Genomic DNA, 68,435 nt, shown 5'->3' with positions numbered 1-68,435 from the left:
GAAGACCTGTACACACAAAAGAATGAACTCTCAAATCACTGATCTTGTTCTATATTGATAAAATTAGTGTAAAACCTTTCTTTCCACAGAACACATGATGGTTATATAAGAAACATTTATAGTGGTGAAGAAAATGAGAAATTATTATTTTTCTGTCACTGTTGTCCAAACAGCGATGACTGGTGTCCTGAACATTAAAGTTCATAACACGCCAGAGGAGCACTGACATTTTGGATGCACATAGGTCATTTGCATATAGGCGATGGGCTTGAGTTATAATGGCATAGACATCAGTTTAAAACTAATAAGATAAGATAAGATAATCCTTTATTAGTCCCACAGTGGGGAAATTCTCAGATTTTCCAATTTATCACTGGACACTTTTCCTGCTTTCCTTACTTATTTACTTCTTCCATAACTAACTTTTTAACAAATCAAAACTAAAACAATGTGATTTTACTTTATTTATAAAAAGAGAAGTAAATAAATAAATACATTCCTTAATTCATATGTTTACCATAAATAAAAACATACAGTGTTACCATTGATAAATATGTAACAGTGTAAGTAAGCAAATAAAAACGTAAGTACATACATAAATGTGTAAATAAGCAACCAAGTAAACAAACAAACAAACAAACAAGAACTAAGTAACTAATTAAGTAAAACAATTAAAAAGCCCTAACAGTAAGTAAACAAATAACCCTTTGAAAACATAATAAGTGTATAAGTGTGTACTGGGATTAGCTTCGGCCAATTAAAAAGCTGTCAAATTATAGTGAGTAACAATAGCCAGTTTATCTAACTGGTTATTGTGAAGGTGTGAAATGTGGAAGCTGCTGGGTTCAGCCCAGCCCAAGCACAGGTCCTACTCCCATTTAGATAAGGCAAACGGAGCCCATTTCGCCTCTCCGGCCGATAATATCCTGTGCAGGTCACCCAGAGGAAGTGTTCAAGCACTCTTATCCTCTTCTTTATCTGCTGGAAGCTCTCTGCTGAAAGACAGCGCCTCAGATACAAGAGCTCCTCGCTTCACTCCAGTTCATACATGAAGTCTCAGCGCACACGACGCCAGTCTCTGTTTACTCAGCGGGTTCGGCTAAATTTAGAGAAGCGATCCACTAAACAGCGCGGAGTTTTAAAGCACTTTTGCTAGCATGTTTTCTTTTTTCCCGAACTTTGAAGGCATTTCTAAGATCATTTAATACTGTGTTTAAACGAAAAGGAGGGAAATTGTTCGAGGTTTCCGCTCCACTAGTCATCAGCATCGCCACTGAACAGCATTTATTTATTTATTTATTATTTAAATTATTTATGTATGTATTTATTTGTTTATTTATGGATTTATTTATAAACTAAAACCATGAAACTAACTGCCAACAAGACACGAGGGAGTGAAAAGTAAAAGAGAAGTGGGCGAGAAGAAAAGCAGATGAAGGGAGAGGAAGGGAAAAAAGGAGAGTAGAGAAGGTAAGTAGTAAGTAAAGGAAGTAAAAATAGAAAGAGCAGAAGAGAAGAGAAAGAGAAATAAAAGAAGAGTATAGGAGAGGATTAGAAGAGAGACATCAGGAGAGGAAACATGAATATAGGAGGATTTGTGGAGAACAGCAGCAGAGGAGGTGAAGTAAAGTAGAGGAGGAGAGGAGAACAGATGAGTACAAATGAGCAGAGGAGAGGAGCTGGGAGGAAAGGATAAGATGAGTAGAGGAGGAGATTAGAGGAGTTAAAGAGGAGTTGAAGAGAAAAGTTGGAGAGGAGAGGAAGAGAGGAGGGAATTAGAGAAGGAGGTGGATAAGAGTAAATAAGGAGTAAATAGAGGAGTTAAAGAGGATTTGAGGAGAAGAGTTTGGATAGGAGAGGAGGAGAGTGGAGGGGGGAAGGAGAGGAGAAGTTTCAAATAATTAAAGAGGAGTAGGAGAGAGGAGTTGGGAAGGAGAGGAGGAGAGGAGGAGAGTAGAGGAGGAGGTGGAGAGGAGTAAATAAGGTGTGGAAGAGATGAGTTGAAGAGAGGAGGAGATTAGTGGAGTTAAAGAGGAGTAGGAGGGACGAGTTAGAGAGGAGAGGAGGAGCGTGGAGGGTGTGGAGAGGAGGAGATTAGAAGAGTTAAAGAGGAGTTGAGGAGGAGAGGAGGAGAGTAGAGGAGGAGGTGGAGAGGAGTAAATAAGGAGTGGAAGAGAATATTTGGAGAGGAGGAGATTAGTGGAGTTAAAGAGGAGTAGGAGAGAGGATTTGGGAAGGAGAGGAAGAGAGGAGGAGAGGAGAGTAGGAGAGGAGATGAGGAGAGGATGAGGATGAGGAGAGGAGAAGAAGAGAGGAGAAGAGGAGGAGAAGAGAGAAGTTGGAGAGGAGGAGATTAGTGGAGTTAAAGAGGAGAGAGGAGGAGAGGAGAGTAGGAGAGGAGAGGAGGAGAGGAGGAGAGGAGAGGAGGAGAAGAGAGAAGTTGGAGAGGAGGAGATTAGTGGAGTTAAAGAGGAGAGAGGAGGAGAGGAGAGTAGGAGAGGAGAGGAGGAGAGGAGGAGAGGAGAGGAGGAGAAGAGAGAAGTTGGAGAGGAGGAGATTAGTGGAGTTAAAGAGGAGAGAGGAGGAGAGGAGAGGAGGAGAAGAGAGAAGTTGGAGAGGAGGAGATTAGTGGAGTTAAAGAGGAGAGAGGAGGAGAGGAGGAGAGGAGAGGAGGAGAAGAGAGAAGTTGGAGAGGAGAGGAGGAGAGTAAAGGAATAGGAGAGGAGTAGCTGGGCTGTAAGAAGTGGGGTCTTCTGAGTCATGCTTGTATAAAAGCTCTCTCCAGGCCAGGGCTCGGAGTTTACTCTACTGCCCGATTAGAGGAGCGCTGGGCGCGGCAGGGTCGGCTCCACACTCATCCATCAGATCCTCCATCACTATAAACACTCCGCCGCGGAGACACGAGGCCATTTCCCCTGCAGCGCCCAGCTTAGATAAAAACCACGATAATACTGTCTGTCTCCCCCCGGGACTAATTACTGACCCCTCTCCCCGGTGTCTGGGGTGGGCACGCGGTGCCGGAGCGCGCTTTTTCTTTCTCTATAACACACACACACATAACACACAGGAGCTACACTGGCAGGAAAGCTTGAGCTGAAATGTTAAAAATCTTGACAGAATTGTATTTTCTAAAAAAGTGAAAAATTTCAAATACTACTACTGCTTCTTGTAATAAAAATAATAATGATGATGATGATGATGATGATGATGATGCTGCTGCTGCTGCTGATGATGATGATGATGATGATAATCCTTCCTATCGCTTCTTATATAATATTGTTATATTATTAACAATAAGAAAAATAAAGTTAACTACTAATGCTACTACTACTACTAATAAAAACATCAACAACAACAACAATAACAACAATAATAATAATAATAATAATAATAATAATGATGATGATGATGATGATGACTTATATTGCTAAATTAATTTACATTAAGACAGCACATGCGACTCCAACTGCATCTGAAGGAAAAGTCTTTCCCATGATCACACTCGTGGGAAGTCTAAACAGGAGCAGTTTTTGGAGAGGTGTTCTGAAATCACCCTCCATCAAGTGTCAGTTTAAGCTAATCTGGTTTACTGTTCAGTACTTTATGGATGTACGAGGCTAACGGTGTAGTTATAGCCCTCTTCCTCGCGCTGGTGGCTGCATGCTGGTTTCTTGTCATCTGTTATCACCTGTTGAACTCAGTGGCTCCAGGAGCTCTCAGTCCAGGACTGCTGGTGTGCTCCCTGCAGACTGCAGGTCAGGCTCAAAGAGGAATCTAAGATGACCATTCTGAGGACACATAAACAGTCTGAACCATCTCGTTGTCTTAAAAGAAGCTCGTGTGATGTCCACCGCGTGGGTCCACTCTCGTTAACCATCATTTCATTATTGATTAATTAGTCAAGGAGACGAAAACAAACACCCAAAGGACCATTAGGTCCTTCAGAAGCTGTATCTGAGCACTGACACTTCTCAACTCAATGAGGTCAAACAAACCAGGACTAAACACGAGCCTGTGAAGAAGCCAGTCTTAAAAATAAGATTGGTCAGAGGTTCTTGGCTGAGCGATTCTGGGAAACCCTTTATTTAGTATAGCACCTTGATTCATTTACCTTATCGAGGGTTCTTCACACACACAGTTACAGAAAGTTATTTAGATATGTGGGTATTCTCCAAGAACCAGTTTGTATTTCCAATGAATCCAAATTGCAGCTTGGTTTTCCAGCTTTTTCTATTTAGTAAAGCTTTTACTTTCACTCTACCACATCAGAGGACAATATCCTACTTGTTACTCCACTATTCTGCAACATGAGAGAGCTGCACTGTATAATGGAATATATTGATGTTGTCTCGTAAAAAAACGCATCTCCATTTTTTGACCATTTGAATCTGGCAGTTGTTTACATTGTGTTGGCCAATAAAAATGCATTGAAATGTACTTTTTTTACACTGATCTATTGGAAGCTGAGAGTTTTTTTTTCTTTCTTTTTGAGATGAGTTCTTTGCGCGCACTTACAAACCTGAGCAAACTAACCATAACGCACAATTGACTAAACACTGCCCCTAAACATCCTAACAATTAATATGGGACTTCAAGAGTAATAAGTTACGATTAAATATTGCATATCACTTGTTTCACCTCTGATAAATGTCATTTTTTAAATAAACAGGAACGTTTACCTACTTAAAACTGTGTCACAAATGCCTCAATATAAATACAAAATACCACTACAAACTACAACTACAAATATGCATAATTTATGTAAATACATCGTCGCTATCCCACAACAACCTTGTATCTGGATTTTTGACGTTTTTCACTTTTTGACAGAATGTGAATCTGGCAGTAGTTATAATATATACACTGTGTTCATTGTTTGTTTGTTTTTTTACTTTGACTTTTAGTAAAAAACCTTTTATTTATTGTACAGTATTTTGGAATTTTATGATGATACATGCAAAATCTAAGTAAGTACTTTTTGACATTAACAGTAGAAATATAAATAATAATTTAAGTAATACAATACAAATATGGATTAGTGCATAGTTCCTGGCGACGGGAAAGTACGTAAATAAACAAACAAACAAATAAATAAAGCTCCTCTCTCCTGCTCCTATAATAAATGACGTTTTTAACGCGTATGTCTTATGTATGGCATTTAGGATTGAGATTAAAATAATGACTTATATAACCTAAATAATGAATGATGACAGTTATAACTATGTATAAAAACTACGTTATTTCGTCCTCTCTTATTTTTGTTATTTCATGTCCTGATTCCTATAAGACCACGTTTTAAGGGCTTTCAGAATGGCTTGAAAGTTATAAAAAGGTATAAAAATAACATTATATAGATGCTATTTTGCATCTTTTCGGTTCCCATGAACCGTTTAAATGACGTATAACAGATACCCTGAACAATGACACAGGGGTCCGCGCTGATATCTAGACATAGGGCTACACAAGTGAGTGTGTTTACAAATGCATTAATAAATGCAATAGTAGTGTTCCTTTAGAAGTTCTTCAAATAGATGATCTTCAGTCTGGGTTTGGAAAGAAGTTCCTTTCATCTGGACTGCAGGACAGAGAGTAGTATTACTGCTTGTCTTCCATGAGTCTTAATCTTCTCACATATGTCAGAGAAGGGTTTGCAAATTGCAATTCACGTCAACTCAGTTGACCAATGAGGGCGTAGAAAACTCATTACGCACGAGTCCTCCTTATCTACACACACATACACTCACACCTACACACACGGCAGGCCCTCTTCTGTTCCATAGGACCCCAAAAGTGAGGTTTCAGGGCTCAAGGACGAGAATGATACATCTGGGCGTCCATAAGCAGCACAGCGTGTCCGTCCACTGAGCCTGTCTGTTTGTCGACCCTCCTCGATGCCCACAGCAGTCATCAGAGCAGGAAGCTGAAGAGGAGATTCTCATGGCCATGTTTTCTTCCACCCCTTTCTCCGTCAGGGACATTTTGAACCTGGAGCAGGCTCAGGGCGACGTGGCCCCGTTGGATATGGACAGCTCGTCCTGCATGCTGGCCGCTTTCAAGCAAGAGCCCGCCTTCATGGACGTGCAGCCCGGAGCCACTGCGGCCGCTCTCTTCATCCACGACGAGCAGCAGGACAGCAAAGGCCAGAGAGGCAGCGCGTCCCTCGGCTACGAGCCTGCCTTTTATGGCAAGGATTTTTTAGAGATGGAGCTGGAAAAAGAGGCCAAGACGGACGACGCGTTTGAGGGCAAAGAGAGAAAAGGTGATACTGACAACTCTACCACACTTACATACTCCTAAAGATTCAGGCCACTGTTGAAGAACCACAGTTGGTTCCATATAGAAACTTTTTTGGAAAAGATAAGTAAGTGTGAAGAATCTTTGAATTACTAACGAACCTGTACATCAAGCTGAAGGTTCTTCAAACATTTGAAAGGTTAAAAAAACGACTCTATTGACCACTCTGACAAACTGACACTAAAACCTATGCTACAAAAGCCACCATAGAATAGATACGTGAGTGTGGAGAACCTTCACATTGGTTACATCAACTGGAGCTTCATCAAACATTTAAATCTGCTTCACTCTCAAACATCTTTTCACAAATGGTTGTTTCACGCAAGGGACCATTTGTAGCACATGTGTACACCCAAGAAAAAAGAACAGCGCGTGATCAGATATATCGAATGGATTTACGTAAATACATTATAAAGCTTTATTTACAGTTTTTTGCCAAAAACAGCTAAACTGGAATTTAGCAAATGTGATGCGTATAATCACATGTAGCTGCTTGCCACATATTACTTATATAGGTATTTGCTTGTTTGCATATCCAGTCAAACTCTATATATGTAATATCTGTATTAATTTTTTCTACGCTCAGAACAAAAATACATGAAAAAATCGTGTATGAGCAACATAATTATGCAATACTTTCCCCATTTTAATACGTGGTTCTTGAGGTGGATGTCAGCCACCATAGTTGGTATGTGAGATTTGCATTATGAGTTGACTTCTAGAACTTTACAACACTTCTTTAATCTAATTTATGTTTTTATCTTTTGTCTAATTGGTGTAAAGGGACAAAATATTCTCTAGTTATTTTTGAATGGTCACCTAACAGTACATGATAAGTCATTTTCATACTTCTGTTCACAAGTTGTTTTTGTCAGAAAAAAAATAAAAATAAATAAATTTCACTCTCCAATTCATAATCAGATTTGCATTTTCTTAATACAAGTATTTTATTATTATTATTATTATTATTATTATTAATAATAATAAGGATTTTTGTGATTATTATTATGTTATTTTTTAATACATTTGATTTTTCTGAAGACATTTTCACACGTCAATATACAAAATTTTGTTCTTATTAAAACATCAGTGGTCGAAAAACTTTAATATGACAAATTAAGCCATTCTTTGAAGCCTTTGAAACAGCATAAGCAAAATACGTCACAATGTGTATGTGGTGATGAATCGTCTACTAACATGGCAGACAGAGATTATGCTGATGATGACATTTCAACATATTTCTAAAAATCATTTTTGTACTGTTCCTACCCAAGTTTGCGGAATTCTACATTAAACGCAGTTTTGCTTCGATATATTTTTAGTTGGTAAACCAGTCGTCGCTTGTTTATTGTATTTCTATTTTTAAACGTTTTTAACTAAACATAAGGATAAAAGAAGATATTATGGTTGACAGCATGGTCAAAGTTTGGGAGTCTTAACGATTTGTTGTGATCACCACACGACACCAAGATTGAATATCTGTTTATAAAATCTCTCTAAACACAACACTGTTGGATTTACATCACTAATGCATCTGTAGGCAGGATAGTTCATAAATACCTGTAGGCAGGAAAGCATCAAACCCTATTTTGATTTCATTAAGAACTAGCTATGTTTAAAGAGATGTATCGGGGTAAGGAACTTTCTCTCTTTACCCTCACATGTCTATTTTTGTAAAAACAATTGCTTCTTGTATAATACCGAAGACATTTAAAAGGCCCAAAGAACCCTCAGATGTAAAGATTCGTTATTAATTTGAAGGTCCATCCCTATTACAAAAAAAGGATACTTTGCGGAACCAAAATTGGTTCTTCTAAGGGATCGTTGAAAGAACCATTAGAAGCACCCTTATTTTTAGGATTGTTGCATGAAAGCCTTGCGGCAGTCATTGCATCACAGAGTAGAGTAATTGTCGTGTAAGAGTTTTGTTTTATGTCAGGAATCATTCTTCGCTCTTTTCATTGTTTTTCAAGGTTTCACGATCTGATTCACGAGCGCATGTTTACACCTCTGTTAATGCCTTCAGGTCAAAGAGCTACAATGTTATGGTGACTCAGTTTCTTGATATTTTTGTGCACAATTTAAAATCCTCTCGAGGAAACTCATCCAAACAAGTTGATAGATGGTCCTGTAGTGAGGCTTTGTGCGAGGCTGATCCACTAATACACTACACTAAAGTCTGAGTGGACAAGCGAGAACAAATCGTTTCACCAGTTTAACCTGTTAATGTCCAACAGCTATATTTACCACGATGGGGAAAAACGCGACATCATTTGATGATATGTTTTAATAGATATTTTCTATTCATAATCATATTCGTATTTTTATTACAAGTCGTTATCATACTTCTATTCAAAAGCAGGATGAACATCTAACAGTGCACATTTCATATTTTAATGTCATATTTGTTTACAAACCATTTTTGATGCTTTCGTTTTCGTGAGCGAACGCGTTTTTAAATAATAAATAAATCGATTTAAACACTGTTGGCCAACTTGTTTGATTAATTTGTGGGGGCTCAGATAATATGATTCTTTCTAATAAGATTCTTTCTTAAAAATGTGACAGCTTTTCTTCTTACATGATAAAGATGTGACCCACACAAATCCTGTAAAACATGTTTTAGACCTGATTTACGTACTCCAGACGTGTGGGATTCGAAACAAGAGTCTGAATTGACTTTACACGAAATGTAAAATTAAGAGAACATAAAAAGAACAATTTATTTACTGTTGAAGGTCATTGTACCTGTTAAAAGTCCAGTGTTTAATTGCAAACCCATCTGTGCAGTCTGTTTCAACTAAACTGCAACATAAATTGTTTATTACAGTTTCTACTGTTAGGAATACGGTCATAGGCAAATGGGTGGATTCAGAAAATGTGGGCCATGTAATAACAAGGAAGACTATGAACCTCTTCTGAACACTCTTGAGGACGTCAGAAGTGTTCTTCAGAGCAAAACCACTGTTGGTTCATTCCATCAGAAGGATGGGTATTTAAGCTCTAAAGACCCCTTACACAATATAACGGCTTTTTTCACCGTTTACCTTTTACCTGTTACCAGAAACATTTAAAAACCTATATTTCAGAAGTATATTTCTCTATATTAGAAAATCAATCACTTCAAAAGTGCAATTTCAATTTCAATTTGTTCAATAAAACAGGGATATCCATATGACCAAAAACTGTTTAATATGACACGATGAGCCACAGTGCCTGAATCCATGTTTAAAGTTTCTGTAATTTTTTGCAGTTTATCACAGTTCAGCAATGTATACATAATACAATTAAATAATAAATATTCAAAATAATAAAATGATACATGGAAATGAGTCGATCCAGCCAAACGATCAATTGACTTGTGACCAAGAAAATATTTCTTTTTTTGCTGTAGAGGGAAACTATGAATAGCTTTCTATAAAACCAAGTGAAAGGTTTTTCCTCGCACGCATACATCTGACAGTTTACCTAATGAATGGATGAATGGATGACTAATGAATGGATGAATGAAGGAGCAATATGTAATATTATTATCAATACAATATTAGATTTAAAACGGTCACGATTAAACTTTGCAGCGGAACCACCCACATGCTGCTGTACGAGACATAATAATAATAATAATAATAAAGGGCTTAATGATGATGGAGGCGTATTAAGTATATATGTTGAAATTGTAATAATCTTTAACCTTCACGTGTTTTTAAATAAAATAGGAAAAATATAGCAAACGCAAAAACATCCAAACAAAATATCCATTCAAATCTCACAAACGCTTTTACCACAGCAGTCTAATACCCCTCCCTCTCTCTCTCTCCAGCCCCCACTTGCCCCCCTGCTGAAGACCAGCCCAGAGCGTCCGGCTCGGCTCGCTCGGCCCCGCGGAAGAGGAGGAAGCCACGCGTGCTCTTTTCTCAGGCGCAGGTGTGCGAGCTCGAGAGGCGCTTCACGCAGCAGCGCTACCTTTCCGCTGCCGAGCGCGAGCACCTGGCGGGTGCGCTGAGGCTCACCTCCACGCAGGTGAAGATCTGGTTCCAGAACCGCCGCTACAAGTGCAAGCGGCAGCGGCAGGAACGGGCGCTGGAGGCAGCGGGGCTGGGCGCGCCGCGTCGCGTGTCCGTGCCCGTGCTCGTGCGCGACGGCAAGCCGTGTCTTGCGGACGCGGCGGCAGCAGCAGCGGCCTACGGGGGCTCGTGCAGTATGGGCGTGAACCCGTTCCCTTACGGAGCGTACCCGGCTTTCGGAAGCTTTCCTAGTCCCGGCCCCACGAACTACGCTTGCAACTACACCGCCGCCACGGCGAGCATGCCCTCCATCCACCACTCCGCATCGCCGCCCAACAGCAACTACATGAACTTTGGGGAGCTAAATAACGTGCAGACGCCCCTGCAGTCCGGCGGAGGGGTCTCTTCACTGCACGGTATACGAGCCTGGTGAAGGAACCGCTACTGGAGCTTTTAACAGTGTCAGGAACATTGGGGTGGTAAAGAACTGTAGTTTGCAACACGTAGAGACGGGGAAGTACTATGTACTAGCTACATACTTTGTACTAGACACGTGCGGTGTTCTTCTGTTTACATAGTATGGTAATCAAATGAGTGAGACTACATCACCACAGCTACTCTCCTGAAAATAAAGGTGCTTCAAATGGTTCCTCGAGCAATGCCATAGAGGAACCCCTTTTGGTTCCATTAAAAAACATATTTGATAAGATGTAATAGAGTGTGAAAGTTTTAAAGAACTTTTGCTTGATGTAAAAGTTCTTTACCTGCTTCACACTCACTGATCTCTCTGCTTTGCAGTAACTTTCAGGATTGCATGTGAGCTTCTTCACACATCTCTGTTACAAACATGGGTTCTTTTAGGAACTAAACATCTGATGAACATCCTGTGAGTCCTCAAAGTTGCATACTTCACAATAGGAACCATTAAGTAACGGCGAAGCCACATTATAGTTGAGGGGGTTCCCGGGTAAGGGGTGAGAGGCCACCTAAGCATTATGTCCCAGAGACATCCCAGTAAACACTGACTGACCAGAGACGTGAACCCTAGTCAATAAAAGTTGCTCTTATTGGTTAAGTTAGTCTGGTCTCAAAATAGACTTTTGTTTATAGTCAAAACCCTCATCGTGCTAGGGTTCAATTCTTAACATGGTTTCAAATATAAGCCACTCTGGATTAGAGTCGACCAAATGTCATGAATGAATACCCTCTACAATACAAAGGGTTATTGAGTGATGCCATAGAAGAACCATGTTTGTAATACAGATGTGTTAGTGTGAAGAACCGTTTTAAGGTTTAAAAGTGGTTATTTTATGGCATTTTTCAAATAACCCTCTTGTAGCGTCTTTTTGTGACTTTAAGAAGTGTTATGTCCCAGAGATATTGCAATATAAGGATTATAATTGATTATGGTGGTCTTAGTCCATAAATAGGTGTTGTTATTGATCCATTTCAAGTCAGTCCTTTTCTTTTTTTATTTGGCCCTCAAATACAACTCCAGATCAAGCTTTACCAAAGTTCTTGTTCTAGATCATGGCTGAATTATCCTGAGTTAAAAAAAGAAAAGTCAGATATTTTATACAGATATGTTTATTGGATTATTCCTAGACATTCAGGAAAAAGTAATAATTTCTACATCTAAAAAACTTTCACTTTGGTTCAAAGTTTAGATGTCCTGCGGATGTCTCTCAGAGATGTTTTTAAAGGCCTCACCAGGATAGATGGATTAGGTGGACAAACACCAACATAAATAATTATTTTGTTAATATTGTAAATGTTTAGGTCAGATTTTGTTCCAATACACTATTTATGTTAAGTCATTTATGACATTATGTCAACTGATATGAACTGTATGTATCTGTATAAAACAACTAGTTTCCTTTATGTGTAAAAGTCACATATTCCTTTAGTTTCCTTCTCCTACATGTATGGCTTCCAAAACATTTTAAAAGCATGAAATGGCAAAATTATGAGATTCTCATAGAATGTTCATCAACAAAAGTTCAGAGTTCAGGAGTTACAGAGATGACTAGCTGTGTTTGTAGCATGTTTAGCCAATTTCACTCTCAATTCAATGTCATTTTGAGTAAATAGGAAGACTACGTGCTGCAAATATCAGTTTTGCGGCATGACTAAATTCATGGTTGAATTCCAAATAAGTCCCGTAAAAAAGTATACAAACACTTTTTGTTTTTTCACCGCATCTTTTCAAACTGCCACTAACACAACGTCATTGGACAGCTCAACTTGCTAGAAGGAGAATGCTAACTGTCTGCTGCACCAGCTAATGATACTGGCTAGCATCATGCTGAGAGATGGGGTGAGAGGAAAAGCCTCACCCAGACAAAGTGAGGCCAGTTAAGCTCTCAAAGACTTCCGGATGGCTGTGGCATCACCAGGGATCGAACTGGCCACAAATTCCTTTAAATAGTATTGTCTTTATGGGAAATGTTATTGTAATTTGCTGTGAATTAAAGCTTTAGGTTAATTAGTTAGACTTCCATTGAAATATGAGGGATGTAAGTTATTATTATCATTATTATTTTTTAAGTGTGGCATATTCCATTCATACATGCATTGTTTTTATTGTATTCATCCACTGAATCATTTACTTGCTTGTTTACCAACAAGACAAGTATAAATGGTGTCATACAACAGATGTTTAGCACAAATGTGCTGAAAGTAAACACATTTTCAGGTGTGTTGATTTCTTTTTTGTTACTGTTGTATTTTCAGTGTGTGATTTGGGTGACCACTCCAAGCGGACCCACACTTTAAAAGTGACTAAAACCTTGCAGGTCTGACTGTGGCAGATTTGAGATTTTGACTTGGTTTGCAGGCTGCAGGCTGAAGATATGCAGAGTGCATTTAAAAAGCTAAATATGATACATTTTGAGAGGCATGATCTGTAATCTTTTAAACTGAAAAATAAAGTGTTTCCAAAAATGCAAGAATGATTTGCTTTGGAGAATGGAAATGTATTTTTAATATGTTAAATTAAATAAGTTAAATCAATTAAATAGGGATTAAACATCTAACTTATAACTACCATATAACCTTATAGATGGAATATACCAAGTATATAAGTTTAAATACACTATATAAAAAGACACATATGCTTTTTTTTTCTTACTGTCTGACATGAATTTAGAATAAACGGTTCCTGTTTTAGGTCAATTAGGATTACCAAAATTATTTCTATTTGCTAAATGCCAGAATAATTAGTGATGGAATTTTTTGGCATTTTTTTTTATTACTTTCTTTAAAGTCAAAAGTTACATTTCATTAGTATTTGGTACCATTTCACTTCAACTGTATGATTTGGGCCAACAGTTTTGGGATATCCTTCCACAAGCTTCTCACAATAGTTGGCAAGAATTTTGGCCCATTCCTCCTGACAGAACTGGTGTAACTGAGCCACTGTTTGTAGGCCGCTTTGCTCGCACATGTCTTTTCAGCTTTGCCTATAAATTTTCAATAGGACTGAGATCACTCCCCACTCCAAAACCTTGACATTGTTATCTTTAAACCACTTTGTCACCAGTTTGGCAGTATACTTTGGGTCATTGTCCATTTGAAAGACCCATTTGCGCCCAAGCTTTTAACTTCCTGACTGATGTCTTGAGATGTTGCTTCAGTATTTCCACATAATGTTCTTTCCTCATGATCCTCATCTAGTTTGTGATGTGCACCAGTTCCTCCTGCAGCAAAACAACCCCACAACATGATGCTGCCACCCCGTGTTTCACAGTTGGGTTGGTGTTCTGAGGCTTTCAAGCTTTCCCCTTTTTCCTCCAAACGTAAAGATGGTCATTATGGCCAAACAGTTAAATTTTAGTTTCGTGCATAGTAAGCATTAAGGCATAGTAATCTTGGTTTATTTAAACTTTTGACTTTGAACAAAGTAATAAAAAATGCCTTTAAAAATCCTCTCTCTCATTTTCAGACAGTGAGAGAAAAAAGCATATGTGTCGAGTTTAAAATACACCATGGTTTAGGCTGTGAACTTTAAGAGGCAAAGTGAACTGCCAATCGGCCTAACCATAAATATAACACAATAACACCTTCCATTACCGATCATATAAGTATTAATATCTTCCCAGAAGCTCATATTGTTTTCATTGAGACCCTACAAATACAAATAACATTTGTAACAGATAACAATATAAGCCCACCTTTAACAGGCGTTGCTTTCTAAGGCATTTGACATTATTTTCAATGTATTCCAGTCTGAACAAGTACAAGAACTCATAAAAAGCACATAAATCAAACGCTGCAAATATTTATGTAAAAGTCAGTCACTGGTCACATGTTTGCTGTCTCATGTAAAGCTGATATGACAAGACATCCAGCTAAAGTGCTGCTGACCTGCAGCGCAAGCTTCACTGAACGGCTTGTTATCATTTTCTTGGACTGATTGTTGGAATTAAGAGCAATTCATCAAAAGCTGAGCCTCTATTTGCCACCCCAGTGCCAACACAGATGATGTACATCTAAAAACTGTCATTTAGATTTTCTGAGAAGACTGACATCCACTGCAAAACCTAGATCACGGCTGTCTCAGCGGCATCACGGCTGATTGACAGGGCAAAAGTGCTGTGCTTAAAGCTGAAAATGGCTCAATTTGCTTAACACAGAGGCCAGAGTGCAAGGTTGTGAGAGAGTGTGAGGGAGAGAGTGTGTGTGTGTGAGTATATGAGAGGCAAAAGGAGAGGACAATAGTATCCACTTCAAATGAGTAAGAGACGGCGCTTGGGCATCTCTCTGGACTCTCCACACGTTGGTACACACTCCTGGGTGAGTTTTTCTAATTGTGCCAGTGTAAAGAGATGAAGGCCTGCGGTGCACTGGCACAGTCGGAAAACCTTACTCAGGAGTGCATACCAACATGTGGAGAAGATTCAAGCCTGACTGACTGCAATGAACAAGAGAAACTGCAGCAGGTCCCTGAGCCTGAGTGTATTCAGAGGCAGTGGTGGTGGTTGTTGGGGTTGGGGGTGGTGTTGGGGGGGGGGGGGATGAGAGGAAGGTCATACGGGCACAATGGCTATTCACTCTCAGAGGCGTTGAAAAGAACAAGTCAGATAACATGGATGCACAACTCCAAAAATAACAGGCCCCGTCTTCCACTCCCAATGGAAAAAGAGAGAGAGTGAGAAAGAGTGAAAGAGAGAGAGAGAGAGAGAGAGAGAGAGAGAGAGAGAGAGAGAGAGAGAGAGAGAGAGAGAGAGAAAAGAGAATAGAGAAGTGAAGGAAGAAAGAGAAAGTGTGGAAAAGAGAGAATCATTTTATTAAGAATAAAAAGTAGATAAAAAGAGAAAATGAGAAAGAGTAAGAGACAGAGAGGGAGGAAAAGGAAGAGAGAGTAAACGAGAAAGAGTAAGAGAGTGAAAGAATAAAAGGTAGTCAGAGTGAGGAAAAGAAAGAGAGAGAAAGCAAAAAGGAAGAATGACAGTGAGAGAGGAAAAATGAGAGAGCAAGAGAGAGAAAGTGTGAGAAAAAGAAACACGAGAAAGAGAAAGACAGAACGGGGGAGCAACAGAGAAAATAGAGACAGAAAGTAAGAGGGAGAGAGTGGGAGTGAGAGACTGAGAGAGAGAATAAGAGAGTAAAATAGAGAGGTGGGGGGTGTATTAATCAGCTCTTCCTACTCTTATCGGAGAAAGGACAGAGCTGCATGCCTTGTTATCTGTGGAGCTGAGATTGCAGCCGCAGCTTTTTTGAGCTTTTCTCCTCTGATACTGCAGCTGTCTCTCGGCCAGTCCAGCAGCTGCCAGCTCCGCTCCACTCCGCACCGGATGAGTTTAACTCACCCAAACCAGTGTGTCATTCTGGAGGTGTTCCTGTGACAGCCTGCAGTGCCCGACCTGGAAATAGCCGACAGCACGCAAGCAGGGGGCCATTAATAACACACTCTGGGTTGGTCTCAAATGTATAACAAACTCAGGCTTAGTTTCATTACTGAAGACGCTGAAGTTCCTCTATGGACCTCAGTGTCAGAAAAACTCTGTGTGAAGAGGAGAGCAGACGTAGATGTAGGGTCTTGGTGAAAGGACACGATTACCATGTTGGCCTGTAATGTTTAGTTTATACACTATATGGACAAAAGTATTGGGACACACCTCAATCATTGAATGCAGGTGTTTCATTCAGCCTCATTGCCACAGGTGTATAACATCAAGCAGCTAGCCTTTGATAAACTTTGTTAAAAAAAAGGACCTTTGAGGAACTTTTGGAGGTTTTTCAGTTTGAAACTGTGGAAGAATAAAAAGGTTCCTTGAAGGTTCCTCCACAGTTTCAAATCGAAGAACCTCCAAAAGTTCCTTGAGGACACTTTTAACAATGTAGACACTGATACATTAGTTTACCCACAGTTGGATATAAGGTTGTAATGCCTTTACAAACATTAGTGAAGGAATGGATGGTTCTAAAAAGCTCACTGAATTCTGTACTGGTGGTACTGTAATAGGATGCCACTGTTCCAACAGTTCCAATTTCTTCTCCACTAGATATTCCACCATCGACTGAGAGTAGTATTGTTAAAAAGTAGAAATGTTTGGAACCAAAGCAACTCAGCCACAAAGTGGAAGACCTCGTAAGCTTCCAGAGCTTGCAGAGCGGGGTCGCTGAGTGCTGAGGTGCATAGTGTATAAAAGTCTCCAACGCTCTGCTGACTCAATAACTGCAGAGTTCCAAAGCACCCCTGGCATTAACATCAGCACAAAAACTGTGCGCCGGGAGCCTCAGCACGTGGGTTTTCATGGCCGGGCAGCTGCATGCAAGCCTTGCATAACCAAGCACAATGCCAAGCATTGGATGGAGTGGTGTAAAGCACACTGCCACAGTGGCAAACGTGTGTGCAGTGGAAACGTGCTGTGGATTGACGAATCACGCCTCTCAATCTGGCAGTCTGATGGACAAGTCTGGGTTTGGCGAATGGCAAGAGAATGTTATCTGCCTGACTGCACTGGGGAAAAAGTGGTGGAGGAGGGATAATGTGGGGTTGTTTTTCAGGGGTTGGTTTAGGTCCCTTAGTTGGTCTTAGTCCCAGTGAAGGGAAGTCTAATATTTCAGCAAACCAAGACATTTTGGACAACTGTATGCTTCCAAATTTGTGGAAACTGTTTGCCCAAAGCAAGTCCCATAAAGGCATGACCTAACCTCAACCTAATCAACACCTTTCACATGAACTAGACTGGAGAGTGCGAACCATGCCCTCTCATCCAATATCAGTGTCAGACTTCACAAATGCTCTTCTGGATGAATGTGCAAAAATGCCACCGGACATGCTCCAAAATCTTATAGAAAGCCATTCCAGAAGAGTGAAATCTGTCATAGCAGCACATTACACTTATAAATTTAGAATGGGAGTTCATAAAAGCTCATTTAGGTTTAATGTGTAGGTGTCCCAATACTTTTGTCGATATAGTCTTTATATTTGAGCCAGTATGGACTACAGTTACTTTCAGACCTGTAACAAAATTAAAATTTTATTATTACACAAGAAACTCAACTGACATTGATAAAATACTGTTTATTTAATATTCAAAGATCTTTAGTGTGTAAAGTTTTCTGCATTGATGGAGGACAGAAATGAAGGTATTTTAAAGAATTCAACCATTTAAACATGTTGAATCTCATATTTATTCTTTGCGATTTAGAAACAATCCCATAGACACTGTTCGTTTCCAATTAACTGCTGACTCAATGCTTAACATTATGTCTTAGTAAAGAAGAGTCAGTTGGTTAAATGACTTTCATACTTATGTTGCACCAACATGTCCCACAGCAAATTTCAGACCTTAACATAACTGAAATCTGATTTCACTTGTTAACTTATCTTTCAGGACATATAAATAAAACATAACTCTTCTACTGTAACTAACCTTAGTTAGTAACCTGTGAAAACTATATACCTTTAATTATTTATGTACTCTGATACTGATTCCATTATAAAATAACCAATATGTCAAGGACAGAGTTAGTGTGTTCAATATAACATCTAGAATGTGCAGTACTGCACCATATAGGGATGATAAGACATGTACTCTCGCCAAGCAATTTCCTAAGAAGTCCTGTTCACCTACCCACTCATGCAGTTAAGCAATCAGCCAATCGTATGGCAATCCATAAAATCATGCACATATGGGCCAGCAGCTTCAGATAATGTTCACATCAACCATTAGTATGAGAAAAATCTGATCTCAGTGATTTTGTTTTAGTGTAACATGATTGTGGGTGACAGATGAACTGGCTTCTGTTTCTAGAACTGCTGATCTCCTGGGATTTTCAGCAAATCAGATCTCGAGAGTTTACTCAGAATAGAGCAATAAAGAAAGCTCTGCAGATGGAAACACCTCGTTGATGAGCGAGGTCAACAAAGAATGGCCAGACTGGGTGGAGCTGACAGAAAGGCTACAGTAACTCGCATAACCACTCTGTAAAGTTGTGGTGAGCAGAAAAGCATCACAGAACTTTAAGGCTAATCGTCTAAAATAGATAACATAAGTTAAGTAAACGAAATGTTCAGCTATGTACTTTAAATCCTTAGGTGCAGTATTCAGTTTTTAGTCCTAACGATACAAACTACTGTGAAGTATTACTTAACCGTTTGGTTTAGCTTATCCTGTGAAGTCCCACAGGGTTCTATTATAGGGCGTATAACACTGTTAAATATTATAGCAATGTAGTTATGAGAGTAAAGAACTGAAGCGTTGGATTACATACAGAGTCGAAGGGGGTAAGCATTTTGTTCCGGGAGCTAAATTACACACTCTAAACCTTGACATTTCTTAAAAATTAGATCACACAGGAAACAGAAGAAAGCTGTGACCACATTTTTCAGGCCAAGATAATTCACAGGTCCTCCAATGCCAAATGACCATCTCAGAATGCATAACACGTCCAACCTTGAATGCCACGGTCTATTTGAGGACTAGTAATAGCTGCTTTTGCATGGTGATACATCATGTCACAAAGCAAAAGTACCTTCAGTGTTCTTCCAAGTTATCAGACCTGAATCCAGTAGAACATTTTTGGAACGTGGTAGTATACAAGAACTGCAATCATGTCCATATTGACCAGATATCTTGGACCAACATCTTGTGGAAGGCATACCATGAAGAACTGAGGCTGTTTTGAGGGCAAAAGAAATCCCTACCTATTAGTATTAGTATAGTCTTCCTATTGAATCACTTGGTGAGCACTGAAAGATTAGTGATTTTGGATGGATTTGAATGGAAACCTAAGCATTAAATTAGGGAAAAATAATAATAAAGTATGTGGTCACATACTCCAATCTACCTTACACTCCCCGCTCCCCTTTCTGAAAGTCTAAAGTGCATATCCATCATGAAAATGAAGCCATAAGCCAATTAGCCAATTCCTAGGCTAAGACTGTTGTTGATGGTAGATATCCATTATCGAGGCACTTTAGTCCACTTTTAGTTTACCCTGTGCCTTAAAAACAATCACATAGTGTTGAAACTGAGCCAGCAGTTAATTCCTAATGCTCCTGGTCAGTGTGTACAGCGAGCTGGTCAGAGAAAAGGGAACAGTCTTTTCTTCAGGATGTATAGCACAGTGGCCAGAAAGAGTGCCAGGGCCAGGAAAATGAGCAGCTTGTCCGTAAGTTCTCGGCGGTTGTATTTAGTGATGAGTTTTCTCCCCAGCTGTATGGTCCCAGTCATGGCCTTAAACTCTTCGTTGGTTTCCAGCACCGTTCTTGAAGAAGTGGCTACAAAGAGATAGGAAAGCATTAACACCCAGAGGCCCTATATTCACATCCCTACCAGCGAAGGTGTTTTTCAGGCTAACAGGATAACATGAGGCATAAGGAACTTACCCAGAGTGGTTATGGTCTCCTCACTCTGCTTCACCTGTTGGGACATCATCCTGCTGATGCTCATCAGACTCTCTGTGATATCACTGGACGTCTGAGCCAGGCTCTCTTTGGTCAGCTTTCTGTTTGAAGGGATAAACACATCAACAAAGCACAACACTCTGTTTCCAGTTCTCTACACAATGCTGCTGTTACATACCTCTTGTTTTCTTGATAGGACCGGATATTTTTGATCCTTCTACATAAGGTAAGTAAACTAAATGTTCTGTTATGCCCTTTAAATACCTTAAACCTTATGTGTATTATTCAGCTTTTAGTCCTAATGCACAAACTGCTGTGAATTATTACATAACCGTTTGGTTTAGCTTATCCTGTGGTGTCCCACAGGGTTCTATTATAGGGCGTATGACACTGTTAAATATTACAGCAATGTAGTTATGAGAGTCGAAGGGGGTCACCATGTTGTTCTGGAAGCTAAATTACACACCCTAAATCTTGATATTTCTTAATAATTACATCTAAGAGGAAACAGAGGAAAGCTGTGACCATGTTTTCTCCACTTTCCTAAAAAGATCAATGTTGCTTTGGTTTTCTTGACAGCAACATCAACAAGCAACAGCATAATTTTTGCTATATTTGCTATAAAGCGGAAAATGATGGTGAAATCAGGCCAAAATAATTCACAGGTCCTGCAATGCCTAATGCCTCAGAAACCATCTCTTCTGAAGGTCTTAAAAATACTGAACTCAAATTAAATACAAACTTGTTAAGGACATATTCAAAATGCCATCTAAATCACAATAATTATGGAACTGCCAATCATATTTGGACCAAACAGATTCATCTGGTGTTAGAATCAATATGGTCCAGTCAAAAGAGGCATACATCGTATTTCTCTTCTCTTCACAGACATATGCTAAAAACAGAGGTGGTCATCTGCACCCATTCAGAGATGTGCACTACTTGTGAACTACACTGCCCTCTGCTGGGTAAGGGTGGAACCACAACTTTCAGTCACATTAGAAAAACTGGGTTAAAAGAGCTTTACACACATACAGTTAAAGCCTGAACAAACCACACACTCCATAGAGTCCATACAGTCCAACAGAAGAGACTAAGCTACCAACAGCAGTCCACAGCCAGAGAAATATGGGAAGAAATGTACATGAATGATACATGATCATGGTTTTTCCCATGGTCTAGTACAGGGATGGGTAATTCTGGTCCTAGAGTGCCAGTTTGTGCATTTCCTGCTGAAGCACACCTTTAACTCACCTGTTAATTTCCAGGTTTAATAGGTCTGTTAAAGCAGGGAAATTTGCTAATTGGATTCTGCCCCCCCCCCTCTTTGTCCACCCTGATCTACTAGCAGAAGCAATGCTCAGACCTGAGTCAGGTGTTTAAAATGGTTCTGGTTTCTATTAACATTCACAGACACGTGTACACATGTACATAGATACACTACATGGAAAAAAGTATTGGGACACTCGCTTATTCATGGTTTCTTCTTAAATCAAGTGTATTAAAAAAAAATGGGAAAGAGTTTGTTGGAGTAACTGTCTCTACTGTGCACGTAAGGCTTTCTACTAGATTTTGGAACAGTGAGGTCAGCATGTTGTGTGATCACCACCCCACCTTATCCTAAAAGTATTGGAAGGAGCACCTTCATTCCAGAGAACACAGTCCCACAGCGTAAAGCTGGGAGCTTTATAGCTTTATACCCCTCTCACCCACACCTGGCATTAGGCATGGTGCCAATAGGGTTATATTTATCTGCTCTAGAGAGTCCTCTTCTATTGTCAGTACTCTACTGGGACTAGGCAAGCTGTGTATGTGTGCATTTGCACATCTGTGTCAGCAATGGGTGCAACTTAAAAGTAGCTGAATGCATTCATTAGAAGTGGTGTCCAGAAACATTTGGACATATAGTGTATATAACCAAACTGAACAGAGACATTGTACTAGCTTGTATGCCAGTAATAAGGAACACAAGTATCAATCTACAGTCAGGCTATTCCACTTAAATCACCTTTGCCTCGCTGCAGTGCCGCCGACGTTCAGCAGGTCTTCTTTCTCCAGCTTATCGATGGCCAGGTTACTGGCCAGATTGGCCTTCCTCCATGCCGTCTGGTTGCTGCAAGACAGAGAGACCTCCATTAGAGAGAGAAAGCAGTAAATTATTCCGCTCAGCTAAGCAGGACTGTGGTCCTTGAGTGTGGACTCGGGGTTTTGACCCGAACTTGATAAGTCATACTCCTGGGCCTGGTTAGGACTTGATGATCTAGTGCCCCCTCGTGTCAACACTTTTCAGTCAATGAGCTTCTTTATTAACCCACCACATTATTCAGGGTCCTCACCTAAGCATCTGTTTACGATGGGCCTCCACCTCTTTGAGCAGGGCCTGCTTATCAGATTCTTTATCCTGCTCCTTCCCCATCTGCTCCAGATCCTGTTGAGACAGGTGTGCTGAATATGGGCCTACACATTTATATACATAACTACACACAAGTCATTTTACCAATAGCGCTGCCTTTGTATCTCACCTGGATCCGCTGCCGGAGACGGCTGAACCTTTCCTTCACTTTGCAGTTCAACTCTGTCAGTTCACTCTGTGGCCCTGTGCATTCACTGATATCCTGGGACACACATACACGCAGACTGTGTAAGACACCATATACCTTTCCATATTAGACAACAGACTAGACCCATGTGCTTGTATAGAAATCCCAAACTACATATTTGTACCCTTTTGGTTTTTGTGAGTAATATGGCTTGTTAATCAAGCGTCCGATGTCCTCCTGGCTGAAAAACCCAGTCCAAGCTGGTTAAAGCTGTTTTTTGCTGGTCAAAGTGGTTGAGAAGTTGGTCATCCATATGTTTTCATTGGAGTCTGATGTACTAGCCGGTCTATCAGTGTGACCAACCTGACCAGGCTGGTCTTCACACTGGTCATACTGGTTGACTAGTCTGGTAAAGCTGGTTGTCCGAGCTAGTCAGACTGGTAACCTACATACTGGACCACCTGGTCAACAGCAAGGATGACCAGCTGGGTCAGGTTTGTCAGGTTTTCTGACCAGCTAAGCCATCACATTTAAACAAAAAACACACACCACATGCTGGACAAAAAAAGCTAAGCTGGTCAACAAGATGCCCAGTTTGAGCTGGACAGGCTTTTATTTTTTTTTCTCTCAATAAAATAAAGGTGTCATTCATCTTTGTGGACTCGCCACCTCTACTCTGAAAAACAGGCTGTATCTACTGATGCTTAAGCCGAGAAAGCTAAACACACATAAAGACCAAGAGGATCTTCAGCGTACCTGTATCAGAGCTTTTATTTCCAAATCATACTTAATAATTTCCTGCTCACATATTCGTACGTGTACATCGGCCATCGCTGCTGATGTTGTGAATGTTAATAAAGCTTCCGTCGAAAAGACACGCAAGCTCCACGCAGAGCTCTGCAAAACTGCTAATCTACACACACACGCTGCCAGTGTCTCGTGTTTGTGTATGATTTGTAGATCGCGGATTCCGCAATGAGGAAGCAACGACACGCAACAGCAAAAGTCGTTTGTCCTTCAAAATAAAATAAAATAAAATAAAATAAAATAAAATAAAATAAAATAAAATATTATTAATACAATTAAATATTATTGCATATTCAGCACATTGGCAGCAGCAACAAGTAACACCAAAAGCTGTTTGCCCTTCAAAATAAAAGGAAGTGTGGTAAAAAAAAAAATGAAATGAATTATTAATTAATTATATTTAAAGAACAAATAAAGGACAAACTAATGTAAATTTGTGGCCTTTTTAAAATATGAATGCATATTCAGCATGTTGGCAGCAGCAACAAGAAGTAACAGCAAAAAAACGTTTGCCCTTCAAATTAAAAGGAAGCACTGTAAAACAAAATAAAATGCTATTGGAACTGTCTGATTTTTTTTTATTAAATATTATTGCATATTCAGCATGTTGGCAGTAGCAAGAATAAGCAACAGCAAAAGCTGTAAAATAAAAGGAAGTGTGAATAATATTAAATATAATAATAAATAAAAATAATAAAACAATAATAAAATAATGACATATATGCATATTCAGCTTGCTTGCAGCAGCAACAGCAAAAGCTGTTTGAACCTTTAAAATAAAATAAAGCAGTGTAAAATAAAATACAAAACAATAAAATACAATATGCAACTTTACGTTCTAATAATGCATACGGCCATACTGTCTGCACTAGGCTAATTCATTTAATTGTGAAGCAGTAGTCTCCAACTTTCCAAATCCTCAAAGATTTCTTTCAGCAGATTTCAACTCAGCTAACACACCTCCAATCAAGAAACCCAATGTAACCACCCCCTCCCCCCAGTCAATTAAGGACTCCTGAAGACTGAAGGTAGCTCTCCAGGAGCAGGGTTGGAGGCCACTGCTGTGGAGCAACTGCACATGAACCCAATACCTTTGGAAGTGGTGCTTGCTATCCATAAATAATCTTCCAACATCAGTAATCTTGTCCTCATTGTTCCCATGTCTGAATGCAATCAAATACTCAGAGCAACAACACATTTTAGTGTTAATATCTTTAATTTCAGAAGATACATGATAAGCAGAAGTCTGTACACCACTGTCTGACCACTGATTTAGTCTGTAACAAAAAAAACACTGCTGAGCTTTCACAGGGTGACACACCTGTGCAGCCCTCTAGATGGAGCCGGAGATCTACCATTCTCAAAGAAGTGGTCCACACACAGTGGTCCATTCCTGCACAGTTCCTTCATGCGTATCAGCACCTACGAGCCATTTGTTTTTGTCAGGTTTTCTTCTCAAGCATGTTTTTTTTTTTTTTCAGAACATACATCAGATGTATGAGCATGCTTGTGACACAGGAGGTCAATTTGTGGACTGAGTGAAAAGGGGAACCAATTATTGATGACATTCAACCTCCGAAGGCACAGACGTAGGCACGCTGTGACTGAGAGGAGGAAACAGGAAACAGATGTAATTAGAGCCGTGGAGGAGAGGCCTCTCCTACTGTGACAGCAGCAGAATGATGGCAGCTTGGGTGTCACGCTCAGTCACAGCAATGCATCTCTGAACTCACAAGCCGCTTCCCATTGATAGGCCAAAGCGCTCTAATGTCACGCATGGACATGGCATGGGCTTTGAATTCCTGTTCATATGGACTTGTGAGCTTTATTTTAACAATACTGAGAAATGGAAAAAACACCTGACGCTGATGTGCTGCACCTGGTTCAAATTTTAGATATTTTAAGTAGTAAAAAAACAAGGTAAACACAAACGGTTCTTTGCCCAGTTATATAGTTCACTCTGCAAAACCTCTGATTGCTTTTGATGGTGGACAGGCGTTAGCATGGGCTCTCTGGCTGGTCTACACCTTTGCAGCTCCTTATGCAGCAGAGTGGGATATGAAACATGTGTCATCATTAAACATTTCTGGAACTTGTGCCACAGTAGTCCTTCAGTTCCGACCAGATGGGATAGCCTTCATTGCTGTCATGCATCAATGAGCCTTGGGGGCCCAACACCCTGTCGCTGGCTTGTGGTTTGTCTCTCCTCAGACTAGCATCAGTAGGTACTCACCACTGCTGACTAGGAGCACCTTGCAAGGCTTGTCGTTTTGACCAGCAGCCACCTTTGTCCCACATCCAGTATTACAACTACGAGAACCAACTGTTTAGTTACCAGTTTATATATATTTATCTCATACCTGGACCTTTTCTAATAACGTCAAAATTATTTATCACAAATTAATTGCACAGTGCTATACTGCATATACAGCTCTGGAGAAAATGAAGAGACCACTTAATTTTCTTTTCTTAAATGTGCATCTCTGCGTGTCTGGCAGCCATTTTATTCCAGGCATTTCATCAAACAAAGCTGAGTTACCTGAATTTGCAGACTATGAATGATCCCCCAACAGTCACCCAACAGCACTGTGAAAGACTAGTGGAGAGCCTGCCAAGACATGAAAGCTGTAGCAGTCAAGGTTATTTCACCAAAGTAATTTTTGAATGCTCAAAATTTAAATATTAGTTTTGTGATGTTTAAATTTAAATAATAACTTCTTTGCATTGTAATTATTATAACAATTTCTTATTTCATTATTTGAGCAGTTGTTTATGAGCAGTTATCATTTCTGCAAATAAATGCTCTAAATAGCAATGTTGCTATTTGAAATTTCGGAGAAATGGTGTCCATGATTTATGAAATACAATGCCAATTTTAATTTCCCTAAACACATTGCCTATAAATAGTAAAACCAGAGAAACTGATAATGTAGGTTGGTCTCTTATTTTTTTCTGGAGCTGTATATAGTATGTACATACAACCTTGTCTCTCTATTTTTGCCATTTTTGACTTTATTATTTTGAATAATAATTTAAATTGGGCACTCATAAGGAATGAACCAATAGAAATGCTCCAAAATATATTTTGTTCTTACTCCTGAAGTTTTTACATGACAGCGACAGTACATACATACATGCAGGGAAAGAGTGAGAGAGAATTATGAAGGTGAGCTATTATACAAGTTTGTGGGAGTTGAAGTAAAGACTGGATAGCTTTTATATAGAGAGTAAACAGCAGGTATCACGCAGTCAGTGAGGATTTGTCCTGTCCTCAATACTACTTTGGAATGAGGGCATGTGCTTCACTGAGTCAAATGTGACGACGGTGAACCTGTTCCTGCACACAATGCCACATTATAAAGCTAAAGCAAGTAAGCAAGCTCCAGGAGATCCATCCAGGTTTAAGCTACAAAACTGAAAAACACTGAATAAATATCTGTTTATATGGGCAGACATAACTGACATGTTGAAAACTGGACCTATTGTTAAATTCACAAATAGAAATTCCAATGTTGTTGTTTCACCCTACATCAGTAGTGATTCAGTGTAAAAGCAGGCTGATTTGACAGATTTGGAAGTGACTAACCACCTGCTCTTGCACACAACAATTCAGAGATTCCAAGAAAACAAGTCAAAATAACTGAAACAAGGCCACACTACAGACCACAACACATTTGATAAAAATGCTATATAGGTTCAGTATGTAGTATTGAGGTTCTTCTATTTAAGTTCCTGGCATATAAATCTGGTATATATGTCGTATAACATTTCTATAAGACGACCATCCGCACTCTTTGTTTCTGATAACTTTTTATTCTTAGGTTTAACATGAAGAATGCTATTTCAGGAATGGGATACCTATAACTTGGAACTATAGTATTAAAAATAAAGGTGCCATAAAGAGTTTACTAAGCCAGTACTACAGACATATCTTATTCGGTTCTTTAAAAAATCTTTCAGTGCTGCATATCATGCCATGTAGTCGTGGGGTGGTCAGAGTGCCCATGCAAATGTCTGTCCACTGTCAAAATCATAGGCACACAAGCATCTGGACTGGACATCGGGACAACTGAAGAATTATTCTCCTGGTCTGAGGAGTTCCCTTTTCTCCTACATTGCATAAACAGCTGTGCAAGTGTGCATAATTTACCTTGGGAAGTGAAGGCATCAGGATGCACTGTGAGAGGAACTCAGTTAAGGAAAACTGGAAAACTCTGTATACAGGCATTTATGTAGAAGTTATTCATATACTGTAGATGATATTCATATAGACGTTCCTTGATGGCAGCAGCTTCTTTCAGTAGGAAAGATGATGGCGGAACATGATGAAGAGGTTGAAGTATTGCCCTGGCCTGTGCTGGAAAACAAATTCCACCTCATCATTACAGGACTGTGGCTGCTAGGGATCTGCTGCTAACATCTTGATGGCACAAGGCTTCTTCCGAGTGCCCCCACATATTTGAGCTGTTTTGGCAGCATGGAGGGCGAACGTCATATTAGGCAGAAGGAGATAATGTTTGGGGTCATAAATGTGGCGTCATGTGTTCTTTTTGACACCATGTTAACATTTCATGATGAATGAACCTGCAGACACTCACAACAATTTGGTACATTATTTTTAAGTCTTGTAAATCTTGTTACCTCCATTAAGATATTTCTTTACTTTGTTGTATCACTTCTTTGTTGCATCAGTGACCACCATTTCCACACGAAAAAGGAAAAAAAAATGTTTTTTCCATCATGTACTTCAGTTGTTTGAAATTAATTTTGAAATTAAACATCATATTTGACATATTTTCCATATTAATAAATATATATCCATGCATTTCTTTTCTGTGTGGATATTTATGGGTGAGAGAAAATTCTTTGTGAATTTATTATGCAAATTTTAGATAAAATTAAAATTTTAATCTTAGCCATCTGTGCCTGGAGGTCTCAGAAAACACACACTTGTACAAATAATTGTGCCTCGAGAGTTCTTTGAGCAATGCAATAAAAGAACTAAACTTAGTAAAAGAGACGTGTGGGTGTGAAGAACCTGTAAACTAGTAGAATACGTTTAAATAGTATCTTTACACAAACACAACTCTTTTGAATGCTTTATGAAACAATGTGTATGAATAGTTCTTCTATGGCATTATTTAAAAAACCATTTGTAGCATATAATGAGTGTAACCAGCCTCATTCTCCCAGCAAGGGTAGGATGGCCCCTCTCCCCATCACTCCCCCTTGTGAGTCTTGGTTCCTCCCACGGTTTCTTCCTCCAGCTCTGAGGGAGTTTTTCCTTGCCACTGTCGCCATTGGCTTGCTCACTGGGGGTCTTTGATCTTTTTATGTTATTTTTTTTCTTATTTTTCTGTCTTTACTAATTATTATTACAACAGACTTGACTTGACTTGACTCAGTATGATGCTAGCCAGTGTGGGTGTCTGTTAGCTTGACGTTCTCCTCTAAGCCCCCTCAGCTTTCCAATTCAAGATTCAAGATTCAAGAGTTTGTCATATGCCCAGCAGAAACAACAGTTACACTGTACAATGAAATTCTTACTTTGCAGTTCCTCCATTTACCGACATAATCTCATAAATATCAATATAAAAAGAAAGAAACAGAATAAGTATAAGAAAAACATACATACACTAAAGCTACACTAAAGTACACTGAAGTAAAGCTAAGAAAAAGAAAAACACTAAGTGTACAAAGTTAAAGAGTACAGTACAGATGCTTAAAAATGACACGTTAGCCTTAACTCTCCCAGCACTGGTAGTAATGTAATAAGGGGAGTTCTAGCTGTAGTTAGGGATTGTGAATGAGTCAATAGTGGAGAAAACAGGGGGAAAAAATCATAACATTAAAAATGATTCAGTTGGACGTTTCAGACTTGAAATTTCCATGACTTCGGTGATGTCCTGTCATTACATTAGTTTTCAGACTTACTAGACTTGAGTAAAAGTTTATGTAAAAGCAGGCCTATTTAACAATCTTCCGCCCCTAACTACATGTTCCAGGGTTCCAGCTGAACCCTGTGGCCTTCCTCTGTCTCCTGTCCCATAGATGGGCAAAACACTCACAGTACATAATCATCTGTAATTACACAGTCTGTGAAATATGTTTCTGAAATACTGCAGAAGCTGACACAAATAGCGTAACCTGCTGAAATGCTTCAGCTTTGTGGACTCCATGACTTCACTGCACTCATTGAAATGTCACTAACGTTGTGCTGTGTAATCACCACTGGCCACAAAATGGACTGAAACTCTCTCACCTTCTCGTCTGTCTCCTGACTGCTGAGTTGCTCATGTAAAAAGAAATCTCAGAAGGCCGCAGGATTTGTTCATTACTTCATATTGATCTACTGAATTATTCCATCCACAAATATTAAAAGTATTGATTTTCTTAGGTTCACTGAAAGATTGAGCGCAATTCTTCCTTTTTATAAGAACAAACTTTTAACATATAACTGTTTCCACTCAGTCCCATCATCCTTTACCATCTGCTCACAGAAACTGCAGTGGATTTTTTTTTTTTAAATACTTGAGGATCATTTGGGTTTGTTGTTTATTCAGTTTGGATTTTAAAGTAACATATATTTGGAGTTGTAGCACTTTTGATTTGAGTGTAAGTTTAATCTACTCTATAGGTTTCTGAACAATATATTTTTTATTTAGTCAGCAGAAAATGTATGAAATAGCCACTCTATGCATTATATGTATAGGTAGAACTAAATATCAGTAAGGTAATGCTCCTGTAAAATCCCAAAAATGTTTTTACTTTTTTTACACTTTTCAAACTCAAACTGACTGGTTGTTACATAACCAGCTCTGCATCAGCTTGCAAAAAGACCTGCAGAGATCTGAGGTCATAAATTACATTAACATTAAAACTGTAAACCCCAGGAGAGTGGTTTGTTTATTTGTGCGTGTATGTTCACGCTGCTTCTCAGTTGAAAACAACACTATGTAGCATTTAAACAGCTTCAAATTTATTATCATGCCCCACTGACTGTAATAAGCATAATGGCCTCGACATCATTGTGACTCCAGGCTTGGTACGGTGCTAACTGCGTTATGTAACTTTGGTGAACCAGGCAGGAGGACTGCATAACATTGCATAACTTGAGTCATGTTCATGTAAAATCCAGTAATACTAATCTACCACCTCAGTCTACATAGTTCTTTCATTTTTAGAAAGGGTTCTCAGCTTGTCCAGAAATGCATGTTTAAAGCGTGTCCTTTAGGGATAGCTCAAAGCACAAATCCAGGAGCAAGAAACACCCTCATATAAATTCTTGTATGGGGAGGACAAAAAACATAAACACGAACCTGTAAACGAGCAGAGCTGGCTCAGCCATGTTAGTGTGGATGCAAATTAGTTCTGATATAGAGCTAAAATGCTGCTCTGGACATCCACAATGCCATTTTTAAGGAAAACATTGTAGCATGGACATAGCCTTAGACACATTACTTGATTGTGACATGTGGACCGCATGTGTAAAGAGTCGGACCGTGACCTGCACCTGCTGCTTCCATGTCGTTGTCTCTGACAGTCAGCAGCACCCTGTCACCTCCTATATCACCCAAAAACTGTGAGGCATATACATGTGACACACCTCCAGATGGCCAGAGAGTGTGGAGTGGACACACATCAGTGAAGAAGGAGCAAGGGAGGATGGTGGAAGCAAGAGGGAGAGGGAGAGTGACGGAAGAGTGGGTAGGACGCTTGAAAAAGAGGATGACAATTCTGATGCCTGCCAGAATGATTCCTGAAATATAGGATCACTCTGCCAGAAGAAATAGGACAAGTGCCTCCAAATGGTGCATCATCACTGTCATAACAAATCCAGAACAAAAAGGGTAACTTTACAGGAGCAAGAAAAACATGTTTGTACCTTAACTCAATGTTGATGAATTTAATTCCATGTATTTCTGGGACACTTACATTGCACTACACCAATAAGAATCTTTGGACAAGACCCCACATCCTTTTACCTGTGTCACATGAGTCACTCTGGATAAGAGCACCAGCCATAAACGTTCATTTATAAGTATTGTGTTTTTTGTTCGTTTTTTGTTACAGTACAGTACGGTTCTGTTCTGTCTTGTTTGCTTATTTTTCTGCATTTTTCTTCTTGTGCATTTATCTTGTCTAGTATGTGACTAAGCAGCAGAGAGCTTCACCTAAATATAAATGCCAGACCATGTCCCTGGACTATATTTTACCCTACTTTTAGTCTTTCTCACTTTCTCTCTGTTCCTCTACCTTCACTGCGTTTAGGAACTGAATAATTTCCAGTATGACATCAGTTGTCTCTTTAAAGATTTATTTATGATTCAAGATAATGATCAGTGATATCAGTTGTAGTGGTTACATGACTGGCCAACATAATAGCAAATCTGCAATCAGTCTGTACAAGTCTGCACAGGTTTAGACAGCTTAATTCCCCTAAACAACAGATTGTACCACCTTTTACATACGCTATTAAAGTAATCTTTCAAAGTGAAAATGTATTAATTCTCAGCAGATCTTTAAAGAAACACCAACAAAAAATGCTGCTTTGTTACAACCCTGCCTTTAGTCTAGGGTACTGTAGATCAATAATGTGGCATTTTAAAAGTCTGATGAAGCCAAAGAAAAAGAGTGAGGAACAGGTATTAAAGCTTTTAGTTACGAATGGCTTTTATTAAAACGACACACCAAACACAAGATGAAACAGCTGTGTTACCTACTACAGCACCAGGCTAATCAAACCATGCATAGTACCATATGAGTCTAACCAAATCAAAGGAAAATAATATAAATTTCCCTTGGATTCACCAGTGATCTAACCAAAGCCACTTGAACTAAGGTGGTCTTGGGCTATGTTCAGACTGCCAGACAGATTGTTGGCATATCTAGATTGTACAAAAAGAAGCACATGATTTTTTGCAAATCATGTCACAGTTGGTTTGAAATGTGATTACAATAGGATTTGTACAGATACGTCTCAGTCCAATTTCAAAGCGTATTTTGCGCCACTTGAAGTTAAATCTAATGTGACCCCCATCCCTCCTGCTTTTGCATGTAAAATCAGAGGCATTATAAAAGAGGGGACCGGCCACTAGTTGAAATAGGAATGGTTCTTCTTCCAACGCTCACCATGGCATCTGTTTATGGATAAAATCCCACCATTCAACAAAAAGAGCCAATCAGCTTGCTGGTTACACCACGAGTGGAGGAGGATTGAAGTGCTAGTCGGGAAAGCCCCCATCGATGTGGAAATGCGTGCAAGCCAAAAATTTGCATTGTATAGCCAAGCACTACACACCAAGGTTTTTGTCAGATTTTATCAGGGATTTAGAATGTTTTTTAAACCATAACAAGTGTTGTGTGACTGGAAACGACTGCCCGGACGGACTTGCAAAGATGGCCGCTGATTGATTAGACTCGCCTATAAGCACCTATTGTTACCACAGCAACCCATGCACATAGGTTTGTGATATTCGGACACAATAATCTGATCTGATCACTTGCAAATAACAGTGTGAACAGTCATCTCACCAGCTCAGATTTGAGAAACGAATACAGTTTGCCATCAGTTTGAACAGTTTGGTCCTGTACAACATCCGGAGAATTCGACCCTTCCTCTCTAGAGAGGCCACCCAGGTCCTTGTTCAGTCTCTCGTCACTTCCAGACTTTACTACTGCAACTCTCTTCTGGCTGGTCTCCCTCTGCGCACCATCAGGCCCCTGCAACTCATCCAGAATGCAGCGGCACGGGTCGTCTTCAGTGTCCCAAAATTTAGCCATGTCACTCAGCTGCTGCGTTCTCTCCACTGGCTTCCTGTAGCTGCCCGCATCAGATTTAAAACCCTGACTCTGGCCTACAAAGCCAAGAACGGACCAGCCCCTCCGTATCTGATGGCAATGGTCAAAAGCCGATCCGCACCAAGAGCCCTTCGAGCTTCAAGGACGGCTCGGCTCGACCCGCCATCCCTCAAAATCCACAGAAGACAAGCGTCCAGGCTTTTTTCTGTCCTGGCACCAAAGTGGTGGAACGAGTTGCCCCTGGGTGGCCGAACGGCCGAGTCGCTCGCTGTCTTCAAATGCAGACTGAAGACCCTCCTCTTCAGAGAGTACTTGGACGAATAGTACTATGGTCACCTTATTGACTTGTGCTCAGTAATGTCTAAGCTTAGAGGTATCTTTTGAATTATTAGTCTATTCTAACTAGCTAAGGCTTTCTTGGGTAAATAGCAAAGCACTTTGTAAGTCGCTCTGGATAAGAGCGTCTGCTAAATGCCGTAAATGTAAATGTAAATGTAAATGTTAATATAGCCTCAGCTATTTCACAAAAAGAGCTGATTGTTAGATAGAACTTTGAATGAATGAATGTTGAATGTTTTTAATGTTTAATGAATGTTTTTAAAATAAAATATGACCCAGCACAAAATATTATTAAATAAGTATCATTTGGTATTTAATCCGAGTTGCATACTTTTGCAAGCCTCTTTAATTTAGGCCATAAACATTTACACAGGTTTACAGGTTTAAGTCTGCTTTGTCGCATTTACTCTATTAACTTACTCTACCATTATACAGCTTGTTTAATTTGTACTTCAAAAGCCTAACGAGAGATAAGGAATAAAACTGTTGAGAATCTGCTTATGTTGGGTAGCGCAAGGGGCAAGACCCCTGCCCATGGCTGAATCACAGATTATACCAGCCACATGCTGTCTCAGAGACGCTTTCATAATCACAGTGAAAACCCTTAGATGTTTGTGAAGTCATTTGTCTTGTAGCATGAAAGGATGAAAAATTCAGTGATGATGATTCTTCTCCATTCTGATGTCCTGGAGAGGGGTCATTTATTTTCTGTGCCAGTGAAAATACTCCTTTGGAAATATTTCTTAGAGAATTCACCATCAAGTGTATTATAGTAATTATAGGTGCTTAGACTGCAATGCAAAAGATCTCTGTCGATATCTTCAGAGAGGCGAGGCCATCAGTGCTAGGTGTGCCATTTTACATTGCAGAGCTTTTCAGACTGGAGGATCCCACAGAATGCCTTATCAGGAAAAAACATGCACAGAGGAGCTACACAGGGAGAAGTAGAAGATTACTGTATACCGATGATGGATCTGTTGTGTTATCTGCTGTGCAAATATTTTCTGAAGAAAAGAACTTCACATTTTCTTCTACTTCTGTCGATTGCTGTTTCGCATTATTATTACTATTAAATAACAGCAAACCTTTCTCGCTGTCTCACCACATTTCAACTGAACAAAAAAAAAAAAAAATTGAAAAAAATATTCTGTGCTATTACGCTCTCATACAGTCTGCTGCCTCCAATCTAGGATATATCCTAGTGTGGGCGGAAATCCAGCTGAACTCCACAAAATTTTGATTGATCAAAGATGCTCTTATCTGTTATTCTGATGAGGCTGACAAGCTCACTATGACTCAGCAAGACAGATGTGTTTCTGCTTCTTTTCCTACTGAAGCAAAAGGGTCCCAGTGAAAGTCCAGTACAGTGGTAAAAATAGGAGCATCTCTTACCTAACCAACCACAGTACACCAGTCAAATGTATGTAAAATCATCAAACTAGCTCAGTCAACAGGACATGCATGTACAAGTGAAAAGACAAACACAATCTAAACAGTCAAACTCTATGTGTTTTTAACTGAACACTCTGAGTGAACATCCATAGTGCGGGCTAGACAAGATAAGCGAGCCATTGTGTTAATGACTTGTTTCAATTAAAGAGATGAGATTGGAAATTTGAGTTCAACAGGTGCTTAACCCATCCAGTAAAGCCACATAAAGCTTGATTACTGACAAATATGTGCTTTCCAAAAAGATTGGTTAATGTAAACTATGCCTCGATGCAAACAATGTTTAGATGACCCCAGAAGACATGATTTAGTGACACATAAAACTGGAAAAGGCTACAAAAGCATTGCTGTATGCAGGAGGGAGTGGGGTTACATCTTTTTACTCACCATTTTAACTTAACCTCCTGAGACACAGACTTTTGCTTGGTGTGCATTTTTAATTTAGCCATTTGGGATTCGTAGGACCTAGCAGGTATAAAACTAAGCTTTCGTTTCGTACAGGAAGTCATTTTTGCAAAAAACAATGTCCTCATATGAGGACAAAAGGTCTATCGTACTGTGTGATAAATAAAGAAACAATTGCAAAGTTATAGAGTTCTAGAGTAAGTGGCTGACAAACAAATGTTTTCAGAGTAAAAAATACAATATTTTCCTCTGAAATGCAGCAAAGTAGAGGTACATGTAGTGTCTCCATATGAGGCTTAAGGGTCAAAGTTAAAAAAAAAAAAAAAAAATGTATCATGGTACAGAGAAGCAGAAATGTAACGTCCACATATGAAGATGCAGGGGCTCAAGATGTTAAGACTACCTTTAGCCAAGGAAATTACTTAGTGGTTAATACCTACCAAACAATTCACATGGGGAAGGAGCCCATCTCATCAGGCTGACAGGTATCTCCTCTGAAACACGCACTGGAGGAACTATAAAATGACGGTGTTACGGGGGGTGGAGGGCGACAATATGAAAACACTGTACCAGGAGTTAGGCCTATAAAATCATTTAGATCTTAGAGCTTAAGAATTTAATAACGCAATAATGAATAAAAAGATCACTGTGTTGAGAAACTAATTAAATTCTGTCCACTGAAGTTTTCAGCATACACAGCCCTGCCAGTATCATTGCTCCTAGGACACAGCTGGTGCTTTCAATGTGGACTGCTAATGCACTGCTGCCTGCAGACAGGCAGGTCAGACAAGAAGAAGCCGTCAGCCACCTGAAGCTTGGCCATCCACCAGGGACCTTCCCTGGTGGCCACTCTGGCAGCGGACACTAAGACACCATACTTTCTCTGATTATGCAGCGTATGTTCTGTGGACTGGGCATGGCTGGCATGAAAGCCAAAGCAGCAGGCCTGGAGCAGAATCAGAAGGTGAAGGAGGTAGAGAGATGAATAGCAAGGGTCTGGAATCACAACAGGAGACACAGATATACTCAGGAGTCTCCAGATGCTAAAAATGTTAATCATTTTTAACCATGCTATCCAAGGACCTTTTTGTTTCCCTAAAGAACCTACACAAGGAAACTTTTAAATGACTATTCCTTAAAGATTTATTGTTGTAAATTAGATGAGTTTAAACAGCCTCCACACCATGTAAAACCTTTAAAGCAATCAACCAAGATTAATCAATTTTGGTGCAGTTAGGAATTCTATAGTGTCTTTCAGCTGTGCAACATTTAGCAATTTTGTTTAATAGTAGTAGCATTTGTTTTTAGCTAGCAATAGTTGTGGCTAGAGACATTGCGGTGAAGTGAGGGAACTGCATGAAATGCTAAAAAGCTAGCTTATTCACAATCTGGCCAACAGTAAAACCATAACATGAAGAGAAGCACTATTCACCTCATTGCTAAGTGCACCTCATTGATTTTTTTTAATGTATAAATGTGTGAAAATCTAATTTAATATCATGCCTGGCTACTGCTAAATTAGCACCTCCCCCATTTTCAGTTGCTGCTATGTGAAGAATTACACATACAAAGGTCCTGCTCCAGTCTATGATGCAAAACCTATTATGGAGATACTTTTAATGATTTAATTTAATTTACCATCAACACCTGCTTAAGTCATCAATTCTGATACGAGTGCTGCCATACAACAGCTGCTTTTGTGCACTTATAGAGTGTATTTGAAGACATTTATTTCTTACAAAACATTTCTGACTGCAAATCTTTAATGAGATTCTCCTCATACCAGTTTTCTCCTTTAAATGATGTACACATTTGTGTGGTAATTACACAGCTTTCTACACATGAATGAGTGAGCAATGAGGAACTTTAAATGAAAATAGCAGATCTATATGTGTCTCAAAAGTAACTCTGAACTGTAGATGTGCTGGAAGTGTAGCCTGGCTAATTTGCTAATTAGTTAAGTCAAAACACTGAAGCAGTGGCCAAGCAATTCAGCAAGTCTCAACCTTGCTTCTAGAAACAGCAGTTTAGAAGTGACATAACATTTCAGATACGCTAACTTGAAAGAATTGTCCAGTATGGCTTCTACAAGGTTTGTGAACAGTAAAAGCACAAAATGTTGAGAAATGTATCATCTAATCTAATTTGTAATATATAATATATGCCCTTGAATGTCTATTCGGGTAGGACAGAGTGAACGTCAGCACTAAATTTTGTCGTCAGCAAAAAAAAAAAAGAAAAGAAAAAAAAAGAGCTTTACTGTATTCTATTGTCAAGGGAATGAAGAGAAGATAAAAAAGTGAGAGGCAGTGGAAAGAAGGAAAAGAGAAGTAGATTAGCTGGGGAGATGGGAGAAATTGAGTCAGAATGACTGTCAAAATAAGTGTGATGAGTAAAGACAGTGAGAAAGAGAAGATATCAGTATATATATCAAGCTAATTGATAAATGTGTGCACCTTAATGTGTGGAATTAATGGAGCGCACAGTGTTAAAAATCTTTTCTTCTCATGATACTTGAAGAAATGTGCACAATACATCTATCACAGTGTTTCCCTTTTCACATGTTTGTGAACAACTAAAATAAACATTGCAATGAAATGGAGGACATTTCTAAATCACCTTTTGCTATTCAAGAAAGAGCTGAAGATAAACGCAAACAACTGAAAAAAAAAATACATTTGCAAAATATGAAAATGGCACATTACTACACAGCTTCTGCAATTTCTTGTTTACAACCCTTCTACAATTCATTTAAATGTCCCTCTTAAGAAGAGGTGGGACAGTGCAGTGAATGTTGCGTTGGATGTGTGGAAAATGCCACACAAAGCAGATGTTAATGATTGGCAAAAAAGAATGATTGCTACAGGATGTGCCAAAGGCCATAGTTTGAAGGAAGCAGCTGAATTTGTAGGTGTCTCGAAGTGTACGGTCATACAGGTCTACTAGCAGTGGCAGAAATCCTAGTCTACTGGAAATTCTTGTCATTCTAGAGCAAAGGGATTTTCAGTCACAAGCTATGAAACATGCTGATGGTCCCTGTCCATTTTTTTATTTTGTCTTTCAAGTAAAGTCAAGTCAGTTGGGTTTTTATTGTTGGTTTAGCTCTGTACAAGTACAAAATGCAGAAATTGCATTTTTCCCAGAACAAAAGGTGCAACATGGAACAAAAAAACAAGGACAAAACAATACAGTACAGGACAGACTGCAGAAAGTGTGACGTGCATACATAGGTGACATTAAACTAAAAAGACAATACGATAAATACAATAAATATAATAAATATGTTTAATTACTAAGTAGAAGTAGTGATTACGAGGTGCATAGATTTCTGACAAGAATTACCTGCAGACTGGGATTTTTGCCACTGCTGGTAGACCCGTGTGACCACACACTTTGATACATCTGCAAATTCAGTTACTTCCTTCACACTATGGCTTTTGGCACGCCCAAATGCAATCACTTCATTTTGCCAATCATTAACATCCACACGTCAAACAAGACGTTCACTACACTGTACAACCTCAATCTATGAATCCGGTTGCACACCCTGCAGATATTTATCACCCTGACCATCCTTGCCATCCTGATGTTGCTACTACCTTAAAATCACAAGGTGACTATTTTTTTTTTGCCCAGGGACCTTATTAGCTTAGTAAACAAATAGAAGTCTTGTTCCTGTTCACATCTGTTCTGTGGGGAGCCTTGAGAGCCTTTCTCAGTACACTGCTTATGCTATGTGCTGTTAATAATAAATATATGGTTCCTTAACTAATTGCCAATGTGTGCATAAGTCATTATTGCCATCAACAGCAGACTGGGACAAATCAATAATGCAAAATTAAAGTTAAACCACATCATCGCTCTTTGAACTCACTTTTCTCCAAGACTGATGAAGTCGATTAAGAAGAGACTGAGTAAGGAGAAAAGTAAACGTTCACATGAGGGCAATTATACTGTATGTTTAGGCACCAGCTGAAAAAATACTCAACATTTAAAACTAAATACTAACTGCTTTACCAAGTAATGTACAGTCCAGTAAACTCAAACTTCCTGTATGCTATAGATGCAACATATATATCAAGATATCAAGACCAAGAAGCACCTGATCACCATTCCTCTTAAGCCTTTGCAGCTAGAACTACGCAATACACGGCAAGAAAACAAACAGTACTCTGCAAAAGCCAGAAAACATTACAATAGCTATCAAAACAGCAATATATAAGCAATGTATAAGTGTACAATGTATAAATGTACTCATTTTGCAGGAGATATTTCTCCTGTATAAATATGTTCCACTTGCATAAGGAATATGAAAATCAAAGGTCTTCAAAGGAACATCAAAGCCAAAAACAGGACTTTTTAAAATCAGTTCAAAAACAGTGAAAGCTTCCATCTTTAAGAGACAGGACAAAATCAAGCTCTACTCTTGCTTAAGACCTGGAAACACCCACAGGTGTTTTTGTGCATGCTTTCACAGTGAGTAGAATGCTTAAAGCTGTGTTGGTCTGAATGCATGTGGAGCTGATCAAGAAGCCCTTACTAAAAAAAAGAAAAAGAAGAACATCTGATCAAATCAAACAGGTGAAGCTGCTGTTCTTAGAATAAGGCACAGACCATACCAGAGTCCAGAACACAATCTTAGATTGTGAGGAGCAGAAAATGCTCCGGCTTCTAAGACTGAACTTTGGAGGTGTGGAGAAATCTCCCTGCATGTTTTTTTTTTTTTTTACTGAAAGGGAATCACAAAAGGAACAGAAACTGTAATAAAGAGAAAGATTACTAAAAACGTAGATATCGGATTTAGTATTTGGGGCTTCTGTATAATTTTCTTTTGTTTATAATTATTTTTTCATGATTCATTCCAAGAAATGACTGGAAAGTAAATAAAGGAATGGTGGTCTTTTACATTAACACAATACTGTATAAGGTAGTTAAGAATACAACTACAACATAATCAATACACATCTGTAAACATCCTGGATTAAGACCCAACAATAAATGTAGAAAAATACAATTTAAAAACCTGCAGAAAAATCTTTGGCTGAAAACTGGCAGTATTCCTTCAGAATTCCACTGTCACAAGCCTTGCACAGAAAAACAGATCACACGAGCTGTTGCCAAGTCCAGCAGGCTGTTGTGATGAGGTGATGGTGTGTTGGCAGGAACGAAGACTAAGGGGCTGTGCGTAAATCCTCACTGCTCTGATGCCCAGACTGCCATACCTCACATTGACTGGACAAGTGCACCAGCCCGAGGCTTATTGTAAGACAGCTGGAGCAAATTTACAACTGTGGTCACTTCAGCAGGAAAGTGTGGCCACACTAGCTGGATTACATACTGGTTGTGAGATTGCCAAGGCTTGAAATTATAAATGTATATATAAATATTGTCACTCTGTGGCAAAATTGTCATACCATTTAGGGCTGCAACTATTGATCTATCGATTAATCTATTTATTATTTATTATTATTACAAAGAGCACAATCACACACACTGGCAAAACCAATCAGCTCCATCAGGGTGTGTTTACATTGGGGGTCTGTTTTTTAAATAATGTGAACAAATAAAGAACAAACTAGATTTTGCATTTTTTATGCAAACATCACATATAATATGATCTCTGAAGAAGAGAGAACCTTGTAACTTAACCTTCACCCAGATATCTATGCAATCCCAAAATTCCTTTATGTATAAACACTGGGGTCTCTTTCCTTTGTAACTTGTTTGTACAGTGTGGGAAAGAACAGTTTCCACGTTTGTGTTTGAACAACTCTGCCGTCACAGTACTTGGTTGCCAGGGTCAACGTATTGACATTGAGCAATGCACATCCGTGTCCACACTAGGTATAAACTGGCCTTAAATATAAACAGACAGCAGTAACAGAGGTTTGCCATTTGTGGCGGTCCATTGCTGAAGTGTTTTAGAGAGCTACAAATCTAAAGCCATGGAAAAAGGAAAATTAAAAATTTGCCATTTGTAAATATATACAACAGTTATTTAATTTAAAGTTATTTTAAAGAGAAATGCTACATAATGTTGCTTTAGCAAGCCTATTTACACCCGGTTATGTTACTTCAAATAAAAATAGCTGACTTCCTTTTACTGAGCGCTTGTAAAAACAGTGATTAAGCTCTGCTTTTACTGGTCCCCTGGCATTTACACGGATACCCGCAGCAGCACTTCCTCAGGTCAACCCTTCCCCTAGCGAGGCTTCACTTGATTGTCTAGCATTAGGTTGTAGCCTTTTTAGCCTCACTGTCATATTCTAGGTACAAACTAGGTAGCCTAGTTTGAATTGTTTTTGCTTGTGAACTGGGTGATTTTGAGGGTGTCAAAAATGAGTCAGAACTGTTACATAACAGTTTTGGAGTGGCCCATTTTACAGTTTTGCTTTATTAATGTAGGTTTTGCTTTTGAATGAAGGTCCATGGCACTTCATTTTATGTACCAAACCCTTATTGGCAAATGTACCAAGTTAAATAATATCTGAGTATAGATACAGAAACAGATATTTTGAGAACTAAACAGCTTCAGAAACAAATACAGATAATGAAACTTCTCTTATTGACAGCTGCACTTCCATAATGAGGACTGCAAGCAAACTTGGTGAGAAATTGCTGCCAGCTGTGTTGCTAATGTTTAGTGCTATATGGCAACTGGTGTTAATAAAATGTCAAGCAGTCAAGCATATACATCCAAGGATTAAGATGTGGTCCTAACAGTTCTGTGAATTACTCCAACTTGTTCACTTAAATGATGCGTGGATCTGTGGTATTGTTTACTCTCTATATTTATAGTAAAATTGTAAGAATGGTTCTTATGCGGCATTATAAACAGGGCCTGATAACAGATATCAAATATTGTAGTTGTGTCCTTATATAAAAATGTGTCTCATTTACACACACACACACACAGACAGTACTAGCATGCCTCATTAGGGATGAAGCCTATAAATATTGCAGGGTATCAACAGGCTCTGATGTGGATAAAGCATCATAACACCATGTCCGTCATTTAAATGAACAGAAAGGTGAACGGGCACAAAAGGAATCACAAGCTTTTCCACTAATGGCCATCTGTCATATGTTCAGCATTTAAACAAACAAATAACTCAAACAAACAAAGTATTTATTCTTTATCATTTATCTGACCATCAGTTGACATCTTCATTGATAACAGCTTGGTACTGACTGCATTACACAAAAAAAAAACAATGTTGGTGACACATTTGTGGTGACACACAAATAAAACACCCAATGAACCCAATTAGCCTTTTTTAACATATGTAAACACTGACATTCGATCTTCATTTTAACAATAGTGGGAGATGGGGGGTAACATAATCAAACACATAAAACTAAACAATGTCTTCAACATCATTTATAAAATGTTTTAAAAATGGTAAAACTTGTAAAACAAGTCTAAAGTTTGCACCTAGAGAACACCTAGACAAAGACCAGAGCTTCTGGAATAGAATAATCTTTAGTCTTGCCTTTGAATTGATGTGTTATTTTATGGCAAAGGTTTCCATCTCCCGCATCTCCCCTGAAATCAGACATGCACAGTTTCTTTCTAATGGTAGATTAGAAATGGTCGCACTCACTTCAACAATCAAGAGCAACCCAAACTAAATGTCTGTGGTTAACATAAGACAGACTCCTCCAACATCCCCTCTAACCATGTTCCAATCATCTGCAGTTGATGTGCTGCACCTGATTCTAACTTTAGACATTTTTAGTAGCAATACGTAGTAGTACAGTAGTAAAATGTGGGGGTGTCCAAACTTTTTCATTAGAAGGAAACTGCATTTCTATGAACTACATTTTACAAATGATTTTAAAGACATTTCTTCAGTCGTATGTATTTAGTTATATTACCTCCAATATTGTTCAAGTGAAGATCAATTGTTCATATGTTTAACTAGGTCAGAACACAGTAAATTGTAAACTATTTATTAACAAAGTCATTGCTTATATACTAACATATTTATTTATGTTTATGTTTATTTGTTTCTCCTTATTAATCAGAAGCACATCTTATCTAAACTCTGTTTGTTTGTTTTGACATCCCTAGTAATAATAATAAAAATAATATTGTGATACATACAAATCTTTGTAAATATTTGTCATCTATATTTAAGATTATAACTATTTCATTAAATAAACAAATTTAATTGTAAAACAAATATGGCACATAATACAAACCTAAAAATGATTTTGCTTTTGAAACTAAAATTAAACATGGAATTGTAAATGTACAGAAAAACACACACTGATCACTCAGCTCAAAAACACAGGACAAAAAGAAATAAGACTATGAGAATGAGATTACAACACTACTCAGCAAACACCAGACACCTGCACCTATACTCTCTCTCCCTCTGTCTCTTTGGACTGACCTTGGTTAGAGAAATTCAACACACCCCTGACAGCTCATAGAGTTATTTCCAGCTATTGAGAGAGAAAGAGAGAGAGATCGACAGAGGGAAGAGAGAGAGAGAGAGAGAGAGAGAGAGAGAGAGAGAGAGATTAGATTAGATTAGATTCGATTTTAAAACAAAAACGTTTATTTAGCAGGTCAGATAGACAAACACAGCAAATTCATGCAGTGTGACATCCTAGGCATACAGCCATGGCCAAAAATATTGGCACCCCTACACTCATTTCAGAAAACCACTTCTCCAAGTACACAAGTGTGTTTACATGCACTCAATAAACCGATCATAATCAGATTTCTGCAGTTATATGACTATTCAAGTGGTCATGTAAACAACATATTCTGATTTCTTAGATTGGATTAAGGCATAGAAATTTGATTCAAAAATCCATAAAAGAGAGCTTAATTTTAGCTCAGAAATCGGATTTCTCAGCACATGTACATGCTTACTCTGATGTCTTTTGGTTTTCTCAGTCTGGCCTGACACATATTAAAAAAAGCTTGTCTCTGTCTTTGCAGCAATGTTGGGACTGCTGCAAGAAGGATTGAATACTATACCATACCATAGAAAAATGAAGATCCATATTTGCTCTAGGTCATGAGGTCATGAGGTCACAATAAAATATGAATGGCATATGGAAATATGAGTTACACTCAACATGGAGTCTGTTTACAGAGTCCCTCCTTCAATAAAAAAGCCAATCAATTTTTATGTCCCTGTGTCAACAGTGGGGTCCTCCTGGGTCTCCTACAATGGCGTGTTTTTTCAGATGGCGACAAATAATGCAGGCTGTCACTGTTGTACCTTGTGTCTGCAGGTCAGCTTGAGTTTGTTTGGAAGTTAATTGAGGTTCTTTAGCCACCATTCAAACAATGTTGTCTTCTTTCCATATCCACAGAGGTTAGGTACAGCGCAATGGGCTGTAAACTTCTTTAAGAGGCTGCACAATTCTGCATCTAAAAAATAAAATACATTAATTATTTGCTCTTCTTTCTTTCCTCCGTGCTTGGTGTGGTCCAGCGAATCAAAGATCGAGTCAATTTTTCTCCATTTAAACAGGTTGAACATGGGATTTCTGTACTACCAGAATTTGTAACTCACCACTCACACAGGAGCTTCCTCTCCTTCACATTACAGAGAATGTCCTCACAACACTAATCCAATTACCTCAACATTGTTCATAGTTTCTATAAAAACTGACCTTTAAGTGAAGATAAACTATGAACAACGGTAAATAAGCCCTGGCCAGATATTCTCGATTCTGTTCCACCTGAGGTTATTATAGCTTGCCAGATTTGGATGACCAACTATAAAATTACACAATTGTAAATAAAAAAAGCTTTCTTCTAAAAATCTGTGAAATATCTCTGTAAAGGGTCTCTTCCAACAAAATCACATATCACAGGCATCTAGATTGATAACACAAAAGCTTTAACAGCTAAAACCCCATGTAAAAATCTTTGCAGATCACCAGACCTTTTCATTAGCAGTAATTTGCACAACACCCTTCAGACTGGCCACCTGTCCATTTCCACTCCTTGCTTATTCCTCCACACTGTCAGGCCTTCCATACTGCATGGATCCATTAAAAACAAAATAAAGAACATTTATAAAACACCTGACCTGACTATGTTCAAAGGAGTGAGTCTAATCTTTGGAAAAGGTTGCCTTTAGTTTGGCTCTCATTCCCACAGTCCTGCACTAAGGACAGTTTCTCCAGTGAGAACCTTTGCTTCCATAAGTCCATGATAGTCTTGGTGTGATAAATTGAGCTTTGCTCTAGCAAAGAGCTTCTACTCACCCTTTCGGCAGCAGTAACAGCTTTCTCACCAGCTCTAGCTTCAGAACCCTGTCTCACATTATTCCTACTGTTCACATGATGTCTTCTGAGTGTCTGAGGTTTCATCAATTTTGAATTTATGGTTCACATTACACCTAGAATCATGCAAATCCATCATCTTAAAAAGAGAGATTTACTGCCACACTCTTTCTTAATTGCTAACTCTGCAGCAAATTCCCCCAAAGTAATCGCCAGTAAAGCACAGATAGAGACCAATAGAGAACAAGACAGAGAGAGAAAGAGAGAGAGAGAGAGAAAGAGAGAGAGAGAGAGTGTCCAAGAATGTCAGAAAGGATCAGTGAACGAACTAGAGAGAGGGAATTAGCGATTCAGGAAAAAAAAAAGGAAGAAAGAGTCAGTGATTGATAATCAGCAAGAGAGACGAAGAGAAAGCCAAAGAGAGAATCAGAGATTTTAGAAAAGAATCAGAGAAAGTCAGAGTCAGAATCAGTTTAAAAAGTAAGAGAGTCAGAGGAGGAGTCAGTTAGTCACAGAAAGTCAGATGAGTCAGAGAGAGAGAGAGAGAAGCAGAGAGAAAGAGAGAGAGAGAGAGAGAGAGAGAGAGAGAGAGAGAGAGAGAGGGAGAGGGAGAGAGAGAGATTAAAAGGACATGGGCAGTTCTTTTACAGCAGGGCTGATTTCTGAAGCTGTGAGAGCAGCAGCAGAGGGAGCAGAGTGTGAAACTGCAGGTTGAACGCAGGGGTGGATCCGAGGCTAATGCACTGAATAGTCTCTCCTCTGTTAAGGACATGGATAGCTGGTAAAAGCTGCTAATGAGCAAACCAACGACCTGCAGTTTAACACAAAAATTCAACACACTGATATGCCCATATCAAAGGAGCTGCTGCCAGGCTTCATTAAAAACACACGGATGTCCAGAGATTTTACTCAAGCTGAATATTACACTGCTCGTGAAATACATTCCTCACAATATTCTAGTAATGTAATAGAACCCAGAAATGTAATAACATTATTTAACTCATAAATGAATAAATACATATATTTAATAAAACATAATAATGTAATAAATTGCACAATTATGCAATATTGTCCATTAAACTAACAGGCATTTTTGATCAATACTTTATTACATTTTTAGGTTAATAATGTTTGACTGTGATAAGTGCAACATTTCGAGGCATTTGTGATATTACTACATTATTGTACACTTGTCAACAATTAGCCATGGTACTCTTCTTTTTTATTTTGTCTAAATGATATAATAGCAGTTCTATTTTGTAAACTTTTACATTAGGCTGATCACACATCTTTTTCCAAGACCTGACCTCCATACTACCATGGCCAGTCTGTATGTACCTGCATCTACATGTAACCACTGGTCAAACTGCTTTCAAAAAAGAGAGAGACAGATTGCCTAAAATGTCTGAACACAAATGTAAATGAACAAAAATCAGTTCTAGATAAAAAAAAAAATCTTGTTTCATCTTTGTGGAACCAAGTGGACCAAATATTTAGAGAGATCCAAAAGTTGAGACTAAATAATCACATCAATCACACACTCCAATACAGCCCATCAGACACGCCAAGAGGTTTACACTGAACAGTATTTTTCATTATGTTTTTTTTTTTATATTGCCATGGAACAAAATATTATGTAAAGCATATAAACAGTTTACCTTTTTTATTTATTTTATTTGTGTGGCTTTTATATAGTTCAAATGAAAGGCCAAAGGCTATTAAGGCTGTTTATTAGTCTTGAGTAAATTAGTATTAGTGCTCATTAATACAGCTGCATGATTTTAGGGGTATTTAACTCCCTCCCGCCCTCACACATGAACATTGCCGCGGTCCTACAAAATAGGCCTACCTAAATCCCCATGGTCAGAACATCTCAATCACATGTGTCCCCAGTGTCCTCTGTTTTAAAAAACAAAATATAGTCATCCTAGTTATAAGCACATATTGGCAACAGACAAACCCAGAATTGGTTTAAACACTTGAAGGAGTTGAGAGCTGATGTGTGAGCTTTGGCATTATTCCCAAGATAGCACTGTCACTTAACCATCATACTGGGACACATATGATGATGTGTTCCTCAAAATAAACCTGTGTAGTCTTTAATATGTAAAAAAAAAGGCTTTCCTGAACTTTTGATAGGCAAATGTTTTATCAGTGACACCAGTGGGTTCAATGATCTGACACTGAATCGAATCGTATAGTCTTGTAGTCTACTTGTTTCCATGCATGTGGACTTCAAAATGCACATCCTGAGCCACTGGAGGTCTGAAATTATTCTAACCTAAAGCCATAAAATCAAACTGTGTTACAAACACTAGCAGTGACAGATTCACCACCAGGGCGAAGAGTCTGTAAAATCTAAGCTCAAAATGTGGATTAGACAGCCTGGTGTATTTCTAGTCTATAGCACTGAACAAAATGTAAAAAATAATTAAGCTTCACTGTTTGATCTTACAGGACTTCACTTGCTGCCTAATTTGTAAAATACTTGTTATGGCTGACTGATGTTTAAGGCTGATTTCAGACAGGTGCACTGCTTCATACAAGTAAGCAGTGAACATCCTACCATGTTCTTAAAATGTAGGTGCTATGAATGGTTCTTTGATCAATGCCATGGAAGAACCACTTTTGAAAAGTATATAACGGTTCCTTGCCAATCTTTAATCTCACAAATCTCTTGTACTAAACACCTCTATTATTTAAGAGTGTGTGTTAACTGTTTAACTATATACAAATGCTAAACAGACCAACATAACCTTGATTTTGGATCAAGATGGTGAGAAGAAGTGATGTAGTGACTCTGAAAGAAGGTTGATTATTGGTTTCAGCAACAAAGCAGGCTTCGCTGACTGGTGCTTTAACAGGAACAGTGCTTGAAGTGACCTGAAGTGACCTTTGATTATAATTGTGGGAGAGGCATCAGTAAACAGGGCTAGAAATTGTGGTCAAAGGTGCTCATGCACATTGTGAGCATGTAAGGAAAAACAGAAGAGCAGCTGTTCCTCAAGTGATTGAGAATGTCACTGCAGGACGTTTTCAGACTGTGTCAGCTAGAACAATCCCTTCACAACTGCATAGCATGACTGTCGTGAATGAACCCCTCATTACATAGTCAAACACACATATGAGAAATCAGTGGTGTAGAACCATTGCACTGATCTACACAGATGCAGAAACACTGATCAGGAGATGTGATGTGTAATGTGTATTTGTCTACAATACATTTACAGGGTATAAATTCACCCTAATAAATGGGTTCCTCAATAGGTCTTTAGTAAGAGCATTGATTCTATATAGAACTGTGACAAATCAAACCATATCCATGATTAAACAGATCTTTAAAAATAATTTATTGAGTGTTTTATGTTCTATAATAACCCTGTTATTATATCTCAAGAAAAAACTGTTCTCTCTTTAATATATGGGTTTGTGGAGAAAGAAAAACTCATAAGCTCAGTTTAATTGGCTGGGTTATGCCATAGAGATGGCCCACTGTAGCAGCATAGCATTGCTTAGTCTATCTTAGCATAATTTAACACAAAAACATGTTTGGCTTACTTACAGTACTTATATAGCGTTGCAGCCCTCTGGGTCTTTTCGGTGTCCAGTTGGCCCTATTGTTTAACTAAAGTAGCTGGTCACTCCAAAGGCTCTTGTGTGCCAGATAACTGCATCGGCCCTTGCTTTGGTCAACTCAGCATTATCTTGTACCTTTTTAGGTCTGCTTCCATATTCTCCAAAAGTAGCTGCTGTGTTTGGCCTCAAATTGCTTTTTTCTAGTGTGTGTAAATTTAGGGATGTAAATAATATCATCCAATAGAGTTTCATAGCAGTTTTGGGGGGTTTTCCACTTGAGGACAATTTTACTTAAAGTGCATATTAATATATAATACATTTTGTGTTAATACTGTAATACACTACAAAAGTAATGCACTTCAGTTGAATCTATACCATGTGTACATGAAGTTCCACATGAATTACATTGACACTGCCAAACTTAAGGAAAGACAAAACAATAACAATGACTGACTTATCTGAATCAGGTACATTCAATGCATCAACACATCACTTTTGAAATCAGTGGCAGCTGATCAAGCCTCCCTGCCAATAAACTCCAAACCAAACGCTTTCTTCTCCCCAGATTACTCACATTCTCACAGCCAGTTACAATGTCTTTAATCTGAATTCAACAAAAACACAAGATGTACTTCAGTGCAGGTGTGGCCTCTAACCTACTTCTGAACTGCAACGAGTTCTAATAGCTTTTGCCTGGGTTAAGAACGCAAAGGTAAACAACAGTCCAGAAGTGGCTAATTAGATGTAGTAGCCGCTTTCCTGGAAGTGAGCTCATGTCCTAGTGTATTGTGTTGGTTCGGCAGCTCTAAATGTTGTTGGGTTTCAGTTTGTAGTGGCTGGACGGGGGAAGGAGAAGGTGTGGATGGAGGGGAAGTAGATATTGTTTACAGCCGGCTCCTGTCAGAAAGAGCCACCCTTTTTTCCTCAGCCCAATATAAGAACCAGGCAGAAAAACAATAACAACATGTCATTGAGGTTTACCAGCAGCTGCTGAAGAGCTAGGACAGCAGAGGCAGGTTTTTATAGACTTATGTGTGGTCAGGAAGAGGCAATGAAACATTTTTTATGCCTGATTAGTAATGAAGACAAGTCAAGTCGAGTCAAGTCGACTCAGATCTCAATGTTTTCTCATCACAGCCACATGTTGAGTGAGGAACCAAATATAGATTCTCCAGAAGATGGTGTTACATTTAACACCACGGCAGCAGACAAGCTGATAAGGTGACAACAGGGCTGAAGCCAATATAAACAAGACATGCAGACAAGAAATAAATCATAGAATTACAGACAATAAAATGGAGTATAATAGGAGGTCTTCAAGGCCTCTGGATTGGGTGAAACTGTTCAAACTCTTATATGTTTAAGTAGTGTCAACAAGTCACCAGTTCGCAAGTACAAGCAAGTCTCAAATGCAAAAGTCTCAGGTAAGTCCCAACTTCAGGGGCCGTGTTCCCAGTATCCCAGAAGCCTAAATCTAGACTCCAAAGAACTAGCAGTGTGGATTCACAGTTAGCACTGAAATGTCCATTTTTTTACATAATCCATGCTTAGGGATGCAGCTCTTTACATTAATAGGTTTTTAGACCCAGATTAAACTTAAGCTTAGACTAAATGTTTTTTGGTGTTTCTGAGATATCAACGTCATTCCAAATCTTGAATGTTCTGTCTGATTGTAAACTGGTGAAGCAAATACAGTATAGTAACACCTAACAGACCACATGAGGTCCCACAGCAACACCACTGCAACCACCTGTGAATCATTTGGGATACCAAAGCAACTGCCTCAAAACCACCTAGCACCACCCAGTCACCCACTAAGCAGCACTCTCAAGCGCTTAGCAACCACTTAGCAACACCACAAAAACCAACAAGCAATACCTTAGCAACCTCTTAGCAACACCATGGCAATTCATTGGAATACCATACCAACCACCTAGCAACCACCTGGCCACACACCAGAACCCCATTGAAATATCATAGCAATCACAGTTTCATCCTGAAAGTGAGGTCATTCTATATTTCCTTTTCTAGTTTGGCCTGTAAAGATGAAATAAAATCCCAGAGCAGAACCTGTGAAAGCGTAAATTTAAACCTACAACTAACTTGGCTTTTGTTGATCTGATCAAAACTTACGAAGGTCCTCAGCTTCAGTGTCACAGTGAAACTGTAGCAGATCCAGACATGTGGGCAGGAATGAATCCAGGTTTAATTGGGACTACTGAAAAGGTGATTAACAGAAGCTCTCAATTCTTGGAGGCAGATCAGCGGTGCTGGAGGACTGTGTCCTGAAGGGCTTTGCTCGATTAAGAGCTCTGATTAAAATAAGATAAACGCCTGCAGCTCTGCATCTGCTGTCTGAGGCTACACTTTGAGATGCTTCTCAACAGTAATGACAGTTAGCCTTTGACAAAAAGAGGGAAAGGAGCCAGTTACATTCACATGAACCTCAGACCCAGATGGTGCCTGGTCACTGGAGACCAAGAAAGGGTGAATGCCTCCTGTCAACTTCTCTTTCGCACCCTTTAATCTTGATTCATTACCTCATCCTCTCTCTCTCTCTCTCTCTCTCTCTCTCTCTCTCTCTCTCTCATACACAGTGTTTGTTTAGTTGAACAAATAAAAGCCTCTATTTTTATTCACATCCTAAAATCAGCTGGTGGCTCATCTGTCATGCTGTAATAGAGATGCAGCCCAGCAAACGCTTACACTTCTCTCTCAGACGCTCTGCTGGAGTAGCAATGGTAACGCTGATGTCCTCTGATACGGCCGCCACTCTTTCCTGCAGTAAACCCTTTTGTCCTCCTTCTACATCAACACATCAAATGTCCAAAATGTCCAAATCTTATTTTATTGATTAAATGTAATCTTTCTGATTAATGTAAATCAATTAAAGTGATTAATTCTGTTCTGGAACTATGATAGCACATCCAACAGTAGAAGCCGCATGTCGCTACAACCACAAATGTAATAGCGTAGTTTGTTAATTTAAGTGAAAAAGCCACAGTTATGATTCTAACTCAATATATCTCCCTGTTCCTTAACCTCTTGATGGGTTTACAAAGTTGCTTTAAACAAGATGGCAGCTCTAAAGACCAGAACATTTTACAAGTTCAACCAAAACAAATTACCTAATCTGTGCCTTCTAAATCTGTATTATTCAGTATTCACCATGTATTATTCAGTTATCATTATGAAACTATATAACATGTTTTGGTTGAGTGTAAGGAGCTGAGGTATGGGACCACAAAAAGACCTTTAGAGATTATGCCCAGAGTCTAGCGTGTCCAATAGGAATAGAACACATGGACAATCCTATTGAATAGCCCTGATCTGTAGGCTAAAATTCAGTGAAATACCTTTTTAAAGAAACATTGTATGTAAAAAAAGAAGTAAAGACAGCAACAGTAAGGCAAGTGATCTGATAAAATATAAACATGTCAATAAACATCTAGAAAACCTTCAATTTCCCAAATAAAAAGAAAAACACCTTTAATAGTGCCTGCCCCACATTTTTCAATAGGTTGTACAACATGTATCTTTTCCCCCTCTACTCTCTAAACATGGTTTGTCTAGACAAAGCGGCAGACTGCTGAAGAGTGAAAGCAATGGGGTCTGGGATTTTCTCACAGAGCTGAAAGATTCTATGGGATCAGTGAAGCTTTGGGGATGTTTCCCATGGTTCCCACCCAGAATACCAGCGCTTTCTCCACTTTTACACACTGAACTGCCTTCATTTGGATTTGGATTTGTAGACTCCAATACCTTCAAACCTAGTGAACCAGCATGTGATAGATGTCAGTATTCATTAGACTCACCAAGGTTCTGAAGTTCACCTTGGGTTGAACTGTGTGCTCATCAGCTTAAAAGACATTGAAGCAGCTGAAGAAGTTTTATTTATTTTCTTCTTTATGTATGTGCATGTAATCCATAGTCATTCTTTACTAAAGATCTCTTGAGAAGAGCTTTGATGGTGCACCATGTCTCATTAGAAAGTCATGACTGATCAATGAAAGTTGAATAAATTTGTTCAGAACTGCAGTTTTGGCAACCTAAACATGCTCAGAAATGTCTTAATTGTTTTTATTTTTTTGCGGCTACATGGCTGCTCAATAAGCCAATGAGATTTTTGAGTAGTAAGACAAACATTCAAAAGCACAGAAAACAGTATCAGTCTAAATGGGTTCAGCTTCCCTATTTTCCAGTTATAATTTCACACACAAATATTTACACTTGCAGAGTACTGCCTAAGAGGTTTTAGGTGATGATGATTGTGGGTCCTGTCAGCACATGGAGGAGAGAACATTTCAGTTTCAAGGTAGTTCTTCTTTTGGATATATGGTTGTAGAAACGAAATCTTCACAAACCAATTACATTGTTAACAATAGGTTCGCAAGATTATGGTCTACAGTAATTCCAAAGGTTAGGAGTCACAGCTCTGAAGGATTTGCAACCCAAGCAGAGTGTAGTGTAGTGTAGGGTACAGTGAGTAAACTGCTGTCTGAGCAGTGATACTGTAGTCAATATGGGAGAATATTGCAAAGATTCAAAAATGCAGCTTTAGAGTTACCTAACTAACCTAAGCCCTAAACAGGTGAGCAAGGAATCCAGCTATACTTTAAAATTTTACAGCGAGTGAAGGCCTAGCAGACATATCTTCTATATGAACAGAATAGCTGGATATTATAGACAGGAGGTTTTTTTACAGTGTGTGGATGCTCTTAAAATGAAGTTAAAACATAGCATAAGCATTCAACTGGAAGTTCTAGATAAAAGAGAGACGCTGTACATATGCAACTTAAAGAACATTTCAGGTTTTGTACAACCTGTAATAAATATAGATCAGCCCTCGTAGATATGCGCAAATTACTGACAGAACCCAGAGAATGTTACAAAACAACCAATCAAATGTTATTACCTGAATGTAATTCAAACCGAAACCTAAACCTGAACTTCATCTACATTTAAACCTAATTCTAACCAAAACCTAAACCTAAATTTAGCCTAACCTACACCTGAATCTAATTCTAACCAAGACTTAAACCTGAACTTCATCTACTACACTTCAACCTAATTCTAACCAAAACCTAAACCTAAATTTAGCCTAACTTAGACCTCAACCTAAACCTGAACTTCATCTACTACACTTCAACCTAATTCTAACCAAAACCTAAACCTAAATTTAGCCTAACTTAGACCTCAACCTAAACCTGAACTTCTACCACACCTAAATCTAATTCTAACCAAAACCTAAACCTGAACTTCATCTACTACACTTCAACCTAAATCGAACCTGAAGCTAAACCTAAACTTAACCTACCTTACACCTCAACCTAAACCTGAACTTCTACTACACCTGAATTTAATTCTAACCTAAACCTGAACTTCATCTACTACACTTAAACCTAATTTTAACCTCAACCTACACCTAAACAACCTACTATGCATAAATCTAATTCTAAACTTAACCTAACTCTTACCCTAAGCATAGCCATAGTAGAATGTGAAACTCTTACCATTTCTGCAGGAGTTTCCGTCCATTACTTCCATGTTTTTAAGGAGTTCCATAACGGAGAAAAGCAGAACGCTGTGTTCTCAAATCTTCTTCGAGAACATGACAGGCAGGGTTGTGTGTATTTGGCAAAACAGCGCCTTCAGGGAGCTCCTTGTAGGTTGTTAAATATGTTGTGATTGTCTTGATGTGCACTGTAGTTTTATATGTATGTATTTTATGAGAGCTTGTAGTTCTGACCTGCAGCACCTCTACAGTGTGAGAATGCAGCAAATGAAAAATCTGTGTGAGCTCTCAGTGCTTGGGTTCACAGCGTGCCGCTTTCAGCCCCACACTCCGTGGTCTGTGATGGAACGTTTAATCGCCCAGACACTTCCAGAGCCCCCTGCTGTGCATGTTCTTCTCTCACTGAGGTTATCCGTGGCACTGGGATTCACTTTTGTGAACCACTGCCATACATATGAACTCCATTCTGAGATAAGCAGGGCTTCATAACAGTGGAAATTAAATAATAATTGTGAACAGTCTTTTTACACATGTCATGCACATGGCTCTGTTTGTGTCTTGTCAGTTCTAGCCCCTCCTGTTCATTAGTGTCTCTACCTGTGTCTCCTTTGTAGCCACACCCCCTTGTTAGTCCCAGGTGTTCCTCATGACTCCCTTATTAGTCTTCCTATAAGTACCCCTTTGTTTCAGCTTTCCTTTCTCTGGTCTTGTGCATGTACGTTTTACGATTTGTTGACTTGGACTGTGTCTGTGTGATTCTTGAATTGTTTTATTTGGTAATCCTAGTGCTAGTTTTGTAAAGAACTTCACACACACTTACATCTCTGTTTAAATCATAGTTCTTCCAAAAAAAGCTTTTTTAGTAAAGGCAATGGTACTAAATACAGAACCATGATAACTCCACAAACTATATGAAAACTATATGAAAACTATATGAAAACGTTTTTGGTGAAGTAGTTCTTAACACACAAGGAAACCTGTTAAATAATGTTTTTAAAATGGTTCTAGATAGCATAAAAAAGTGTTCTGATGTTGATTATTTTGTCAGTAAACCCTTTTAGTTAAGTGGACTTAAAAAAAGAGTTTTTTTGTAAAGACATGGGTTCTAGATATAGAACTGTGGTAATTCAAAGATCCACCTGCATGCTCAAACACTTTTTGGTGGATGGTTCTTCATCCAAGATGAAAACTGTGGTATATCATTTTTTAAGGAACCATTTTTTAAAATAATGTCAATAAAGGTTCCACATATTGTCAAAAATTTGCTTCGCAAAAAGTATATAGAACCCTGTTAGGTAAGTCTAGACTGAACAGATAAAAGTGTGGCTCTAGATACAGAACTATGACAACTATGACATTTAAAAGCTCAATGTGTTGTTTTTTTTTTGGTGAAATGGTTCTTCACTTATGTGTACTTTTGAATCTGATGCTTTACAGAACCTTTTTTTAAATAGTTCTAGATATCCCTTCTAGCTGAGAGTGCAGTTCAATATTTGGTGATACATAACACAGAGTTGTATGACAAGAAACACTGTGTGTGTGTGTGTGTGTGTGTGTGTGTGTGTGTGTGTGTGTCAGCGCGTGTCTTTGTTTTTGTGACGAGTGTGCGATGTGCGTGTGTCTACGTTTGTGCGCGTGTGTGTGTGGAAGTGGGCGGGCTACGTGACGTCACCCACCCCGCTATCGCTCGAGCGCACATTCCAACATTCCATCCGGACAGCAGCGCGACTTTAGCGATGCGCGAGACTTACTGTCAGACAGACTGACAGCGCGCGCGAGATAATGGAAAATAGAAGTGTCCAGGATCAAAGAGGAAAAAAGAACATTCCAGCGCTCAGGTGAGGCTCGCGCGAACTGCCGCTGCTCACTCCCTCATCTCTCCCTCCTGGATTACATCTCGGACCACCATGTCGACCACTCACAGTGTATAAACCGCACACTCCTCCAGTTTGTTGTACAGTCAGCACGAGTGCGCGCCCTTCAGCTCGAGGGGTCCAGTCCTTTCTTCCGTCCGTCCAACCACCCTCTGGACCCCCTGCGGGACAATGCGCGCAGCATGGACTTGATGCACGACAATGCCACGCGCGACACCATCAGCAGTACGAACAGCGGCGATGGGGGCGCGGGCAGCGTCAACAACGCCACGCGGCCGTGGCCGCACGCGGACGTGGCTGCAGCATTCATCATTCTCGTGGTGTCGCTCCTCATCCTCCTGACCATCGTCGGAAACGCGCTGGTGATCGTGGCCGTGCTGACGAGCCGCGCTCTCCGCGCCCCCCAGAACCTGTTCCTCGTGTCGCTGGCGTGCGCCGACGTGCTCGTGGCCGCGCTCGTGATCCCCTTCTCACTTGCCAACGAGGTGATGGGCTACTGGTACTTCGGCAGCGTGTGGTGCGCGCTTTACCTCGCGCTAGACGTGCTCTTCTGCACCTCGTCCATCGTGCACCTGTGCGCCATCAGCCTGGACCGCTACTGGTCGGTGACGCGCGCCGTGCGCTACAACCTGAAGCGCACGCCGACGCGCGTGCGCTGCGCCATCGCTGCCGTGTGGCTCGTGTCGGCCGTCATCTCCTTTCCGCCCATAATTCTCACGCGCCACGGCGAGGGCGAGTGCCTTCTGAACGACGAGCCGTGGTACATCCTCTCGTCCGCCCTCGTGTCCTTCTTCGCGCCCGGGTTCATCATGGTCACCGTCTATTGCAAGATCTACCGCGTGGCCAAGCAGCGCTCAGCCACCGTGTGCGCGGCGCAGAACGGCACCATAGCGGCGGCCGTGGCCAAGGCGACGGCGGCGGCCGCCATGCGCGCAGACGCCTGCGCCGCGCGCCGCCGCGCCGCTGACACGGAGAGCGCAAGCAGCCACAGCTCAGGGAGCGAGGCGCGGCGCGAGGAGCTGGACGACATCGACCTGGAGGAGAGCGGCGTGGGGAGAGCGCGACACAACGGGAATGGAGGTGGAGGAGGAGGTGGTGGAGAAGGACGAGCACCGTGGGCCACGAGCCGCGCGCTCATTCCGCCTCTGGGACCTCCTTACCAGCCACCACTGCCGCCGCCTTCATCGCGCTCGCGCTCACGCACCGCGTGCCGGAGCAGAGCGGCTCAGCTGCGTGAGAAGCGCTTCACCTTCGTGCTGGCCGTGGTCATGGGCGGCTTTGTGCTCTGCTGGTTCCCCTTCTTCTTCACCTACAGCCTGGGCGCGCTGTGCGGAGAGAGTTGCGCTGCGCCAGAGGGACTCTTCAAGCTTTTTTTCTGGATCGGATACTGCAATAGCTCGGTCAATCCCATCATCTACACCATCTTCAACCGGGACTTCAGGAAAGCCTTCAAGAAGATACTGGGTCTCAACCAGCCTGTGCGGACTTAATGCTTTAAAGGACCTCTGCTCAGAGTTACAGAAGGCTGAAGGAACATATCTAGCACTGAATGAACATTCCTAGGGCTGAAGGAACATACCTATGGCTGAAGGATCATCCCTAGAACTGAATGGATAAATATGGCTGAAGGAATATATATAGAGCTGAAAGACCATACAGAGGGCTGAAGGAACATTTGTTGGGTTGAGGGTATGAGGGTAAAGGAACATGCTTAGGGTTGAAGGAGAATACTGAATATGAATATGCTGAAGCAGCATACCTACGACTGAGGCTGAAGGTTTATGATTAGCACTGATGGAACAGTATACAAAGGGCTGAAGAAACACAACTAGTAGTTGCAGGAACTTTTCAATGGCTGTAGGAACGTCCCTAGCACTGAAGAAACTTACATATGGCTGAAGGAACATACCTATGGCGAAGGAACATATCTAGCACTGAAGGAACTTGATTCTTAAGAAACACAGGGTTAATTGGAGTAACACCTACACAGAAAGAAAAGTAATGCACGGAACATGTGTGCTGAGCTACACGATATGTCCAAATGTTTGTAGACACCTGCTCATCTGATGTCTACTCTGTATTCAGGGGTATTAAAGGGGAATTCCACCGATTCTTCTAAATTTCTGCATAATTTAGACATTGGTTAACTGTTACTTACAAGCTCAGATTTCTTCACAGTGGTGGTAAGGGAAACCATATCATAGCCATTTTATTTACTATAAAAAAAAAACAGTGTATGTGACTTAAACATGTCTTTTGAATTTTATACGTAATGTTGATGATGGTTACAAATAGGTAAATCTGAAACTTGGGGGCCAACAACCGCATAGATCTATTCATCATGACAATCCTCTCAAAACTGTGACGCAGCTTTTACAGGCATTAAACTCTTCAAAGATCTGGTTCCATTCACCACCAATGTGAGCATGTTTCTCTGAAATTGAACTTTTCACACCAAACCAGTCTGAATTACTTTATTTACAGACTAACAATTGAATTATGCAAAGTTTAATTGTGGAGTTTCTGTCTAATGTGGACATTGCCCCTCTTTGCTGCACTAACAGAAAGGCTTTACATGAGATGATGGAACATTGCTGTGAGGATATGATGACATTTAGCCGCAAGAGCATCAGAAAGGTCAAATACTGATGTTGGGCAATTTGTTCTGCCACTCTAACTCATCCCAAATGTACTGGATGGAGCTCTTTTAATCCAGATAATGCAGTTCTACTGCTCCACCGTCTATTGCTGGGGGGCTTTATAACCCTCTAGGTGGCCCTGCATTTGGCATGGAAACATTAGGCTCATGTATTGGTAGTGCATTGCTATGAAGCTTATGCAAGCTGCATGTGCACAGTTGTCAAAAAAGAGCTGTCTGGATAACTTTGGACATACAGTGTATTTTATTCAGGCACACTAAACACGACTCAAGTTAATTCAGTGCATTACCTTTTTTAAAGTGCATCACAATCATTTGTGGCCAGCTAGACTTGAACACAATCAAATCACCACACACACACACACACACACACACTGTGAAACACACTGTAAAAATAACACCTGTAATGAGGAATAAACAGCATACAATAAATAAAAGCCCAGTTGGACTTAAATGATAGTGTAAATGACTGCGTTTTACCCTGCAGGTGTTCATTCCAAACTTCATTGGTTAATTCAGTGTATTGGTGTTCAAGCTTACACCAAGCCTAAGGAAAGCAGACAGGCCTGAATTCACTCATGGATTTCATGGATTGACAGATAGAGGTTTTATTTGTGCTCAGCTGGACCTTAATGAGCACTTATACAATGAGATACCTACACTGTTGGATTTGAATGAACGACTATTATATCCATTGACATCCAGCTGAAGGTAAATGAACACTGTAAGAGTGCATTCAACCCTGCAGGTGTTAATTGAACCCTCAGCAGTGGGGATTCTGCTGCGTGAATAGTTCCAGCGAAGGTTAATCAGTACAGCCAACACGATGTGTACATTCATCCATCCATTCATCGTCTTATCTACTTTTTCCTAGTCAGGGTTGTGGTGCATTCTGAACTTTTACAAATAAACAAAACCCCATTACAGCACACAATCAGCGGTAAATTAACACCTACAGTACTGAAGTGACCCCCTGCAGGGTGATTTAATTCTAACAGTTTTTATTTGTGTCCAGATTGACTCATATTTACATCGCAGGTATACACTCCACACTCTGGATTTCGCTGTGTATCTTTGTCCTTGTGTTTGTCCTGTGGAATATTTCAGAAATCAGCATATTTCGCCATGAGCATATTTTCAAACAGTCACACACTTCAAGTTTATTTTCCGACAAGACACACAAACAACCCTCTCAAAATCAACTACAAAACATTGAATCATGCATTTATCCTTAAGACTGGATCGCCCAGATGGACGTAATTTAAAGCTGGTAACATTTCTGGGTCTTTTATTTTGTTTTCTGTTGAAAATAAGTGTATTCTGAAACTGTACTGTGGCACCTAACAATATATTTTTACAAGTGACTGGATTTGCCCATTGTGGTGAGTTTATAAAAACTAAACATTGTGATGATTCTCATGTACATCTGCATCCACATACAAAATAGGTAAAAACAATGCATGGGAATATAAACCTTTTAATGCAGAAAGTCTTCTTACACACTTAGTTGTTCAATTCAGCAGCTACAGGGACCTCTGTACAAACTGGTGGGGCAATTCTTTGGTAATAGAAGTTTGTAATAACACTTCTGGCCTAGTGGGTTGCCATAGGCTTTTGAAGGGGTTAAAAAGCAGATGAACCATGACAATCTATACTTTAATGATTCTTTGCCTGGTAAAATGAGCCGTCTTAATGGAGGAAAACCTCTTGTTTGGTTCGGTTCTTTGCAGAATTTAAAAAAAATGGTCAAACCAGCCTTTTCAGCAATTTATACTTTCCATTTTGTTTGATTTGGTCTCTCTGCTCATAATTGCTGTCCATGGTTCTGAAAGGTGTGCAAATTCCCTGTTACACACCTTTCTTTTCTGAACCTGAGCAAGCATCAGAATAAGTGATGAATAGCACCAAATAGAGGGCTTATTAAGGGTACTTTATTGTAAGCTATACATAGAAATTCTATAGAAATTTGTGAGATAATTTTGGGGACATATAAAACAATTATCAAATGATAATTAAATTTGCCAAAGGTCAGTAAAGTATTTTCTGTTTGTACTTCTTAGTACAAAAGAACAAAAGTACACCCCCCCCCCTCTCAACTAACAACTAACAAGCAAACCAAAGTTGCAGAATAAATATAGTACTTTTTATAGTACTTTTACTACAGGTGTAAATGGAAACAAGGAAACAAGGATAATAATGAAATGCAATTATTCAAGTGTATGTTTCAACTTCAAACTGAAGTCTATACACTGTATTCTCTTCCCAATCTTTTTTGTTCTCAAATAAAATACAAAACATAAGCAAACAGTAAAACAGCCCATAGCCAATATGACATTAATTACAAAATTAGAATCATTAGCTTGATGTCAGCGACTAAAATGAAACTGAATAAATATAAGTAATTGAAACACTTTTACTTGTAAAAGTCAAAATATCATCAGTTTGTAATTAGCATTGCTATTTTTGATACCAAGCATTACCCCCCAGCATTGGACTGTGGAGCAGTGGAACTGTGAGCGATGGTGCTCTATCAAGTATCTACTTGGATGTATTAAATTGGTGTGTGTGATTCAGAACTAATTGTCAACCAACCTGACCCTTCAAGCCTCTGGACATATAGGGTCAGTTTCCCAAACAGATAAAGCATCTCCAGCACTGGGCTCAACATCTGTGTGGAAAACAATTATGTTTAGTAACTGGCTTGAAATCCTTTGCAATTGATGGCTGGTCAAAGTCTGCTAAGTATAAACAGCACCAGGTACTTTTATTTTTCTCTGGTCATGCTCTGTCAGGCCTGTAATTCAGCCTTTTTTAGGTTTGGGAGTTTTTCGCCTCAAGTCCTGCCTTTGGTAAGTTGAATGTATGCTCAGGGGCTTCAGCCTACGTGACTGACTGGATCAGTCAAGAACTTTCAGTATTTGTTGTTTTCTCCATTCTTGCCTTAGCAGTGGGTTGTGGAGCATTGTCCTGCTCTAAGGTGATGTGCATTTAATGAATTCTGAGGCATTAGTTTGGATCTGAGATGTGATGCTTCTGTACGTTTTAGAATTCCATAAGACGCTGCTGTCTGCAGTCATGTCATCCATATAGATGAATGTTCCAGTCTCCCTGACAGCTGTACATGCCAGTGAAACCATGTTTCGTGGTTGAGGAGGTTTGGATTACAAGTAGCCACTTTTTCTCCACACTTTCCTGATTCCATCACTCTGGTGCACTCTGGTTCTTCATCTCAGAAACCCATGCTAGCTTAGAGGTGTACACACTCTAAAATATATTTTGCATCAAGTGGTAGAACCTCTCACATGTCTACATCTTAGAAAGTGTTCTTGATATTTAACTGGTGGATTAATGCTTCACAATTAAACAAATGATTTGTGATGTGATTTTGATACATTTCATATTTCATTCATGTCTTGGATTGATTCATTATTTTTCAGCCATCTTTAATGGCTAAATGAAAACACAGGGCCAAGAAGGTTGAAATCAAGCAGGCAAACACCCAACAGAGATAAACAATAATAACAGAATCATATATAAGATCAAAGTAAAAGTAGAAATGTACTTTTACTTTTAAAAGTATAAATTCATGTAAATGCTGATTAGTGTATGTGACCATATTGCATTACAATTAAACTAATGATTGGAGGTGAGGGACTACTAAGACATTTGCTCTAGCCAGTGTAAACCAATATTTTATTATGTGTTTACTGAACTCTACAACAGCAGTATATTTAGGTGATGCTGGGCTACTGCATGAAATATGAGATGATATATTGTGATTTTTAGGAAAACTGTCACAGTATAAAAACACATTATCATCTGCATAAAATCTGAGTGAAAGAAAAGTTTTATGATGTCAAATCAGTGGGATTTGAAGAGTACAACACTGCTATGCAGCAGTTGGGTTTTTATTAAAACACTAAATGAAGCATTGTTTTTTACATGTAAGCACTGTCTTTACATTTAAACTATTCATAAAAATCAATACTGTGTTTTTGATAACCAGTACAGTATTGTATAAGATCATTTAATTTTCTTACACCCATATAAACCAGGTAGATGTAGTGACAGTTTCTACATTTTACAAATGTATATGTGTCAGAATCGCTAGATAAACTTGAACAAATGGGACACCTGCTAATTCATTGTTTCTTCTGAAATCAAGAGTATTAAAAAAGAGTACCCTGCTTATTACACCTCTACTGTCCAGTGAAGACATGCACAGCATTGCTGTGAGGATTTGACTGCATTCAGCAACAAGTGTTAGTAAGGTCAGGATGTTTGATGATCAACACCTCACCTAATCTCCAACTTCCCAACTCATCCCAAAAGCAATGGATAAAGCACTAATCATCATTCCAGAGAACTCTTTACCCTACGCCTGGCACTGGCATGGTGCCAATAGGTTCATGTTTATCTGCTCCAGAAAGTCTTATTCTGTTAGCAGTACTTTTCTACAGGGACTTGACAAACTGTGTTTGTATGTGTGTATTTGCATGTCTGTGTCAGCAATGAGTGCAATTAGAAGGGCTGTCCATAAACATTCAAACACATAGTGTATGTACATGTAAAAATTGGATATAAGAATTTGATGTACTTTCAGGGAGATCAGAGTAAACAACAAAACTTGTCTATGGTCACCAGAGATCAAATCAACACAAATCAAAGCAAGCAGTACCAGATTTTCAGCTTTATTCATAAGTGCAGATATCTTACCCTTATTTAGTACATGCCACTGTAGTAGTCTCTCTCTCTCTCTCTCTCTCTCTCTCTGAAAGAGATAAATGAGCAAGGGGAAAACAAGGAACAGGTGCACATCAACCATTACCCAGCCAGTTCCCCGGACCGCCTCCTGCTACTTTCAACCCATGCCGGACCACACCCTAGCTACACTGATACACTGACAAAAGCAAACCTTAGATAATGAGAGAAATCTCAGATTTACAGCCCACATTTAAATTTTTTCCACTTGCCAACATCTCTGCTGCTGCTGTGGCTGCTGCAGTTTCTATCTCCGATCCTGGAGTGCCCCTGTTCTGTTCTATCACACCTCATCCAACTAATCAGCTCATTAAAAAAGCCCTTCCTGAGCTGAGGTGAGTGAGCTAGATAGGAAAGCATGAAAAGGTGCAAAATTGACCTTTTGACCAACCTTTTGTTAGCTGTATGTATTATTATAAATTAATAACGTGACAAAAGCTGGTTCAAACAACTTGTAGAAACATATGTAATTTGAATGTAAAAAGTCTTTAAACTGGATAGTTAGCGTGTATTTGCTTTTAACCCAACTGGAAATCTGATATATAGCTTTATATTCACACAAATCATAAAGGAATGGGCATATATTTCAAAGCCTATGTACATATACAGTTAAATCACAATATTATGACCACCCCTGGTTTGGAATGATCTTCGTCACACGTGGCCACGTGACCGGGTTTGCTGTATGTATAAATAAGCAAGCACACGAGTCAGCTATAGGAGAGGGCAAAATGATTGCAATGAGCAAAGGACACTATTTGACTGAAGTACGAAAGGGCTTGATGATAGGGTACCGGGTGAAGGGTAGCATCTCAGAAGTCGCGGTGAGTGGGACAGAACAATCCGCAGCAGTGCAACCAGTTAATCTCTATAACAAACACCTTCCATCATCAATGCCACAACGTCTTGCTAGAGTCATCTGAGCCATGGGTGGATATTCCCACTATTTGGTCAGTGGTTATAATATTCTGATATGATCTGTGAATATATCGCAGAGGCTCCTCCTCTGCAATTCACACTTCTAGCTGGCCTGAAACTACACCTGAATCAGCACCTCAATCAACTAGTGAGCACCAAGCTTCTATGTTAACGTTAAGACAAGAGTGTTAGCAGAATATAGTTAGAAGTATATTTAAAAACCAGCCTACCTTACAAGCTAAAGATGACCCCAAGTAAAAAAGCAAGCACAGGGTTTGCTGTACACATGTTACATATGTTAACTTATGTTGAAATGTTTGTTGACTTCAATTCAGTGTTTAACACTATTATCTCCTTCAAACTCACCATCAAGTTAGAAGATCTAAGACTTCATCCATCCCTGTGTCACTGCATCGTCAACTTTCTGACGACTGGACCACAAGCAGTAGACAGTAGTGAGTAGACAAACATGTCTCACTCACCCACCCACTCGTCCTGAGACCCCTGCTGTATTCACTGTACACTTGTAACTGCGTGGCCACTTCAGCTCCAGCTCTCCAGCTCTCAGACCATTATCAAGTTTGCTTGTTACCTGAAAGAGATTAAACACCTAGAAAACTGGGACATCGATCTCCCTCCTAATGTCACCAAGACAAAGGTAGTGGACAGCTTCAAGAAATAGGACTGAGCTTCCTGACTTACAGAACCATCTACAACTTCATCCATCCCTGTGTCATGTATATATTATTGCATGTTCTTTTTATTTAATTCTCATTTTAGATTATTACATTTCATATTTTCCATCTTCCATCTTCAAGTTGATCATGTTTCAAGTGACCAGACAGTCATCAAAGCATTTCACTACTGGTTGTCCCATGAATGATTAAGTAGATGACAAATAAACTATGAATCTTTAATACTCTTGATATCATCGCTATCCCACTTGACATAATATGAATCTGGTAGTTGTTAATCACAATGTTTCAAAAGTTCATAATGAATGAATCAATAGAAATACTTTAAAACTTGTATTTGAAACTTTTTACATTGACTTCCTTTGAAAGTTAAAGCACCCCCCCCCCGGAGATACAATATTTATGTATCTAAACATGTTGCTATATGAAAAATAAGTCCCATATTTGAAAATAACCTATTTCAAATGCCATATAAATCACATATATTTCAGTATGTGACAAATACACACTAAATTTACCAGTGTTAAATCAGCACTATGAGTGCTGCTTTTATACTGGCAAATTTATATGTTGGATGTAAAGAAATTCTATATACTCTAATATATGTCAAGCATTTGACATTTATTGCTGTATATCAGACTCCCATATGTAAAATCAAATAATTACAAAATCTAACAAAAATTAGTAAATGTACATATTTCAATTGTTTAACCATTTTTAAATCTCTTCTTAAGGAAGGCCAGTATTAATTTTAACAAATCTCTGTGATGACAGGGGGCATCTGTTAGAAATGTAACTTGTTCCTGTAACTAGCTCACAATATACATAAACATAATTTTAACTGTACATACTTTAAAAAAAACACCTGTGACTTCTGCACAGTACAGCACATAATGTACATATTACCAAATGAAAGCTGACGGTATGTGCTTTAACTACACAGTTTACACAGTTTCACTTCAAATCTGATATGCTGGTGAGCAGAGCCAGAATAACAACAAAAAGCATCACTGTCCAATTACTTATAGACCACACTGTATACACTCATCTCCCCTTCAGTTATTGCAGTCTCCTAAGAAGGTACAGTATGTCCCATGGTGCTCCACCACGGCATGTACTTATCTGAACTTGCCAACAGCAGTGAGTATATTCTCGGATTCTCCATCCCACATAGTGTAGTCTCATAAATCCCTGTATATCGTGGTTCAGCATGGCAGCCAAGGCTGTGACCCAGAAAATGTAAAATAATGCAATCCAAAGTCCTCCGCTGGGTGTTCAATTTGAGAAGACAAGTGTGTTTGCTGCCATATAGATTTGTTCCGACTTGATGGATGCAAGTTGGCAACATGCCTCTAAATTGCATCAGACCATGATACACAAAGGCCTGAATGACAGTGAAATAATTGCATCTATTCACCAGAGTCAAGGGGGGTGGTGGGGGGGTTGTTACACGTCTTTGCTGTTAGTGCATTTATTGCTTCTTTTTTTAAGGAGCCGTACATCTGGCTTTAGTAACTTTAATCCCAGTACATTTGGAAAGTATAAGTCCACCTTTTTACTATATTAGTTTACATTGTCTTAAATCCATTTGGATATACTGACAAACAAACACCTACCACACATTGGGGAAATTGTACATGAGCACATAGATGATAAATTGCAGCATAAGGTGAACACCATTTTTAAAAAATACTTAAAAATGGACTTAAAAAAAGACACAAATATCTTTAGTGATAGACTGACATGCTTACAGAATCACATGAGCCTAATGTCACTATATCTAAAGGACACATCAGATGAATGGTTATAAAGCTCCTCAGCACTGGGTTCTGGAGTAGTGGAACAGCGTTCTCTGGAAAGTATAATCATCATAACTCATCAGAAGAAAACAACTTTAAGAAGCGCTGACTCTAACAACTCTGGATTAACTAATGAAGTCCTAGATACTTTGCTGCGTACATGCATGAAATGCATCTTAGTACAATGAGCTAACCTAGTTTGGCCATTTCCATTAATAATTACACAGCCAGCACAACACTGTTTGTCAGCAAAGCCAGTATTTGGCGACTCTGAGCCACTGTTGGTGCAGATAGTGTGTGTGTGGTTGAGAGTTATGATGAGGAATAGCTAGATGGAGAATGCGCTTTCAGAAAGTGTTTGGAGCAACACTGAGCTTTTCAAAAAGCACATTCTACCCAGCTTAAATGACGAGCATGGTATTGCTCAGGTGGAAGGATTTTTTCCCCCCAGTCCTGATTGTTGCTGCCTGCTTCTACTTTCAGGGAGGAACTGAGTAGTTCAGTCTGATTGGTTGTACGCACCATGTAATCCTGGAAAGGTTATGACTCAGTCTATTAAACTGTAGCTCATCACATCTAAGTGATTATTTGATGTGCTGGAAGAATATTACTAATTGAATATGAAAATATTACACAAAATGAGAAATCCTTCTGGTTCAATGATGTGTATTAAATGTGTTTATTCAGGTATTGCGATGTCAATCAACAATTCGCATGGCGTCTGCAGAGGGTGAGGCTTTTAACTCATAAACCATAAGAGTTCTCACAAGTCAATGCCATAACTATATTACTCACATATTAGTTTCATAGCAGTTACTGATCAAGAGTACAGTTACTGAAGGTCTTGAGATTCTTAAGTGAGCAATAAAGCTGAATTTTTGTG

At 39.3% G+C, this 68,435-nt stretch overlaps 3 protein-coding genes across 3 annotated transcripts; 2 read left to right on the top strand and 1 right to left on the bottom strand.

Annotated features, from left to right (window-relative positions):
• The first annotated feature begins 5,937 nt into the window (after positions 1-5,937).
• nkx2.5 (NK2 homeobox 5) lies at positions 5,938-10,731 on the top strand. The gene is made up of 2 exons (XM_072673571.1): positions 5,938-6,259; positions 10,115-10,731. The coding sequence occupies exons 1-2, from the start codon at positions 5,938-5,940 to the stop codon at positions 10,729-10,731; spliced, it is 939 nt and encodes a 312-aa protein (XP_072529672.1).
• Positions 10,732-17,832: 7,101 nt separating this feature from the next.
• Positions 17,833-23,537, bottom strand: bnip1a (BCL2 interacting protein 1a). The gene is made up of 6 exons (XM_072668232.1): positions 23,454-23,537; positions 22,680-22,772; positions 22,494-22,585; positions 22,166-22,270; positions 20,140-20,258; positions 17,833-20,031 (listed from the first exon to the last, which is right to left on the bottom strand). The coding sequence occupies exons 1-6, from the start codon at positions 23,526-23,528 to the stop codon at positions 19,835-19,837; spliced, it is 681 nt and encodes a 226-aa protein (XP_072524333.1). The 5' UTR covers positions 23,529-23,537; the 3' UTR covers positions 17,833-19,834.
• Positions 23,538-56,514: 32,977 nt separating this feature from the next.
• On the top strand, positions 56,515-59,830 carry adra2da (adrenergic, alpha-2D-, receptor a). Its single transcript, XM_072668231.1, has one exon. It carries the CDS (start codon positions 56,903-56,905, stop codon positions 58,208-58,210), a length of 1,308 nt encoding a protein of 435 aa, XP_072524332.1. The 5' UTR covers positions 56,515-56,902; the 3' UTR covers positions 58,211-59,830.
• Positions 59,831-68,435: the final 8,605 nt, after the last annotated feature.

This window comes from Salminus brasiliensis, chromosome 2 (genome assembly GCF_030463535.1).
Source record: "Salminus brasiliensis chromosome 2, fSalBra1.hap2, whole genome shotgun sequence".
NCBI classification, from domain to species: Eukaryota; Metazoa; Chordata; class Actinopteri; order Characiformes; family Bryconidae; genus Salminus; species Salminus brasiliensis.
The sequence above is the reverse complement of the archived record's forward strand: the minus strand, read 5'-3'. Positions and strand labels throughout refer to the sequence as shown.

Excerpts from the sequence above, each read along its gene's own strand:
- bnip1a (XM_072668232.1), bottom strand. The coding sequence starts at position 23,528 with ATGGCCGATGTACACGTACGAATATGTGAGCAGGAAATTATTAAGTAT. Across the intron at positions 22,586-22,679 it reads GTCTCCGGCAGCGGATCCAG|GATCTGGAGCAGATGGGGAA; the intron begins GTGAGATACAAA and ends CTGTCTCAACAG. Across the intron at positions 20,032-20,139 it reads GGAGACCATAACCACTCTGG|CCACTTCTTCAAGAACGGTG; the intron begins GTAAGTTCCTTA and ends ATCTCTTTGTAG.
- nkx2.5 (XM_072673571.1), top strand. The coding sequence starts at position 5,938 with ATGGCCATGTTTTCTTCCACCCCTTTCTCCGTCAGGGACATTTTGAAC. Across the intron at positions 6,260-10,114 it reads TGAGGGCAAAGAGAGAAAAG|CCCCCACTTGCCCCCCTGCT; the intron begins GTGATACTGACA and ends CTCTCTCTCCAG.
- adra2da (XM_072668231.1), top strand. The coding sequence starts at position 56,903 with ATGGACTTGATGCACGACAATGCCACGCGCGACACCATCAGCAGTACG.